The sequence below is a fragment of the Ceratotherium simum genome, chromosome 21 (assembly GCF_057802395.1).
Source record: "Ceratotherium simum simum isolate JZ-2026a chromosome 21, ASM5780239v1, whole genome shotgun sequence".
Taxonomy (NCBI): Eukaryota; Metazoa; Chordata; class Mammalia; order Perissodactyla; family Rhinocerotidae; genus Ceratotherium; species Ceratotherium simum.
In genome coordinates, this window is record NC_141920.1 from 48611288 (window position 1) to 48682970 (window position 71683).

Consider the following 71683-nt stretch of genomic DNA (forward strand, 5'->3'; position numbering starts at 1 on the left):
CACTGAGAATAGGAACAACCCCCACCCAAGGATGGGTGCCATGTGATGTGGGGACCACTGGACAGTGCCCTGTGGTCAGGCTGGAGCACAGCGATCCTCCGCAGGGTCACGAAGCTGAGAGCAGTTTACCTGACACCAGGACATTCCAGTCCCACGCTCCTCCCGCCGTTAGCCTCCCAGAACACAGAGAATGGGTTCAGGTGTGGAGGGAGATGCGGAAAACAGTCATTTGCTTCTCACGTGACAGGCAGTGCGGGTTCACTGCCCCTCCATGGGTTCATGGGTAAAAGGTCAGCCGTGATCTAGGCTGGAAGCCGGCACTGGGGGAGGGAGGAGGGAGGACTTTGAGTCCAGGGTCTCCAAGAGGCACCTCTCTGCCTGTATGAACTGATGGGGGTTATGCAAAAATGTGCTCCCCCAGTTCTTTATCAAATCTCACTGTCTCAACAACCTCCTAAGGCCAGCCAGGACAGAGAGGGAGTCAGGTAAAGTTTTAAGCAAGTGAACAGCCCTGGAGTGAGTGACTGGATGGAAAGCCGAGCTCTGTAGCTCCCACCTGTGATGCAGTCCTGGGGCGAGGTGCCAATCTGCTCACGTAAGAATGGCCATTTCAACATACCCAGCTGCCTCACTGAACAGGTGAGATCCGTGGGTGGGAAAGTGCTTGTGGGCTTTTATAATAAGGCACAGAACGATTGGATCTATTTTTGCCAGAAGTTTTTTCTAAGACATCCTCAGTAATTAAGAAAAAAAATCCTAAGCATCCAGCAGCAGAAACTCCAGGCAAAAGCAGCTCTTCGTGTGCATGGCAGTCCTGACAAACTGCGTGTCTGCGGGCTGGGGCTGCTGGGGGGTTTGAAATTACCAAAAGGTGACTTAGGAATCTTCCTGCCTTACTTTGATTTCATGATCCAGCAACAATTCTAGCATCCAGTCACTGTTCCTCTCTGCAGACTTTTTGTGTTCCTTCTCTGTTCACTCTGTCCTCGCACTACTATTCTGGAAGTGGTTGGGATCCAGTAGCCGGCCATGGAATAGTAGGATAGGTGTCTCCTGGCACACGATCCTTTCCAGTCAGCTAGGAAGGCCGCCTTCCTATCCACAAAGAATATCTGTTGCCATCTTAAACACACCTGCCACAGTGCCGGACATCCCAGGACTAGAAACTCACTCAGCTAGATCTTGAGGATGTTTTCTCCTCCGTGTCTCACCGGGATGTGCACACCTTTGGGCAGGGCGTTGCTGAGCAGCCTTTAGCGCCACAGAACACGGTTCACTAATGGGATGTGTCTGATGGACTAGGGAGAGACAAGACCACAGAGACGGGAGCAGCTGCCGAGAACCATTTTGCCACATGAGTAAATTAATAAGTATAAAAAAACCCGAACAAACCCATAAGTGCGTCTGATGAGCTTTGAAATGGAACCTCCTGCTACCTGTCAGGTTCTCTCTGCTAACGCCAACCCATGATCTTCCTGTGGTGGAGAGACCAGGCCCAATAACAACCACTCAACAGCCATTCAGACATTTACTGGGCACGGATTATGTGCCAGACAGCATCTGGTTGCTGACGATCATGAGATGCTTTGGGCAAATTCCTTCTTCTGTCCCGCCCTGACCTGCTTGCCTCTTCTGTGAAATGGGGATCAAGTAACTTACACCACTTGCCTAGTGTGAGGATCCAGTGGGAATGGTGTCTGAAGCATTCAGCAAGCCATACAATGGCATATGCATGGAAGGAATTACTACTGGTCTTCTCCGTAAAGGAAAGTTCAGCCACAGAGCTGCGCAGGGCATCATATTTTGTATTGTCTTTCCTCCGCCCCGATCCAAGATCACCACAGAGCAGTTCCAACGAGGCGTGCAACTACACCAGTTAAGAAGTGATCCATCCCCTCCACAAAGCAAATCCAGGCAGCTTTATTGTAAGTGCTGCCTGATACTTCAACATTAAAGGCAGATTTACAAACACTCTGAAGATGGCAGTAGGGCACCCCATAAAGATTACTGTGAAACAGAGACCGTGTCTTTTCATCTGCAGATCTGATGTCTCCGTGCTGCTCTCAAATGTTTTCTCCCCACACATGCTTTTTCAATAAACTGTTCATAGGAAACTGGACCCTCTTTGAAATGAGAGACTGCACTTAGAGTTGCTCTTGAAAAGCCATAATCTGAGAAACCAGGCAGGGTTTCTACTCCAGCGTCTGCTCTGGACTGCGATACGTCCTGGCATTTTGGTATTTAGAGTTTTCCAGGCTAAACGTGTCTACCTGGCTTTGCTTCAAGCTGGCTCCAAGAGAGGCAAACCCTTTTAGGAGTTAGAAGGCGGGAACTGTTACTGTTGGCTCCCTGTCCACATTCCCTCGGCTCTTACCATTCTAGTGCACGCCGATGGCATCCTGCTGCCTAGACCTGCACCTCCTCCAAAGGCCTCCTCTCTGCCTTCGGGGGGCAGGCTAGAAGTGCGGGGGAGCCAATGCCCCCAGGAGCTGCCTTTGGGCAGTGATGGACAGGTGTCTAGTCCTGGATACCCTAGTCCTAGGGGATCCCTAGCTTCTTCAGCCTGGGAGGGGGAACAGGCCACTCTGCTGTATGTTCCACATCACCTCTGAGAGCTCTCCACGGGAACTGAGCCTCAGTTGCCCATAGCAGAAGTCGGCTCTTAGCACCCTGTGCTAGCTCTTTCCCTGCCCCGTCTTAGTTCCCCATTCCCCTGAAGATGCACCTTGGTTCACCTTCCAAACAAACCACTCACTCTCAAATCCTTCTTTCAAGGTCTGCTTCTGAGGAGCCCACTCTAAGACAGAACCTTGTGCTGCAGGGTCCTTCTGGGGAAAATGTCCTCAATGAAACATAAACAAAGTTTTGGGAAAAGGAATGAAGGAACTGCTGAAGCCATTTTCTCGCATTGACACAAAGTTGTCTTGTTTTAGGGGCTCACTGCTCTTAACTCATGGTCGGTGACCCCAACCCAGGAGCCTGGGGTGGAAGAGATGTGACCAGAGCCCGGATAGAGGAAGGCTGAGGGATTACCCTGTGATGATCACGCCCAGCTCCATCTGAAAACTGGCCCAGAAGCCCCCCGCAGCTGACTGCTGTGCCGTTGCACAGCCTCCAGGAGCTTGGGGGCAGGATGAGAGCCTGGATGGCTGGCCTGTGGATCTCTCTCCTAAGGGGACATTCAAGTGCACACTGAGAGCGTGAGAAGGGCCGGCAGTGCCCCTTCCCTCCTTAGAGGCTCCTGTCCCTCTCCAATGCGTGGTGACATTCCCATCCTTGAGAGTTACTGCCTTGGGCACCCCCTAAAACTATGGGATAAGTTCCTTTCTATGTGTAGAGAGATGCTTAATTCAACTCAAGTTGTTTCTGTTACATGCAACCACATTAGCGTTTTAGTATATGTGTCAACTTCATTTATTAGGGAGCCATTTCCATTAACAAGCCTCTTGCAAAGTTATAGACTCATTGGTTATTTGGCAAACTATGTCCTTGTCTTGACCCTGACTTTGGTTGTATCTTTTCTATCTGTAGTGCTTAATATGGTTCATGCTGCTCAGCTGGCATTTAATAAATGCTTTTGGTTAATGAATAACTAGACTTATATTCAAATGAAGTAATGATAGACAAGGACAGCCAGTGGGTTTGTTATATTCTTTTTGTTTTGTTTTGTTTTGTTTTGTTTTGTTTTGTTTTGTTTTGTTTTGTTTTGGTGAGGAAGACTGACCTTGAGCTAACATCCATTGCCAATCTTCTTTTTGCTTGAGGAAGATTGTCCCTGAGCTAACATATGCGCCAATCCTCCTCTATTTTGTATACGGGACACCGCCACAGCATGGCTTGATGAGTGGTGTGTAGGTCCACACCCAGGATCTGAACCTGCAAACCCCGGGCCAATGAAGCAGAACACACAAACCCACTGTGCCACTGGGCGGGCCCCAGTTTCTTATATTCTAATAATACCATCCTATTGAATAGAACTATCCTTGATTGCTGATATTCAACTATGTTCACCACAAAATTGCAATTTCACATGCTATCGCACTTTTCAGTTTATAAGGCATTTTCACATCCTTTGCTCACCTGTTTGGTGGGGACAGGCTCTGAGGGAGGAGGGAGTCTTCCCAACACACTGAATAGGGATGGATTCAGGATACGAATCCAGCCCCCATGGTATCTGTGACAATGTTCCCTTTCATTCCAAGAAGGAATAAAGAGTAGCTTGTGCTATGTTACAGTTCAGCCCTATTTTGGCTGAGCACACTGAGGAGATGATGCAGAACTCAACAGCAGCCACACCCACCACATCCATTCTGACTCAAGAGACACTTGAGTGTTGAAGTTGGCTCAGTTTACCAACTTTCAGAAAATTCTGTATTGCCCAAATCCTTGGGGACTCATATTCAAAACTGAAAAGGAAAAGGGAGGCCTCTCTCCACTTATAATGAAAGAGAACACATTTCTCAGCGTCATAAGATCTTGCAAGAAGCTTGATTTATATAAACCAAGAGTTTTGTGATCAAAGTCAAGTTTTCCTGTTAAGGTTACTAAATATGTCACATCACAACAAACAGGCACATTTTAGCTCTGAACTGGGATGCCTTGAGAAATAATTTCTCAAAGCTCTTTTTCACGTTTGGATTCCCCTAGCTGACCAATAAACCCCAGCTCTCTCACTTCTTCTCTTTCCGCCCACTCCAGATTTACCACTTTCATGTTCTGGCTATTGCATGGTGTTACCAAACAATTACCATCCCAAGCTTAAATGCAATCAGATGATATCCCTGATATCTAAGTCTTTTGACAAAGGATTGCCAAGATCTTTAGTAAGTAGTTACCGTGACAACACTGAAAGGGGAAATACAACTCTTCTCGCACACCCAGGATGTTTACAAGGGATGTTGCGCTCGAGTCATAATTCCTAGTTAAGATTGCGAGTCAATTGTTAGTCATTTGCCCCCTTGACTTCCATCCGTTTTCCCAGTTTTCTTTGGCTTGTTGTCTTCTATTCTTTCCAGGAGAAGAGAACTCCAGTTTTCTGAAATGCCTTGAATATTTGGTTCCTGTATATAAGAATCAGTGCACATTCCAGTTGGACTTTTGCCAGTTTGCAGCAGAAATAAGACCTGTCATCCGGGGCAACAACATCCCATCCACACTTGGTACCATTGCCTTCTCCACAGCGTCTGTTTGCCTTTCTGTCATTATTCAACTCCTGAGCTTTCAAAACCCTTGGACACTTACCTCTCTGACTGGTCACATGCCGTTAATAAGGAAAGTGAAAAACATAGGTGAATGTAGGTAAAGATCAATAAGTAAGTAAGTAAATACATACGTACGTAAATGCGATGTTTTGGCGCATTGCAGATACTCAAATACAGGCTAAATCAGTGATTATGAGTAAAGAATTAGAATGGACTTGAATGCCTGTTCAATTCATTAGCCCATTTTTATTTGGCTGTCTGTCTTTTTCTGTAATAATTCTTTGTGTATTCTGGATATGTGTCCTTAAAACAGCATGGAGGTGGTGCAGGGATAGACAAGAAGAACAGTGAAAGAGATTAGAGAATCCAGAACCAGGTCTACCTGATTTACAACAAAGGGACCACTGAAAGGCAGTGGGGAAAGGGTGGTTTTTTCAATAAAGTGCTGGGTCTATTGGGCCTTCATGTGGAAAAAAATGAACCTCGAATCTTATTTCATATCATACACAGAAATCAATATCAGGTAGACCATAGACTTGACTGTGAAAGGTAAAATGATAAAGCTTTTAGGAGAAAACAGGAGAATATTTTTACGACCTTGAGGTGAGAAATTTTCAAAAACAGTATACCACAAGCAGCGATCTCAAAACAAAAGATTAATAAAATAGACTATCTTAAAAACAAGAATGGCCTATCAAAATATTTCATTAAAGGAGTAAAATGCAATACCTAGACTTGGATAAGAAGTTTGCAATACATGTAATATGTGTATTTTTAAAGTTACCTTAAAACTTTCTTGGAATAAAATTAAGAATAAGTGGCATTTAATGAGCATTTGTAGTGTTTGGCACCATGCGAAGTGCTTTCCCCACTGTTAGCTAATTTAATCTTCATGAAAACCCTAGATGATAGGTGTTACTAAATCCATATTTCACAAGATAGGGGGAGAAGGCTATATTTAGAAAGGTTAAGTAACTTCCTCAAGCTCACACAGACAGCAAAGAGCAGAGTCAGGAGTCAAACACAAGCCCTCAGCGCCTGTGTAAGTCTTAACCGGTGCATCCGACCATCCATCCTCTCTCACCCTTCCATCTCCTTATCCTTCACTCCTTCCATCCACGCACCCATCCATCTATCCATTCTTCCTTCTTTCTTTTATTCTATTCATCCATTGTGTTGTAAGGCTTTAAATGAAAGTCCAATATTATATGCTGCTTTGGTGAAAGGAAGAGGACCTCGGATGGGATGGCCTAACCACAAGTTCCCCTCCCCACTCTACTCCTGCGGATAAGGTCCCCTAACCAAACAACCCTCCTTGTCAAGGGGGCTAGATGCAGTTCCTGCTTATCCCTGAGTATTGGGTTTCAGTTCCCTATTAGCCCACGGAACTATTCAAATAAGCCAATCACATTCTCCTCTGGGAACCAAGGGATAGCCCTTCCCCCCACCCCACCCCACCCGCCCTCATGATACTATACAGCCTGCCTCCCACAGCTTCTGTTTGTTCACTCTGATCCTAAGTGCCACCCCTCTGTGGCCCTGCATGGAGTGTGATGTCCTCTTCCCCCAGGCTCTGAGTATATGTGATTGACAAATTGATGTTGATTTCATCTGTCCAGTGTTGGGTGTCATGTGTTTGTCCATCCCCATAACCCTGGGGTGGGAATTCCTCTCTCACCAAAGTGGTAAATAGGAGGCAATTAAAACACCCGTCATCCATCCATCCGTCCATCCATCCATCCATCCATCCATCCACTATCCATCCATCTATCCATCTTCCTTCATCCATCCATCCATCATCCATCCATCCATACAACCAATCATCCTGTCTGCCTAAATATTTTACGATGCCTACAATTTTGCTTGTACTTTAAAAATAACGTTTTATAAATGTGGTATGAAAATACCACTACATATGGCCAAGGTTTTCAGTATGACTTAAGGTTTTTGACACACGCAACAATGCAAAGATGACATGACTGTACAGTGAAGTACTTAATATTCTGGCAAAGTAACAATGACGTTTGAGAAAGGTGAGCCACATTCTTACCATTAGGGAGAAGATGTTCATAAAGTGCTAAGTGTCTCTCTTCTAAAGGAAAGACACCACAGAGTGCCAGTAATAAGGAACAGTGAATGATGCCTCAGGGTGAAGAGTTACTCCCAACCAATCCCTGAGCAGATTCCCCTTTGCGGCCCCAAGAAAAGGGAGCTCCAAACCTGGGATATCATTGGAGCCTCGGAGATCTAGAATGACACCTGGTGCAGCCAAGTCAATGGGTGAGAAGACTTACACAGAAGGACAAGGAGTCAGCCCTGGGGTGATGCTCTGACCTGTCTGTCCTCTCCTCTACTCCCAGTTGCTGGAAAGTTATCCCCACCTGGCCTCTCAGCTGGGTGCATCCCCAATTTTGGACCTTGAAAAAGTCACATTCCAGCTTATTAATCCCCTGAGCAGGGCTTGAAACCCAAACTTTGTCTGTTCTACTCCAAGCAATGGAAAACTTAGAGAGGAAATTCTCAAAAGAAAATATTTCCCAACACTCAAAACCATAAACATGAAAACTCTGGTGAAGAAAACTACCTTTTAAGTTGGTCAAGGTTTATGAGCCCTCTAATTCTACGGCAAGCTCTGACAACTGTCTTTCGTCCCAGGATTTCAGAGTTGGGAATGGTTTCACTGGTCATGCAGTCCCAGGATTGTCAGCCTTGGATGCACAGCAGAGGAAAATGCCTGGGACCAGGCATCATGCTGTTTATCAAGTTCTCCAAGTGATTCTAATATTGAGGCAGCGTTGAGAACATGGAGGTACTCCAAACTTCCATGACCACAGGTGAAGCCAGAAGGATTCAGAGACTCCAACAAAGTTTGAGTAAGGGGCCCACAATCATCTAGGGAGGAACTTGTGATGAATTCCCCAGGTTAGCATTTTCACTACTCCGTACAATTTCATAGCTCTGCTACAGGTGGGTAATAAAGAGCGCCAATGGAATTCATCTTCTTGTTTTGCATCTTCTTAGGAGACTGGCTGACTATCACTTGGCCAGAAAGGTCCACAAATTTCCAGGGTAAATTTATAACAGATACAAAGTATTTGGCCACAAAGTCACAGAGACAGTATGAGTCATACGAAAGAAATCCAACTCTATCTCACTCCACAGTGGACAGTACAAGGAAGGAGAGTATTCACTGATTTTTTTGCCTCTCCTCAGTCTACAAAATATTAGGATGGCTTACAACTAGGACACACACACACATTTACACACAATATTTTCAGGAAAGACATGATGAAATGTAAATAGAGATAAAGAATCAGGAGCAGGCAAAACATTTTTAAAGATAAAAAGAAAAATGCATATACAGAGATAATGAATAATGAAGTATTATTTGTAGATGCCTACAACTGAAGAACATAACACCTAAGTATTTAATAAAAGCAGTTTAATTAAATAAATTATGAAATGTCAATACACTGTGATACCGTGCAATCATTAAAAAATCAGGTGATTCTCAATGTGATGAAATTGAATACTCTGCGAGACAAGCTGAAGCTAAGGGAAGGTCAGACCAGAGCACAGAACCCACTACCACCCCTGGGGGAGGAGATGCCAGAAGCAGTGGCTGCCTCTGCAGAGGGCCCCCAGATGAGCAGGACAGGAGGGAGTTGATGTGCACGATGGACCCTTTTTCTCCACTGGAATCTTTTTGCACTGCATGTATTCCATTTCCCAAATAAAAAATAAAGTAACACAAGGACTATCATTCAAAAGAAGCACATGTAATTTTTAGAATAGTGGAAATTCAAGACTAAGGAAAGCAAAAGCCAAGTGACTTAGAACCATAGAGTCCTGAACGGTCTCCTGACCTATGAAGACAAAGCTGGCAAGGGAATAGTCAAACTCACAAAAAGCCACCTGAACATTCAGGAATAACTTTCCCAGCCCGGGTCTGGGCAACTGAAGAAACTGTCAAATTGTATGGGCAGCAACCAGCCCCTCAGACATCAGCCAGCCTCAGACCCAGTGTGACCTCCTACTCGGGACACGCTTTGTCCTTCAAACAGGGAGCCTGAGTCCTCACGGTGTCCATGTCTGGGCACTGTGTGGCTGGACACCTTCTCTTGGGGCAAAGCCCACACAGAGCCTCAGCCAAGTGTCCAGCTCCATCCAAGCTTCACCGCGTGATGAAGAGGCTCGCTCGTCTTCAGTGATGGGCCCATATTGTGGTAGTGACGATGGATAATGATGACTTGAAGGAAGGGCCCTTTCATGGAGACAAAATACTGTTTTCATTTTCATGCTAGAAATTTTAGGCAGAATAACACTGAAAGATTCTAAACTATAGAATCTTCCAGCAGTGACCCCTTGAATCACACCAGTTTAAGCAAACTCCTGCATCTCCCCCTTCGGTCTGTTTTATATGTGTCATGATAATTCGGGGGATATTGATTTCTATTTTTTCTCTGACGTTTCTCTCTTTTACTTTCCCCACTCAAGCTGATAGACAAGCGCCATGCTTCCTTACACTGGAGGAGGTTTGTGACAGAAGGAAAGAAGAATTTGTGTGCAAGAGAGTTCAGGTGCCTGATTTTGCTTCCCCAACGCCTAAGCACATTGGAGTTTGCGCCCAGTGCCCAGGGGACAGGAGAGGAGCTGTAGAGACTGTGCTCCAGGCTGGCCAGGAAGGCGCTGGGAAGTGCGGGCCTCAGGCTGGAAGGCTGGCAATGCTCAGCTGTGGGACAGCCAGGAAGGTGGCAGGACCGGAGGGCTGCGTGTAAGGAGTCCAGAGAGCTGAACGCTGAGGTCCAGGAGGACAGAGGTCAGATGCCCTGCCCCTGCTGCCCCGCCCCATCAGCTCTCAGGGAGGCCCTGATGGGAGCAGCCTCCCGTCAAGCTAGGACGGCATGTCACGTGAATTTAGGTGGAGGCGGGGGTTCTGGGTCAGAATGACGTTGATTTGAGGAAATAGAGATAAATTTATTTCTTGCATACCTGAGTATGTGGGCTGCAAATCCTGCCAGCCACTCGTAACTTCCCCAGAACTGTTCCAGAACAAGCCTGATAACCTCTTGTACACTTACTCTGACTAAGAAGAATTAAGAGAAAAAAAACAGAGATTTTGAAAGTGAGTCCTCCTTTGCCTCTCGGTGTGTTTTCACAATGAAAATGCATAAATTGGGCAAGTCCACATTCTTTCCAAAGCCCCCTTCCTGCTGTTGTGCAGAGCCTGCCTCATTCTCATCATCGCCTTTTGTTTGTTTTTGAAAATAGGAGAGGCTCTAAGCCAGGGATAGGAAAGGCTACACGTGAGGCTTTGAGTTCCTGAAGGACGGGGTCTCTCCCTCATCCTTCATGTGTCCCCGCGCTTGGTGTGGGCTCAGGATATAGCCAGCCCTGCAGGTGTGGCTGGTTTGGAGAACAGAGGAGTGTGTGCTTCCTGGCTTCCCGCCAATGCGTTTTATCTGCTGGGACTACATCAGTCCTCACGGAAGAAACCGTGGCCCTTCCAGCTAAATCCAGCTATCCAAGAAGGCTGAGGACACATCTGAGGGGCTCGTGCAGTCTACTAATATGAAGAGGAAAACCCAAATTTTCCCGGTGATGAACAACTGTAGATAAACAGGCATCTCTCACTGCACGTGAGGACGGAGCTGGACAAGGTGACAGAGAGCAACGCTCAGGGACAGAGAGGGCCCATCCATTACTCGGGACTGTTCTCAAGAGAAGCCAGTCTCCATACCGAATAAACTGCTCAAAGATGACAGCCGCAGTTAAGACGCTGGCTTCCCATCGCCACTCCATCTTTACGAAAAGAACGTGACGAAAAGCAGACTGGCTGAGAAAAACAGAGATGAGATATTAGCTGCATCCCTCCCTAAAGAAAATAGAAAGTTTGCCTTAACTCCAAAAATGACTTTACAGAAGGAATGCCATATGCGGGATTCTGGTGGGAGCTGGGTCGGGGAGGGAGGCGGGTTTGGGAACAAGTAACTCGGTGCCTCTGCCTTCCACACTAATGGGGGTAACGGCCACCATGTTTTACTTTCCCTTTACTTCCTCAGCCCCAGACCCAAAACCAGTGCAGAAACTAGTAACGCAAAAGTAACACACAGAACATGAGAGACAGCTGCTGAGAACACAGAGCAGGGATCATCACCAACCGCCTCGCCTGCCCTGGCCACCCCCACCTCCATTCGACCTCCTCTACCAAGGCATGAAATGGAAAAATAATCACGTCCTATAGGCCGAATACCACCTAAAAATATGTTTTGTTTAGTTTGTACATCGTTGTGTTTTTTTTTAAGCAATTGCCAAATAATTTCTTGTAAAACATGAACTTTCATAAAATTGGAAAATCCAGCAAAATGTGGCCCATATCACCACATGCCCACAATCAGATGGGGCTAAAGAGCAGCTCTCTTTTTAGATAGGGAATAACTGCTCAGTTGGCCATGGTCCTCACCACTCCTTCTTGCCCTACTAGCTTGGTCCACTTCATTCACTTATGTTATTGCCTGACCCCTGTAGGATTCTGGGCCTCTGACCTCTCGGAAAACGTAATTAGAAGCCCCTTCAAGACCAGGCTTTGTTGTGACCTGGGTGGATACCTCTTCTAGAACACATTTAACCACTCTGAACCGCAGGCTCCTCATCTCTAAAAGGAGTCATGACCTCTTCCACTGGTACCTCACAGGGCAATGGTGAGACTAACTGGGATGGTCCTAAATTATTTTTGAAGATTATGAATAGAAAATAGGTCTGGAGTAGAGGGCCAAGCACTCTCCACCACCTCCTATTAGGTATTCTTGTGGGCGAGCTATCCTAGGGTCTTCTCTTCCAAGGAATGTTGTCTTATTTCTCGGTGTCTATACACTGAGCAGCTTGGAACACACCCAGGTGGGCAAGCCAAAGCCGAAGTCTCCCAGGTGATGCTGGGACAAAAAGAAAGAACAAGGAACTACCTCGCTTGCCGGCCTTGATCCATTTGAAGCCTGCTGAGCGTCAAATCTGTAACTTCCTCTGCTATTTGGGTTCATAAACTATGACCCTTTTATGTCAAACTCTTGGAAGACTGGTCTAGCACACACTGGGATTCTGAAGAATCTTTCCAAGTATGTTTTCCCAAAGGAAAATGCTTAAGTTCCCAGTGAAAGGATTCTGAATTTCTCAAGCCAGGACAGTGATGCTCTGACAGCGACTGGGGCTGGCAAGCATCTCCCCCGGCACCAGCTATCTGCCTCTCACACTCATGCCACATAAACAGTATTTTTCCTGACCCTGCCATTTGATCACTGCAAGATAAACACTTTGAGAAACAAATGTGTAACAGCTCTTCCCCCAACTCCCACCTCAGTCCAGGAAAAAAGTCAACGGAAGTAGAAGCAAGACGAGAGCTGATAACGTTGATCAGGCTGACACCATCAGAGAAGGTACTAGGCTCCAATAGTTAATGGGAATGGCTTTGGTCACTGCGGCGAGAGGCAGGTGTCCCCTTAGTCCTGTGTGCTTTGTGTTTCCTGGGGTGGGGGTGTGGGTTACTCATTTTTAAGCTTGCCCCATGAGCTCTTTCTAGCAAAGTAACCCTACTCAATATGCACCGAAAGTGTAGGCAAGCATTCGGTTACACTCCTAGTCCGGACATCAGCTCTTGCCGCCCCTTGACACCGACAACAGTTCATCCAGCCTTCCCTTCTCTGATTTGTGGAAAACCCATGTCGTCCTCAAGACTTCTGCAGATGTCTATGAATCAGTGTTCTCCCAATCACTTTAGCTCGGGGCAGTTATTTCCGGCCCTCACTCTCTTCATGTTCGCTCTCCATTTCATCGCTCCTTGGGAGGAATTCAAATTTGTACTTTAATTTCATCAACACACACGTTTATGTGGGGGACACTGTAATGAATGTTTGAGGGGATAGAAGGATTTGCATGAAGAAATGCAAACAACCTAAAATTCAACACCAAATGGTCCTGCTCTTCAGAGTCCTTCAATCACCTGCACAGCCTGCTGGCCGAGCGGCTGAGGCTCTCTCTCCTCCTCATCTATCCCTCTTCCCTGCCCTCTCTCGGTCTCCAGACGCCTTTTCATTTCTAGTGCAGAGCATATTCAGGCAACCACCGGCACCGTGGCCCTGGCTAGCCCACCTCCTCCCCTTCTGTCCCCAGCAGCCCATCAAGGAATTCTCTTCTAAACATGAGTAATGCCCTTCCCCGTAAGGAATTATGGCTCAACACCCACTCCCCCTGTGGGAGCACTCCTCTCTACACACTCACCTCTTAATCCTACCCTTGCTGCCCCTCAGACTAAGATAAGGGCTACATTGGAATGGTTTGGGAACTGCTGCTAGTTGTTATAAATTTTGGCTTTCAGAACAGAGAAAGACCTGAAATGACCCCTTTACCCAAGAAATGAAAATGGAGTATTTATCTTCTACCAGAAATCTGGGCCCTCCCAGATTTCTGTCTGAAACTGGAAGCCAAGCTGTAAACTATATGAATCTTTTACAAACATGGGGCAACTTGTCCTATTAAAATATATCACCTATTTAGAGAATTTTAATGGTCTCTGTCTTTGTTTTGGTCACCCCCAAAAGCAGCCCCCAAGACAGGATTTGAGTCCAGGTGACTTATGCGGGAGGTAATCCCAAGAAGCACACTGAGGGCTTGGGGAGGTGAGATGGGAAAGGGTGGGAGCTGGTGGAAGGCGGGCTCAGGACACTCAGGCTGGAAGCCAGTGGAGTTCAATCCCGGTGATGTGAGAGACTGTGCAGGCAGACATGCCTCAGAGCTGTCCAGGGAGGGGCAAGGACAGAGGCATGGACTCACCTATCCCCACCTTCACTGGTTGCCTAGGCATTTCTGGTCTTCCCTACATGGGCTGGTTAGAATCGGCAGGTGACCTCTGCGGTGGACCAAGGGAATATGGGCTGGACACTGACTCCATTTGCTGCTAAGAACTAAGGTGACTTTTTTCTAATGTAACTAGCAGACTGCCTCCGAGGTGTATACTTGTATATTGTCTTATTCGCTTCCTCCAGCAAATCTATGCTGTTACTGTTTTCTCTGTTTGAGAAATAAGAAGACTGCAGCCTGGGGCAGTTAAGCACCACACCCAGCTGACCACCTGCAGGGCCAGGGTTTGACTCTCACATCTGATTCTGTAGGACATGGTCTTCACCAATGGCCACCTCCAACTCCCTCCCTATAAGTGCATGCTGCATCACCCATCAAGACACGCAGTCTGTATCCACCTCCCCAAACCTGGGCTGGCCTCTGACTGCTTTGACCAGCACAATGTGTCAGGGTAACAACGGGCCCATCCTGGTCTTATGGGGCTGGCAGTTTCCAATGCCTTTTTTGAAGTCATCCACCGTGTAAGAAGGTGGGCCACCCTGAGACCTCCATGCTGTGAGGAAGTTCAATTTAGCTGCATGGAGAAGCCATTGTGGGGCAGCACCAAGACGCTGGGCATGTGAGTGAAGCTCCCTGAGTCTTCCAGCCCAGACTAGCAGCCAGGAGAACATAGCCAAGCAAGTGACCTCAACCACTGCCATGAGGAACAGAACTGCTGGGCTGAGCTAAGTCAACCAGCAACAGCATGGAAAGTAACAAAGCATTACTGTTCTGAGCCACAAAATTTTGGCATAGTTTATTATGTACAATAGCTAACTGAAATAAATTCCAAAGATTATTTTTTTTTCACAGCCACTACCTACTTGTATATAACTTGGATAAGTAGAATCATTCTTTCAGAAATAAAAAAAAAGTAGTTAAAAAAAGACTTGATAGGAAAATCTTAAGATTTCTCTTAGCCACCACGAAATTTTGAAGCCATTCCCAGGAAGCATTTTGCTTTAGCTGTGGAACAGGCAATAATCATGTACAATGATGCTCCGAATGAGAACACAGCAGAAGTTGCTGACCTGACGGTTCGACTTTACTCTGAGCCCAGAGTGGTTCATCAATGTGTATTTCGTGATGGATTTGCCTTTCTCTGTCTCCATTTGGAGATACATAATCAGAGTCAGGGGTAGAAACTACAAAACAAGTCCTGCCAGGCCCTCTCGCTGACACCCCTGGCGACTAAGAAGACTGAAGAGCCTGAGGACCAACATTATTGGTGGCTCAAGGGCAGGTGCAATCGCGCTCTCTAAGATTAAGAATTACAGTTAGTGAGCTGCTCAGTCGGCAGCTTTCCAGGTACTAGGGGAGGCAAGTGGGCCAGGGAGGAGGAGGAGGCAAGGCCCTGTCCTCAAGGAACTGACAGCGTAGCTGGGAAGATAAAACTCACATGAGACGAAATTAGAGAGCTCCAGAAGAACAAACTCAGAGGACAGACACTACCCAACTTCAAGACTTACTATAAAGCTACAGGAACCAAGACACTGAGGTACTGGTGAAAAAAGAGACAAATTGATCAATGGAACAGAATAGAGAGCTCAGAAACAGACCCACATAAATATAACCAACTGATCTTTGACAAAGGAGCAAATGTAATTCAACTGAGAAAGGACAGTCTTTTCAATAAGAGGTGCTGGAACAACTGGACACCTGCATGCAAAAAAAAAACAAAAAACAAATCTAAACACAGACCTTATACCTTTCACAAAAATTAACACAAAATGGATCATAGACCTAAATGTAAAACACGAAATTATAGAATTCTTAGAAGATAATAAGGAGAAAATCTAGATAACTTTGCATTTGGTGGTGCCTTTTTAGATACAATATCAAGAGTATGATCCATGAAAGAAAAAAATTGCTAATTTGGACTTTATTAAAATTAAAAACTTCTGCTTTGCAAAAGACACTGCTAAGAGAATGAAAAGACAAGTCACAGACTGGGAGAAAATATTTGCAAAACAAATATCCGATAAAGGACTGTTATCCAAAATATACAAAGAACTCTTAAAATTCAACAATAAGAAAACAAACAATCCAATTAAAATTGAGCAAGAGATCTGAAGAGACACATCACCAAAGAAGATATACAAATGGCAAATAAAGATATGAAAAGATGCTCCACATCACATGTCATCAGGGAAATGCAGATTAAGACAACAAGATACCACTACACACCTATCAGAGTGGCCAAAATCCAAAACACAAGCAACACCAAATGCTGACGAGAATGTGGAGCTACAGGAACCCTTGAGTGGGAGTGCCAAATGATACAGTCACTTTGGAAGACAGTTCAGTGGTTTCTTACAAAGTTAAACATACTCTTATCACGCAATCCAGCAATCCCACTCCTTGGTTTATCCAAAGGAGTTGAAAACTTAGGTCTACATAAAAACCTGCACAGGAATGTTTATAGCAGCTTTATTCATAATTGCCAAAACTTGGAAGCAATCAAGATGTCTTTCATAAGTTAATGGATAAACAAATTGTAGTACATTCAGACAATGTAATATTAATCAGCAATAAAAAGAAAAATGAGCTATCAAGCCATTAAAAGACATGGAGGGAGCTTAAATGCGTATTGCCAAGTGAAAGAAGCCAGTCTGAAAAGGCTGCGTACTGTAGGATTCCAACTATATGACATTCCGGAAAAGGTAAAACTATGGAGATAGTAAAAGATCTCTGGTTGCCAGAGGTTCATGAGTGGAGGAGTGGAGGAGAGAAGGAAGGGGGGATGAAGAAGCAGAGCAGAGGGGGTTTAGGGCAGTGAAACCATTCTGTGTGATACTGTAGTGGTGGACAACCATTATCATACATTTGTCAAAACCTATAGAATGTACAACACCAGGAGTGAACTGTAATGTAAACTGTGGACCTTAGTTAGTAACAACACATCAACATTGGCTCATCCGTTGTAACAAATGTACCACACTAATGCAAGATGTTAAAAACAGGGGAGTCTGTTATAATAACAGGGAGTGGGGAAGGAGGGAGTATGTGGAAACTCTCTGAACTTTCTGCTCATTTTTCTGTAAACCAAAAACTGTTAAAAAAAATAAACTCTACTAATTTTAAACAAATAAATAAGTAGATGTAGGTATGTACATAGAGATAAAGGATGTACACCAAATTCTCTCTGAGTGGTGGGCTTATGGTGTTTATTTTCTGCTCTTTCCCTATCTGTATTGTCTCTTTTCCTGCAATAAATGTATTTAAAAAAATTAGAGAGCAGATGTGAAACTATTCTTCCCTGACTTATGGAAAGGGGGGAAAGAGCTATAGCCAGGTAGATTGAGATGGTTTCCATGGAAAGTAAATAAAAGTCATGATTGAGGAAGAAGAACGTGGGTGGCATAAAGGGAGCCTGAAGCCTCCCAATGAGACCCCCCCATTAGATTTGAAAGTAGATTTGAAAGTACAGAGTGAGAATAAACACCATGTTTAGAGAAAATCATGTTTGGAAAATTATTAAAAACTTCAAAATCTGTCCGTTTTTTTGGTCCTTCTAAGTCCACCCCATGTTTCCACACACCCACTTGAGCATCACAGGAGAAGAACAGTGGTCCCTCTTCTTCCAAGAGCTGAACCCGGGCATGGGATGCCGGGTGGCACAAGGCCACACAGCACACTGAGCCCTTGCCCAGTCCCGCTTGGACCTCGCAGTGCTGCTGGAGGCGGTCCCACATACGACTCACCGAGAGATCAGATCGCAGGGCGCAAATGGGCCCCGTATAAAAAAACTGCATGTGAACGAAATCTGGATTTAGCATACATATACAATTGTGTTCAAATTGCAAAAAGATTTAGCTGAACAAGATTTGTTTGGTCCTCATTTAACATATCTAGGATCACTACCTTCTTCCTAGATGTGATTTTGGAGAAGGAAGGAGAAATTAAGAAAATAACTGGAACACTTAAGGGCTAATAGTTGTTGCCTTGTTTAGCACATATTTCACTGTCCACTCCATGCTCATCCCCAGGGACAGAGCGCTGATGAGGTTTCTGCTATCACAGAGCCAGGGGAGAGGGCCAGTAAGCACGTAATTACACAGCTAATCATCTAGTGCTGAGTCATCCGAATAAAATAGGATAAAAGGTAGGTCCAGCCTACCTGGGAGGTGGGGAAAAGCTTCTCAGATGATGAAATGCTTACATTGATGCTAGTCAAATCAGTGGGAATTGACAGGTGAAAGGTGGGCATTGGGAGGAGCAACTGGATATGAGGTCAAGAGAGTATCAGGTGTAGGAAACAGTATGGACAAAGGCCCTGAGGCAGGAACATGCTGGCTTGCTTGGACAAAATTGAGCCATATCAGTGAGACAGAGCTAGCAAGAGATCAAGAGGAGAAAGATGAGGCTTAGGAGGCAGGCAAGGTCTTGCAGGTCAAGGTGAGGGGTTAGAATGTATTCTCAGAGCCATGGGGAGCCCTGGGTGTTCTGAGCTCAGGAGTAGCATTTTCCAATCTATTTTAAAAGAGGATGGAGCTAAAGTATAAATGTTGCCACCTGAATATCTTGCTTTCAATCTTCAATTATGATTCCTCTGAAGTTATAGTAAAAATTAGTTTTAAAATAATGCTTGGTTTGCATCCATCATTAACCCCAGTTTCCAGAGCTCCCGCCAGGGCCTGGAGAACGGTGGAGAGAAAGAAATGGAGAATGTTCCCTTTGTTGATCTTTGCTCCCACCAGCCACGTGGGGGCAGTGCTTCACTATGGCCATCACTGCGGGGGGCCAGAGGGTCCTGAGCACTGCAGATGCTGCTAAAGCTGCAGACCCTGGAGGTGCCAGGGAGACGTGGCCTTCCTCTGCTGTGCTAGAGGTATTCTGGGCTGTTCTGAAAATACGGAGAAGGCCACGGCCATTCTGAAGCACACTTAGTTACTCAGGCTTCCAGGATGTACTCTCATCTCCATTCCTATATCTGACAGAATCCATTCCCAAAATGGTCGCTCCAGAATCTTCCCTTTGGCTCCCTTTCCCCAGCCTCAGATGTGTGGCCATCAATCTGAGACTGCCCACCACAGGCCCCCTACCCCCCTACCCCAGGGCCTGGGCTGATCCTGAAGCCTAGGATCAAAGCAGCTCCTGCAAATAGATGCCTGAAGTTCACCCACCCCATCAGTCCCACAGTGGTACTTCTGCGTCCCTGCGGGACCCAGAAAGGCCCAGCCACAGGGCCCACTACACTACTCTGAAGGAATGGAGACATCCAAGTAAGTCTCTTGTTTTCAATTCTGCAGATGCAGATGGAGTGATAGTATGTCCAGGCTCATACCTAGAATATATGTTCATATTAAATCCTTGTAACAAGTCTATAAGCACAACTTTTAAAATATTTACTATATAGAGTGAAACAAGCAAACAACAACAACAACAAAAACACAGGCACAAAAATACAAAATGTCCTGGCCAGGGTCACAGAGCTAGTAAAAGACTCTACTGGGATTTGAATCAGCATCTCCCTCCAAAGTCTGCATTCTTTCCCTCTACCATGCCACCACAAAAACCCAGGGACTCTTAGCTAGATCATAACCTCCCAGACACTCACCCACACCAAGACCGACTATTTATTGAGGCAGCAGGTTCAAGAGCAGCTTAATGTGGTTCAATTGTTAAAAGATTGTCCTTTAAAAAATAATTCAGGAAGAATTCAAAGTTTCACAACAAAGACACTCTCCATAATCAATGATGTCTGAAAAACTTTTTTTTAATTGAGCTGTTTTTTTCTTTTTTTGAGGAAGATTGGCCCTGAGCTAACATCTGTTGCCAATCTTCCTCTTTTTTTCCTTTTTTCTCCCCAAAGCCCCAGTAGATAGTTGTATGTCATAGTTGTACATCCTTCTAGTTGCTCTATGTGGGACATCACCTCAGCATGTCTTGATGAGTGGTGTGTAGGTCCACGCCTGGGATCCGAACCAGTGACCCCTGGGCAGCTGAAGCAGACCACATGAACTTAACCACTACGCCACTGGGCCAGCCCCTGAAAAACTTTTATTTTTGTATAAAAGTATGCTATATTCTGCTGTAGTTCAATTCTGATAGAACTGAAGATCTTTCATTCTATGTTGCTTTAATATCTACCTATTTATTGAGTGCCTGCCATTATGCTAAGCACTTTATTTCAGACATAGTATTTTTCCTTTCACAAATTTCCATTTTTCTAGTTTCCATTTCTCTACTAAGAGTTTCTGTCTTTTCGTTTATTATGAGCATGTTTTCCTTTACCTCATTGAGTATAGTTACAACAGTTACTTTAAAATCTTTGTCTGCTGATTCCAATACCTAGGTCATCTCCAGGTTGGTTTCTGTAGTTGCCATTTTCCTGGTTCTTAATATGATGTGTAATTTTTGTTGGTATTTTGTCATTGTGACCATAATGCTGTGGAGTCAATTATTTTCTAAGAATGCTAATGTTTGTTTTAGCAGGAAATAAGTCAGTTGGGCTTTAACTGAAAACCCTCTTTCTCTGTCAGGAGAGCAAATCTCAGGTCAGCTCCTTGATCCTTAGCGGGATTGCTTAGAGCTTTGGGTCCAAGGGTCAGCAGAGAGGCAGGCAGAGCTACGCACAGAATGTGGGACCCCCTCCGGGTTCTCCGTCTCAGGATTCTCACTTTCCAGCAGCTGCAGTCATCCTGAACTTTGACCTCTGGCTCTTCAAGCCAATAAAGAGCAAATCACCTACTGGAGTTTTAGCCTCCAGAATGGCACAGACTGGGGCCTGCCCTCGACTAGCAGCCTGCACAAAAATGGGCAGCTCACACTGTGCTATTTCCATCTTCTAAGTGATTCCCTTCCAGAACCTTCTGTAGGGCCATGCTGACCACTTTAAATATATCCCTTGTTTCAGCCTCATAGCCACCCCTTGAGGAGGATGATGCCTTAATAATCATCTCCATTTTACTGGAGAGGCAACATGGGCTCAAAGAGGGTAAATCATGGTTTCAAGTTCAAAGTCACAGAGCTGGTGAATGCCACAGCAAGGAATCAAACCTTGACCAGCTGAGCTCTGAAGCCCCAGTTCTTACTCTTCAGGCTGTGACACCATCTCTAGTTGGATAGTCGACTTTGCTCAACAGTGGTTGCAAGACAGCCGTCAGTATAATCTGCATTCTAAATTGCAGAGGGCCACAAACTGAAGACAGGTGCTCAGGCATGGGGACTGAGGAGGGACCATCAGAAGATCCCCTGGGAAACAGGTCTAGAACAGTAGCTGTGGTTCTTCCCCTTCGGTTCCAACTGGAAGAAAACAAGGAGTCAATATGGGGGCTGAAATAAGCTGAGGTGGGGAGAAAGGCAACCTATGAGTTTCTCAAGATTTGCCAAGAACATTCTTCAGAGTACTTGGAGGAAGAATGCAAAATATCCTTAACTGGAGAGCTACCGATAAAACCTTGACATCCCTGGGCGAAAGCGAGGCTTTTTCTTACAGCACCAAAGTGGAAACCATCCCCTGTGCTGCCAGACTGCTTTGGAAGTCCACCACTTACAAACCAACTTGTTCCCCTGCTGCTTAACTCCTCCAAGTTTCATCATCTGAGAAGCAGGGCCAATATTGTGTCATTATCGAGTGGCACTGAGGAGAAAGGACACGGTGTATATGAAGCACCAGTGTATACGAAGCACAGTGAGCTCGAAGCATACGAGTGTATGGAGCTCAGCACATACCAGATCTGAAAACATGGATACCTTCCCTCCACCTGCGGGCCAATACCATCCTAGGAGAGAGGGCCTCAAAGGAACGCAGGGCTTATTCAATCTGCTTTCACCTTTCACACAAACAATAGCAACCTTTACATCCATTAGGCGTGCACTAGTTGATTTAAATCAACTAACACAGGAGCCAGTGAGCTGTGAGTGGTGCTGATCCAGGCAGAGGGGAGATAAAGGTGAATTGGACAGAGACTGTTCCTTTTAGGAACCTAGTGTTAGGGACATAACACTAACTCAGATGCAGCCCATGGACCAGCAGCATCACCTCCCCCAGATGTGGTGAGAAATGCAGAGTCTCAGGCCCACCTCAGAGCTGCTGAACCAGAAATTGCATTTTAATCAGACCCGTGGGGTTTCATATGCACGTTAGAGAAGCGCTGACATAGCTGTCTAATTGCCGTCACGGGGCTCCATCCGGGTGTATGCCAGGTGCAGGGCCGTTTACACCTAGAGGAGATTGTCTGCAGGGAGGAGACGGGGTTTGGAACAGAGGCCCAGAAGCAGAAGCACCTGTTTCTCGATTTGGGTCTTGAAGGATGAGCAGGCCTTGTCAGATGGGGAAGGCCATTCCTGCTGGTGGGAACAATGCTGTAAGCTGGCTTCCCCTCACCTGTTCTACTCACATCCAACCCGAACCGCAGCTCCAGATCGGGGCGCCTTGCCGTGAGTGCTGCTCTGTGGCCGTCAGTGCGAACGTTCAAACAAGCCCACCCAGGACTCATCTTGGGCCAAGCGGCTGCTTTCTCCATGCCCACCTCCTCGTGTGACCAGAGCAGAGGCTGGCTAGAGAAGCAGTCTACCAAAGGGCCGTGCTGGGCGGGGCGCTGCCCAAGGGCCAGCAAGCCACAGTTAGTGTATGGCGCTGGCTGCAAGCCTTCCCTCTAAGCAGGGCTTTGTCAAATGTAATACAGACTTAGGGGTGAAAATATTTGCTTATGTTTAAGAGCTCTTGAAAAAGCACCTGCATCTTTGTTTAATCTAGCAATTCACAAGCATAGATTGTTTATTTTGACGAAATTGTCTGGATATCTTCGTTGTCAGATTCAAAAGAAAAAACACAAAACCAAAAGGCCACAGTACCCAAGACCTGACCACTGTGACAACTAGAAATGTCTGTGACGGATAAAAAGGCACCTGGCACTTCACAGCCGCTTTTTGAAAGAAGCTTGTTTCAATCAAGTACATCTTTAAAAAAAAAAGACTGTTGTATTTAAAGGTTTGCCGTAAAAAAAAAAAAAACACTAGACTTTAAAGCTCCCCCCTACCTTGGCAATCAGATAACCAGATGTGTGGAGACCGGCTCCAGCAGACCTACAGTCTCACCTGTGTCGCCCCAGCCCACACTCTGCCGTCTGGAGAGGTGAACACCTGTCGAATATTTCATGCCAGGATTGGTCTGAGGGAAGCTCCTGGTGTCCCCCATGGGCCACTGCCCCCACCATTCCAGGCCTGGCACCCACACGTCCTTCCCCACACACCTTCTCAGTGCCTCTTCCCCAGACAGATCCGCTCAGCGGCCATTTATTTATTCAACAGGCATCTATTGAATAGATGTGCCATATGCCAAGCATATCTAAACCCAGCTCTTTTGTGATAAAAAGGTCTTATTTTACAATCAGCCTGCTGAATAGACTGTGTTTTGCACCCATCACTATTTAGATCCCTCTCCTGAGCGCGGCCACAGAGTTCTGGAAAGTTACCACAAATAGGGATTTCTAAGTAACTGTGTTATTTCCAAAAACTGGCAAAGTAGGAATAAACCTATCTCAAAAAAACAAAGACATATGCATCCAAGAAGTCAGATGTGGCCTGGGGCAGCCTCGTCGTGCCCTTTAAGAGGAGGACAGGGCGTGCTGGCTCGCATTGGGCTTCGCTGGAGGCATTTCCTTCAGGCTCACCAGCCATTGTTTGGAAGGAAAACCCAAGCACATTTACCAGCCCTGGCAGAGATTGCCGGCTCTGATTTCACCCCACAGACTTCAGGCTAATCCAGAGACTCACATATTGTACTGTTTATGTCTTCAAAAGCAAGATCATTGTAGCAAGGCCATCCGTGATCTGTATGTGTTATCTTCAAACTGTATTTGAAGAGGAGGAAGACCCTTAAAATAACAGCGTTATCTTGGGTATGTGGCATCTGCTAGGTATTGTCTAGATTTTCACATGGTAACAATGCTCAAGTTACCAGAAAAGATAATTATCTCCATAACACCGCTGAGATGCTTAGCAAGGCAGGAAACGCAAAAGGAAGGTAATTTAGAGCCTCCCCAAAGAGCTGGCAACCTCACCAGGACAGGACAGAGGAGCAACAGAGGAACAGAATAAACAGCATCCTTCTGATAGTAAAACTCTACTGGACACATGCTGATGATGCATGTGGAATAGACACAACCAGGAGACTGGGGGATGGGGAAATTCGGGCTTTCAAGAAGAAGGGAGACAAAAGGAACCAATGTTTTCATCAACGGGTGAATGCGTTCAATTCTCCTCCTAACCCACTTGTGCATATGGTTTGGGTTCTATTTGTTTGGTTTTTCCATATTTTTCTGCCTCTAAGCTAACTCAAATCCTTTAGAAAAGTAGACATGGATAGCTTTAGCCAGCAGAAGAAAAAGAAAATGACAGTTGGAGTATGTATGAAAAGAATCGATTTTATCATTTCATTTGTTCATTCTGATTTTGAGTATAGTTCATGGTTGTTACAGAATATTTGAGGGAAACAGGTTTTAAAAAAGCAAAAGAAATATCACCCATAATCCTACTACTCCAAAACAACCATGATAGTAACTTAAATATTCTATGTATTTATACATACTTCTTAACAAATGTTTCCACAGAAAGTTTGTAAGAATAGTTCAAAGAATTCCTATATACCCTTTAGGCAGATTCATCAGTTGTTTACATTTTGCCCCATTTTCATTCTCTGAGACACCCTTGCTTTCTCTCTGTCTAAACCATCTGAGAATGTTATAGATATCCTGCATACTTCCTCCCTAAATGTCCCTTCTGGGGGACATTCTCTTACATAATCAGAGTAAAATAATCAAAAGCAGAAAATTTAACATTGAACAATACTATTATCAATCCCACAGGCCACACTGAAACTTTGTTGGTTGTCCTAGTGATGCCCTTGAAAGCTCTTTCCCCCTCACCCAGCACCCAGTCCAGAGCCACACACACATCCAGTTGTCAGTTCTCTTGAATCGCCTTGATCTGGAATGGCCCCTCAGCCCTTCGTAGTGTTCTTGGTCTTGGTGTTTCAGAAAGTGTAAGTCCGTTATTTTGTAGAACGTCCTTCAGTTTGGGTTTGCCTGCTGTTTCCTAATGAGTTGACTCAGGGTATGCATTTCGGGCAGTAATGCCATAGACGCGCTCGGTGCTCTTGTCAGGGCATCGCATCGGGTATGATGTGCTGTCAGTTGGTCCCAATGTTGCTGATGAGAGCTTCCATCCCTTGGTTTAAGGTGGCGTTCTCCAGGTCTCTTTTCTGTAAAGGTACTATTTTCCCCTTTCATTCATCAATGTTTAAAAGCTAAATTCTCAGTCATCCTGTCTAAAATCAACCAACAATGTTACTATGACTTTAGACAACATCTTTATTCCATAAAGGACAAAGAACTTTGCTTGAATCCTCCAAAGGTGGTGAAAGATGGCCATCAAGAAAATGGGCATCGAGACTGAGCGATTTGTTCCAGTGTCTCTGATGAGGCCACAGTGACAGTGGGGACGCTCCCAGACAGTTGCCAACCATCCACCAAAGTCGAGAGCACTGGTTCTGAAACTTGAACACAGTCAGGATCCTCTGCAGGGCTCATGAAAACACGGATTCCTGGGTCTCTGAGTTTAGGATTCAGAGTGAGTGGGGTGGGGCCCAGAATTTGCCTTTCTAGTAAAGGCTCGGGGTGATGCTGATGCTGCTGTTCTGGGGATCCCACTTTGAGAACCACTGGTCTAGAATTCTTTAGAATGATGACAACTAGCAGTGTCCTGCCCAAACAGGGGACTCATTTCTCTGGGAGTTATCCTGTCCCTCGAGCTCCCCTGAGAATTCCTTTGCCACCATCTCAAAGTGTATTGACCTCCGGCTCCTCACATCACTTCTGTTTGCTATTGGCTATAAAAATAACCTCTTTGAAATCATGGAGCTCAGACTAAAAATATATGTATATGATGTTAAGAAAATTGAAAATCCATTTCAGCTGCTCTGCTCCACAATCATCCTTTCCACGTTTATAAGTAATGGAAGTGTTTATAAAATCTGTAGACTCGTGAGCTCCAGCTCCAGAGACTGTGGTTCATGGAGCTAGGGGCCTGGAATCTACACTTTCACCAGAGAATCTCAAGAGGCACATTGCATACACGCTACCCACAGCCTCCACATGGATTAGCTACAGCAATTCCTCGTCTCCCTTACAAGATTCTTTTACCCATTTTCCAGAGCAAGGCTCTTAAATTTTGTTGTTCATTAGAATCATCTGAGGAGTGTGTTAAAAATGCAGATCCCAGACCACAAATCCCTCTCGTCCCACCCCAGAGTTCTCAAGTCAGCGTGGGCCCCAGAACCTGCATTTGACCACTCGCCCCCGGTGATTGTGAGAAGGGCTGCTCTAGAGGAAAGTGATAGCTCCAGTCCTGGGGCCCTGCAAGATGAAGATCAAGTCATCACTCAGCAAATATTGATTTTCAGCGTGAATTGTGTTGGTAAAGCAGAAGAGTTGGAACTTGCTGGTGTAATTGCTCCTAATGCTATGAAAACATATCTTCCAGGGCTGTTTCAGATGTTGCCTTTGAGGATGACTCCCACCCAGCTTCTAGAGAACCTGCAGAGGAGAGAAGATACCACACATGTGAACCTGAAATACGTCTCCTTTTGCTTTGAATGTGGCCTCAGGCACGCTTTTCTAGCCACAGTGAACTTCTCAGACAGTGTCAACCTTCAAAGGTCCTCCCGTTCAGGCACCATCCAGAATCTAACTCTATTTGCCAAAGTGAGGAGGAGAAACGTTCTCCTATGAGGTCAGACCTACCAGTTCACCATCGGGGACTGGAGCAGATGGAGAGAGGAGCCCTCTGCTCTAGCCTGGAGGTCCTTGAATTGCCCCCACTCCTGACTCCATCTCCGCCACTCCTTCTCTGATGTACAGCGGTCTGAGTAAGTCTTCAAGTTCTCTCCCCTTGTGAAGTTGGCCCCGGGGCCCCGAGCTGAAGGAAGTCCCTCCTCCATGCTCCCTGGATCCTAATCCAGTCTCCAGTCTGCCTCTCATGCACTGGAAAGAGTTGTTTCTTTACCAGCCTGTCTCCCTCCCACAGTGGATTGTAAGTTTTCAAGAGAATAAACCAGCCTTTTGTTTTCATCCCTGCATCTTTCAAAATGCTTAGTCCAATGTCTGGAGCTTGCAAAATCCTAGATGAATGAATGAGTGAAAGAACAAATAAACAAATACCCAAGGACCCTGGAAAGACAATGGGGATATGGGGCAGAAGGCCGCTGAGCAGCCAAGTTGTAGGGCCCAGGGCAGGCTGGCAGGAAAGAGAGAGAAGCCACAGGCAGGGGTGTGAGGCGGGTCTGGAGCGCGGGATGAGGCAGGGGGTCAGTTCCTGGGTATTTGGAGGAAGGCAGGCTCGTGCTCAGTGTCGGACGCGGGACTGTTGGAGGATAACTAGTACTGAAGCCCAGAGGTAATTGACTGGCGGGCAGGGGTGAGGCCTCTCCAGTTATGGGACACAGGGCAGGGAGCCAGATGGGTCCAAGTACTTCCAAGGGGCCCACTCCCCTCACCCCAAACTTCCCCGTTAAGTCCTGGTTTTCGACATTTTCTAAACTAGAGGCTAGTGCTGACCAAGTGTGCACAATTGGCCCTTTCTTATCCTCTGCTTTGTCTTGACTAAACTAATCAGACTTCTCTCTTTTGGTGGCTCTTTCATTTCACTATGATAGAATAATTAAAATGCAGATAAATCCGTGAAGTATCATGCAGGATGAAAATTCATTCAACACTAAATATATTCACAAGATCAGAGCCGATTGTTTCCTGAGAGGCTGGGCAATTAGAAAACTGGAAGGATGCCACTGATGAAGATGAGAAGAAAGGCCTGAAGAGGACCCGACTTGCCCATTCTGACTCCTCGTACATTCAGCAGAACAGGGTGGGGAGTAGCCCTGCAGGACAGCTTCTTCTCCGTGGGTGCTGTTAAGACAGGCTCCACTGCTTCCTCCCGTTATTCCTGTTCACTGGGCTGCCTTTTCTCTAGCTGCTAGGTTGCTTTTTCAATTGCTTTTCTGTTTTTCTGAGTAGGATTTACATAAACAGCACATTTCAGTGACAATACAAATGATTCTGGCACCTTCTTAAGAGCATAAACCCAGCAAGCCATTAGCAATGAAAGGAGCTGTCAAGTATTGCTCTGAACACACTCAGCAGGATGGCATAATCCAATTTTTTGAATATTCAGAAAATGCAGGCCATATAATTAAATGACTTTATTATGGTGACTGTTTTCTGCTGAAGTTAGTTGAGTCATATTTGATGACTCTTTTTAATAGAAGTGATTTATAAGATTTCTAAAGAGACTACTGCTGCTAAGGATGATGACACGGGTTATGCAATAAATGTCTGTTGGATGAGCCTTCACGAAAGCTGTCTCCCTGTTGTTGTTTTAGTTCTTTCAGATGTTCTCTGTTACTTGCAGCCAAAAACACTCTAGCCCGTTATCCTGGGACAAGTCACCGACCTTTTTAAGCCTTGCTTTTCTCATCGCTAAGACATGAGCACAAGGGTTCTTACTTCAATGAATGAGATAATGGTATAATAACGGTAGCAAACATTTATGTCACACTTTGTATGCACCAGACTCTGTTCAAAACGGTCGACCCATGTAACGTACATAAAATGCTTAGCATAGGATCCTGAACCTTCTGTGTTCTCAGCACCTATTATGATGTTCATTGTTGTTGCAGGAGCCAGGCTATTAATTGAGACATTCTGTTCCTAGACACTTTGCTTACAGTGGGAAGAAGCAGCCTTTCCAGTCCTCCTCTCGCACCCCAGGAGGAAGATCACGGGAGCATTTGAACAATGGTTCTGCCCCTCTTGCCCATCCAGAGTGCGGGCAAAATGTTTGTGTCATCTGACCTGCCCCAGCCACAGCTAACCAGTCCAGGACTGGGTACTGGACCCACACTGGACCAATCACATTCACTTCCCTGAATGTAAGCTGAACGTGGGCCACTGAGCAGAATTTATTTAGAAAGCGAGAGGCCACCAAAAGGGAAAACTTAGGTGTTAGGGGCAGCTTGGAGCCAAATGCAAATAGCAGGTGGCCCTGTTGAGATACAAGTAGGGTGGATACGAAGGGAGCGGTAGACGTGAGAGACTGTGGGGTTGCCACTCTGCCGCTTGAGACGGCCAGAGTGTCGGGAGGCAGTTCTCTGAGGCCTCTCCCATTCCCGTTCCCGTTCCTGCACAGCTTGTGAGCCCAGGCACTGACGCCTTTGCGCCGAACTATCTTCTCAGGGCTGTTTGTGCAGCAATAGCCTTAGGAGACAGAGCTAATGTCTCCTTGGGGCAGAGGGCAGATCTGTTGCCTGATCAGGGTGATAAAGACAACATCTCCCTCTGGGGCAGAGGTTGGGCAGGTTTGCTGTCATCCTTTATACGATCAGGATTTCTTAAACTCAGGGTTCTTCATCTCTGATGTAAACCCATCGGAGTGTGCAGCACCCACCTGGGCCCACTTCCCTACCATCTTCATGAGCCGGGGGTGGGGAGAAAAGGGAAGTGATGCCAACAGGAAGCCCCTGGCCCTGCTGTGCCCTGAGTGATGAAGTCCTTGTCTCTGACCCAGGAGACGCTTGTCTTTTGCCAGCTTCCCTGAGACTGGTAGGCTAACTGGTGAGCTTTCAAGTGGGTAAATCTTCAACCTCCGTAGTTCTTGACAGAGCATTAGAAACAGACTACTGAAAGAGCTGCCCACTCTGTGCACAAGACAATGACAGGCAGAGTGTGGTGTCCAACAAAGCAAAAACCCCATTCCTAAACTCGAGAAGTTCAGAATCCCTCTCGAATCACTCTTGCAATGAGCTCTTCCAGCTTCCAAATAGATTTGCAGGAACTTGTATTATGAGTCTGTTTTTAAATACATGCATTCTAACCTGGACCCCGGAAGGCAATTTTCTATGCATTGACTCCTATGTCATTCAATTGTAAAAGGACTGGATTCCAAAACTGCCTTAGGGGCAGAACTATTGTTCAAATGCTCCCGTGATCTTCCTCCTGTGGTGCGGGAGGAGGACTGGAAAGGCTGCTTCTTCCCACTGTAAGCAAAGTGTCTAGGAACAGAATGTCTCAATTAATAGCCTGGCTCCTGCAATAACAATGAGCATCATAATAGGTGCTGAGAACACAGAAGGTTCAGGATCCTATGCTAAGCATTTTATGTACGTTACATGGGTCGACCGTTTTGAACAGAGTCTGGTGCATACAAAGTGTGACATAAATGTTTGCTACCGTTATTATCCCATTATCTCATTCATCAAAGTAAGAACCCTTGTGCTCATGTCTTAGCGATGAGAAAAGCAAGGCTTAAAAAGGTCGGTGACTTGTCCAAGGATAACGGGCTAGAGTGTTTTTGGCTACAAGTAACAGAAAACATCTGAAAGCACTAAAACCACAAGAATGTGGATCACCTCACATAAAAAGAAGTTCAGTGGGAGCAGTGCCAGAGTTGGCTGCCTCATCAGCTCTCACTATTACCAAGCACCCTAGTTGTCTCCTGTGTCCTGCCCTGCCATCTTCAACATATTGGCTGTCACTTTGGACAAGCTTTTCACCTCATAGTCACAAAGTGGCTGCACCCCCTCCAAGCAGTATATCCCCACAGAACAACAGCCAAACCTTTCGCAGAAGTTGTCCTTGCAACTTCCATGATCTACCCTCATGACTCTTTGGCCAGAGTTGGGCCATATGCCCATCTCTAAAGCAATCACAGATTCTGGGGAGAGACCCAACTTGAGCACTTGAAGGCGTCTGAAATGAAATCCTAGACAAAATCAGAGATCTGCCCACAAGGAAGAGGAGGCAGTGGAGTTTAGGAGGCAAGTTTTGGCTTGGTCAAAGCCAAACTGGAACTCTGGGCCCTAAAGCCCCTACTCTTAACCTCTAGGGCTGCACTTGCCATTATGGTGGAATGTTCTAGATGTTCACCAGTATGGACGGCCACAACCGTCCATGTGGCCACAGCCACATGTAACTATTGAGCACCAGAAATATAGTTAATGTGACCGAGGAATTAAATTTAGTTGTTTTTAAGTTTAATCAAATTCACAGAGCCACATGGGTCTAGCGGCTCTGGCACCAACGCTGCAGCAGCCGCGTGTCACCAGTGTTGCTGTCAGAGCAGTGGTACCCTGCCGGCTTCTAACGCTCTAGAAATGTGATGTGGGACAAATGTAATCTAAACTTTCCAATAGCCACCGTTAAAAAAGTAAAAAGAAACAGGTAAAATTCATTTTATAATATACTTTATTTTACCTCTATATCCAAAATATTATCACTCAACACGTAACCAATATGAAAACATTAATGAGATAGTTTACATTCTGTTGTTCATCCTAAGTCTTTGAAATCCGTAGCACATCTCTACGTTTCAAGTGCTCAGTAGCCCACGTGGCCAGCACCGGTCCAGAGATGTCAGAGCATTCGTGTCAAATCGTCTTTCCTGATCCTCGTTCATAGCTCTGGGAAGTGGGCCAGACGAGAACACGAGGCTCAGAAAGGCTACACCAGTGGCTCTCAGACTCCAGTGTCATCAGAGTCCCCTGGAGGGCTGGTCCTAGCCTCCATGTTTCGATTTCAGCAGGTCGAGGATGCACATTTCTAACAGGTGATGCGGATGCTGCTGGTTCCGGGGCCACACTTGGAGAACCATTGCTCAAAGGGAGCCACCCAATTCACACCCCTCGTAAGCAGGGGTGTCAGAATTAAACTCGTCTTCCGCTCAGTCTCTTCTACATGCAGAGTGATGAGGCCCGGATGCTGAGACAGTCTGAAAACAGTTCCCAAACAGCAGAATGGCACTCACATTTCCTCGCTCCAAAGGGCTGACAGCAGTGTCTACGTCATCTGCTACTGTGCAAACATCGTCCCTATCCCTGACTTGGAGCTTTCTCATGCTGACTTTTTGTTGATCTCAGATGATTTTAGATCCAGTTTTTTTTAAAGAAACTTATTTCAAGAGACTCATTTAAAAGAAACTCTTGCCTGTATATTTAATATGACAGCAGGGTCTTTGGAGCAGAGCGGGCTGCATTATCATCACGCTGTCTGGATATCACCAGAAGTCAGATGGGAATCTGAGGAAGAGGCGAGTATTTAAGTCACTTCTGACAATGCCATGCACTTGGCCCTGGGTAAAGGATGACTTTGATGTGCTTGATGGCAGAAGTGATGAAAGCCGAGCTGCTGAGAGCACTTCAGATGATTTTCTAACCAGCAGGTGGAGAAGCGGCTCTCAGGACTGCTATCCTCGCACTGCGGAGGGCCAAGCCTCTCGTCGGTGCACTGCTATTTGCAGAAGACGCTGTCTCCAGGAGACCTGCGGTTCAGATGCTTCCAGACCAGGTGACTCCCGGCCTGAGGAGCACCTCTCAACAGTGGAAATAGGCGAGACGTTCATATTTCCACCGAAGGAGCCATTCCTTCCGGCTTGAGGAGGGGCTGTGAGGCCCCTGCTCCCGTCTGGTCCCTCACTCAGTCTGGGGAACTCCAAGGGCCTTCCGGCAGCTGGGACCAGCTGTGCCCGTGGGCAGCGCTCGAACCACCTGGAGGAGAAGGTCCCTCAGACCCAGCCCAGCTCCAGCTCTGCACCGCTTATAACAATAGGCAGGGGAGCCGTTGGGGCCTGATACCAGACATTGAATCAACAGACCAAAAAGGGGCCCTGTATAGACACCCTGCAGCAAAGGGACAGATGAGCCGAAAAACTTCTTCTAAATGGACTTTGCTTTCCACCACTTTGACGAGGTGTGAATATTTCACTTGGTTCTCTCTCCCGCCCTTCCAGTGGGTGGCTGGTGCCCCATTCGGGGACATATTTAGTGTCTTGGGAGAGGACAGCTATGGGGACACAGCTGCCCCAGCCTCTTCCACCTAGGGGGCCAGCAGGCTGCCCCTTGCCCTTCTTGAGCTTTCTGCCCCTCTCAGCAGAGTGGTCTTGTTTTGGTTTACCTGGTGTTTCTCCTGGCCTCTCCTCCAGCTCCCCTAGAGGCACAGTGATTTCCACACACTGTGGCCCCCAGGCTGCCTCCCTGTCTATAATTCCATTTAATCAAGTATTGCATCAGTGCACTTTAGAACTACCTGGAGGGCCATCAAAACGTTCAGATGCCTGGGCCCCCCTCCAGACCCAGTAACTCAGAGTGTCTGGGGTCTTGGCCCAGGCATCAGCGTTTGTGAATTTCCCCAGTGGTGCCAACACGCAGCCTGTGGCGGAGACCCCATGCTGCAAAGGGTGCTGGCTCTCAGGGAAGGGAGTTCCTGGAAGCTAAGGCTTGTCAGACCCTGTGCTGGGCTCCAGTGAGGGGCGCCCTCCTCTTCTCTGGTTGGCCTCAGCACAGTCTGTGCCTGGCCTCTCACACCCCAGCAACACACGCTCCAGGAGTGAGGCTTGCTCCTGCCAGCTCACTGACTCTGACAAAGGGGGTCTGCTGCTTAATGTCAGCGTGCTTGGGGCAAAAACAGATGCACCCAGGAGCTACCAAGCTTTGAGGAGCTTTGAGCTACCGAGCACCAGAGATCCTGGTGTTAATAATAATAAACACGTATAGTGCTTATTGGTGCCAAACACTGTTCTAACTGCTTCCATATGTCAATTTAGTTAGCCCACACAACAGTCCATCTATAAGAGGGCTAGGATGAAAGCCACTTTACAGGGGAGGAAGTGGAGGCACAGAGAGGTTGAGTAACTTGCCCGTGGTCACATAGCTGGTAAGTAGTGGAGTTGGGACCCAGAGCAAGGCAGTCACATTATGCTATGCTGCCTTCAAAAATGCTCAGCGTTCAAAAATTACCTCCCCCACCCCACATTGTCAGCTGAATCAAAACTCCTAATGACTCAGCCTCATGACTGGTTTTTGACTTTGGGGAAGAACGTCCATATCAGCCCTGAATTTCCCTACCTCCCGTTCTTCAAGTGCATTAGGTTTTGTCATTAGGATGATCTGTGTTGAGGCAGTGACTCGGTATCAACTCAACTTTGTTTTCCTCATTCTAGCAATTTTTTTTGGCTTTGAATTTATTTATTAGTTAGTTTTAATATTTAATACCCCCTTTACCCATTTCTCCCAACTCCCCCACCCCCCAAGCCTCTGTAAACCACCAATGTGTTCTCTGTATCTATGAGTTTGGTTTTTTTCAGATTTCACATATAAGAGAAATCATATGGTATTTGTCCCTCTCTGTCTGCCTTATTTCACTTAGTGTAATGCCCTCAAGATCCCACCATGTTGTTGCAAATAGCAAGATTTCATTCTTTTTTATGGCTGAATAACATTCCATTGTGTATACATAGGCCACAATTTCTTTATCCATTCATCCATTGATGGACACTTAGGTTGTTTCCATATTTTGGCTATTGTAAATAATGCTACAATAAATATGGGGATGCAAATATCTTTTTGAGTTAGTGTTTTTGTTTTCTTTGTATACTTAGAAGTGAGATTGCTGGATCATATAGTACTTCTATTTTTAATTTTTTGAGGAAACTCCATTCAGTTTTTCACAGTCGCTGCACCAATTTACATTCCCACCAACAGTGGACAAGGGTTCCCTTTTCTCCACATCCTCGCCAACACTTGTTATTTCTCGTCTTTTTGATAATAGCCATCTAACAGGTGTGAGGTGATATTTCATTGTGGTTTTGATTTGCATTTCCCTGATGATTAGTGATGTTGAGCATCTTTTCATGTACCTGTTGGCCATCTGTATGCCTTCTTTGGAAAAATGTCTATTTAGATCTTCTGCCCATTTTTAATCAGATTGTTAGCTTTTTCACTATTGAGTTGTATAACTTCTTTAAATATTTTGGATATTAACCCTTTATCAGATATGTGATTTGCAAATATTTTCTCTTATTCAGTAGGTTGCCTTTTCGTTTGGTTGATGGTTTCCTTTGCTGGGCGGAAGATTTTTAGTTTGATGTAGTCCCTCTTGTTTATTTTTGCTTTTGTTGCCTTTGCTTTTGGTGTCAAATCCAAAAAATCATTACCAAAAATGATGTCAATAAACTTGCTGTCTATGTTTTCTTCTAGGAGTTTAATGGTTTCAGGTTTTACATTCAAGTCTTTAATGCATTTTGAGTTAATTTTTTGTGTACAGTATAAGATAGTGGTTCAGTTTCATTCTTTTGCATGTAGCTGTCCAGTTTTCCCAAAACCATGTATTGAAGAGACTTTCCCCACTATATATTCTTGGCTCCTTTGTTGTAAAGTAATTGAACATATATGTATAGGTTTATTTCTGGGCTCTCTATTCTTTTCCATTGATCTATGTGTCTGTTTTTGTGCCAATACCACATTGTTTTAATTACTATAGCTTTGTAATAAAGTTTGAAATCAAGGAACATAATGCCTCCAGCTTTGTTTTTCTTTCTCAAGATTGTTTTGGCTATTTAGTGTCTTTTGTCATTCCATACAAATTTTAGGATTGTTTGTTCTATTTCTGTGAAGAATGCCATTGGAATTTTGGTAGAAATTGCACTGAATCTGTAGATTGCTTTGAGTGGTATGAACATTTTAACAATATTAATTCTTCCAATCTAGAGCATGGAATACCTTTTCGTTTATTTGTGTCTTCTTCAGTTTCTTTCAATAACATCTTGCAGTTTTCAGCGCACAGTATATTAGTAATTTTTAAAAGCTAAGATACTCTCACCAATCCCTGAATCGCATCCCCACCCGGGCCTAGAGTTTGAGGCATGGGAGAACTGGAGAGCAAAACAGGGAAACGAGATGGCAGAAGAGTGTCCATCTCAGTATAAGCCGAACATTACCTAGAGGCACGTGTCCTCCAGTCCATCTCAGGAGGGAGTGTGAAGTGCCCCGAGTGCTCAGTCTGGAGAATTCACTGTTGCTTCAACGGTCTGCATCTCAGATTCTTCTCTGATTCCTCCCTAAACACAGAAGTCTTGGGAGAGAATTTGTGAAAACAGCATGATTCCCTCTCTCAGCCTTGGACACACAGGACATTTCACCTTAATCTCCAGCTGTTCCTGGTGTTGTCCGTGAAGCACACACATCCCCTCCACCACTGCAAACCCTTTCTGGATGATGCTCTGGGGAGAGGGGTGACAGCCCCTTGGAATTCAACTCTGTGCTTAACAAATTTTAATTTTTTTTCTGCCACTTACTGTGGTAATGCAAAAAATTAAAATGGAGAGTCCCCCATAATTAGAGTATCCATACGTCCCGATTAGCCTGGCAGAGTCAGGGGTTATACTGCCGTCTCGGCATAGCTACTAACAGAGGTTCCTTTCAAGCCCAAAAGAATCTGGTGTGAACATAACCACCATCAAGATGTGAGTCAAGGGAAATAAGGGTCAGGCTATATCAGCAAAGCTTGCCCTGTTTTGGTCACTGGTATAAATAAACTGGGGATAAATAGAGGTTAAATATGAAAAGACTGTCAATAGAAACCTCCATACAGCTAACAACAAGAGCAAAAATAATAACGCAGGGTGGGTTGTAAATGGCCGACATCACCCCCTTTACCCTGTGCCCTCTGAAGGCAGCCAACCAGTGGCACATCAGGCAGTGTGGGGCCATGCGGGGCAGGTGGACCTCCTCTTTAGCCTCATCATCCAGGTGCTCCTTTTACGGCCCAGAGAAGGGGAAACAAAGAAATAACCAGGATGGCTGGCACTCATGGAGAGCACGCGGCCAGGTGCTCCCCCAGTCCCCGCATGAGCACCCATGTGATGGCCCTCACAGCACCGCCAGGTGGTTACCACCATCACGCCCACTTTCCAGATGTGGAAACTGAGGCAGGAAGAAACTGAGGAACTTGCCCAAGGCTTCGTGCCTGGTAAGAAGTGGAGCTGGATTTGTACCAGGCAGCCTAGTTTTAAGGCCACGATGTGACAGTGCCCCTGCCCTACCTGCCCCTTGTGTGTCCAGAACGGCCAGGGCCTGCCCACTCTGCTCCCCCTGCAGCCCTCCTGGCACAAGGACGCAGCTCTCACCTGCACTGTTGCAACAGCCCCAAAGGCTCCCAGTGCAGAACTCACAGACCTGGACCCTCATAGCATCTTCTGCCAGTGGCCAGGGAGCCACATAGACCCCAAGTCTGACCCTAACACTGGCTTATACATGTTTCCTGCTTTTTCACAGCTTCAGAGGAGGACCCTGGGCCTCCGCCAGGCACACAAGGCCCCCCCAGCCTGTTGCAACCTTAGCACCCCTCATCATCACCCACCACATCCTGCTCCCCTGCCAGGTCCCCAGAGCCGCTGCCCCATCTCAGCCCATTCCCCAGGCCCCAGCAGCATCTGCTCTGCCACCTTCCCTCTCTGGAGGCTACCTTCATCCTCACTGCCGTGGACTTCTGCTGCTCTTTGTCACCTTCTCTGTGAAGCCTCTGTGGCACCCACAGCTGCCACCCTTCCTCTGTGATCACAGGCACTGTCCGTTTCTTTGCCTGCTGGAGTGGTGGTGGAAATCCAAGGTCCCCGCAGCCCTGCACACAGTAGGCCATCATCGCACACTGAGGCAGCATGTGCAGTCATGCTGGGCAGGGGACCCCTACTCTCCACTAGCATTTGTTGATTGAATGAATGAATGCTCGGTCCCCGCCCCTGGGACTCCAGAAATGCTGGGTTTGCATGTTCCCAACGTTACATGCATCACACTCATAACGTGAACTGCTCTCTAATAACCGTGGAGACAGCAACACGGATTTATCTTATCAAGCTAGCTTAATTTGCTGCGAGGGGCATGCATATGTGGAGGGAGGGGGCAGAATCAGGAAACATTAGAAGGAAAACTCCAAAGTAGAGACAGGAGAGACTCCCAAGGTGCACACGGGAGACAGGACAACAGGAAATGCATCTCCAGGGAAGGGAGGGCCAGGCAATAAACCAACAGAGGGGACAGCAGAAGGGGGAGTCCAGGAGTACACAACAGCCTGTGGGCACCTCCCACTGGGCTCCGAGATGGCTATCTGCAGAGGGGCCGTTTAAGGGTCTCCCTCAGAGTCCAGGGTTAAAGAGAAAAGCCCATATCCTCCTTCCTGACCCAAATCTGAGGTTCCCACCCACCATCTGCACCAGCTGGAATGACAAAAGTGCCATCTCCTTCCCCATGAGGGCCGATCTCTTAGGGACAAGGATGAGAATGGGGCCAGAGGAAAGGACAGCCCCTTTTAAGGAACGTCCACAAAGGGGAGTAGGATTACAAGGACAAATCTTTCAAATGAGTCTTTTTGGGTGGCAGAAACTGAGGATAGAGATTGGGGTCAACTACTGTGTTGCATAAGTGCTGGTCACACCTGGATGATCACACATCCTCTGAAAGGTCACCTCCAGCTGACTGCAAGCATCCTGACGCCACGGGCCTCCCCTCAACAGCTGTCCCGGCCACCCAGCAAAGGAGTTAGGACCTCACCCCTGGCGGCCTGGGTGCTGCTTCCCGACACCCCAAAGGGTTTTCAGGACTGTTCTGGGGGCTCAAGGAGGCCACTGCCCCACAGAGGGGGGCTCTGAAGGGCCAGCACCACCCTGCGGATAATTTTCCAAGGCAAATCCCCACTTCACGAATTCTGCTGTGCACTGTGCAGGATGGTCTAGCCCGGGGTGTGAACTTGCACTCTCTGGAGTTTGAGGGGAGGAGAAAACCCAGTCTGGAACCCCGACCCTTCCTGACCACCCCCTCCCCAAGCACATTTCAGTGTCCCAGGTGGAGACCCTCCTCCCAGGACAGCCAGGTCCCCCGCAAAGGTTCCCTGCGTCTCGCTCCAGTGTTCGCAGCCTCTGTCCACGCGGCCCCGCGCACCGAGCACTGGGCTCAGAGGTTGGCCTTCTTTTGTGGCATCTCTTCCTCCAAGTGTCCATCTCCATTCCCTGCGCCCACCCCAGCTCAGCCCCACGAAATCCAACTGAAAAGGTCCCGGAATGCGCGGTTGCGCGGAGTTCGGGGAGGGGGCGTCTGGGGCCCACTACAGACCTGGAACTCACCGCGATGCGGGTGGCAGCCTCAGGTGTCGCCTCTATAGAATGAATTTAATGATGGGACGGACCCTGCAGCTGTTCTTCCAGAGGATCAAAGGGGCAGGGGGCGGGGGTGGAAAGGGGAGAATATCAAGCGCCGGGCAATTGGCTCTGCACGCTCAGGTTAGGTCTCCACCATCCTGGGGGGCCTCATTACCCAAACAGGGGACTCAGGGACTCCCAGCCCCGCGGCTGCGGGGGCAGAGCAGGGGAGCAGGCGGCAAAGGGCTGAAGAAGATGGGCGCTGAGGTGAGCAGCGGCGGAGGTGGGAGGACCGGCGGGGACCCCGGGAGGGCCTGGGGCGGAGCTGGATCCGGGGGACCGGGGGCGAGCGGGCAGCCCGGCGAGGGTGGCGGAGGTGGGTTAACGGGGCGAGGGCCCGAGAGCCTCGGAGGGGCGCGGGTCGAGGAGGGCGCGGGCCGAGGCGCAGCGCGCGGCGCGGGGATGGGCGGGCGCTCCCGCGGTGCCCGCCGCCCGCGGTGCCCGCCGCCCGCGCTTTAGGCGGAGCAGGGAGAGCCGCGCGTCTGCGCCGGAGCCCCGGTCCCGCCGCCGCCGTCTCTCGCGCCGCGTCCGCCCCGCCGCGCACCCGCCGCCCCGGGCGGGCACCCCTGGGCATGAGCGCCCCCCCGACGCTGCCCCCCGGGGACGACGAAGGGCTCGAGACGGCCTGGCCCCCCGCGGCCAACGCCAGCCGCGCCCCGGCGGAGAAGGCGGCGGCGGCGGGGACCGAGGGCGCGGGGGCGGCGGGCATGGTCGCCATCCAGTGCATCTACGCGCTGGTGTGCCTGGTGGGCCTGGTGGGCAACGCTCTGGTCATCTTCGTGATCCTCCGCTACGCCAAGATGAAGACCGCTACCAACATCTACTTGCTCAACCTGGCCATCGCCGACGAGCTCTTCATGCTGAGCGTACCCTTCGTGGCCTCGTCGGCCGCCCTGCGCCACTGGCCCTTCGGGTCAGTGCTGTGCCGCGCGGTGCTCAGCGTGGACGGCCTCAACATGTTCACCAGCGTCTTCTGTCTGACCGTGCTCAGCGTGGACCGCTACGTCGCCGTGGTGCACCCTCTGCGCGCCGCCACCTACCGGAGGCCCAGCGTGGCCAAGCTTATTAACTTAGGCGTGTGGCTGGCGTCCTTGCTGGTCACTCTGCCCATCGCCATCTTCGCCGACACCAGGCCGGCTCGGGACGGCCAGGCCATGGCCTGCAACCTGCACTGGCCGCACCCGGCCTGGCCGGCGGTCTTCGTGGTCTATACGTTCCTGCTGGGCTTCCTGCTGCCTGTTCTGGCCATTGGCCTCTGCTACTTGCTTATCGTGGGCAAGATGCGCGCGGTGGCTCTGCGGGCCGGCTGGCAGCAGCGGAGACGCTCGGAGAAGAAGATCACGCGGCTGGTGCTGATGGTGGTGGCCGTCTTTGTGCTCTGCTGGATGCCTTTCTACGTGGTGCAGCTACTGAACCTGTTTGTGACCCGCCTTGATGCCACCGTCAACCACGTGTCCCTCATCCTCAGCTACGCCAACAGCTGCGCCAACCCCATCCTCTATGGCTTCCTCTCGGACAACTTCCGCCGTTCTTTCCAGCGGGTTCTCTGCCTGCGCTGCTGCCTGCTGGATGCTGCTGGTGGTGCTGAGGAAGAGCCCCTGGCCTACTATGCCACTGCTCTCAAGAGCAGAGGTGGGGTGGGATGCATATGCCCCGCGCTCCCCTGCCAGCAGGAGCCGGTACAACCAGAACCCAGCCGCAAGCAGATGCCGCTCACCAGGACCACCACCTTCTGAAAAGCACTTTCAGCACCCAACCGGCATGGTCACCTCCAAGAGGGTCTAGACAACCATGACAGCCCAGCAGACTGCCTCTCCTGGATGCTTGCCTAAGACCTGCCACCTGTTCCCCCCCACAGCCACCTCTTTCTGGCAGTCTGTGTGCCAGCCCCAAGAGTATCAAAGCGCCTCTGCTTTCTCCGCTCCCCAGGACTCTGGCTTTCAGAAGGCTGCCTCCATGGGGGTAGGACTCCACTGAGAACTGATCTAGGATGTTAATTATTCCTGAACCTTTGGCTGTTTTTCAAGGGGTGGGAAACAGGAGGATGTAGGGGAGGAATGGCTGTCTGCATGCAACTTGTTACAGCAAATAGGAGATGCCTGTCTGGAGGGTGGAGGCAGCCAAGCGTCCTTGCGCTGTGCAGAACTGCCCCGTGGTGGGGACACAGCCCCCTTGCATGTGTGGAAACGGAAGGGAGGGAGGAAGGAAGAGGCCTCCATCACACTCTCTTAGCTTCTGTCCCTGGGCTCTTGTGCTACATGAGACTTGTGTGCAGCAGCCTGGGGTACCGACGTTGTCACCCCCCAGGTGCAATGCCTACTTGCAGTCACAAATGTCACCCTCGTTGCCCTGGCCGGTAGCAGCCTTCCTGTGAGTAGAAAAGGTTTGGAGAGACCTGACGTGGGGTTTGTTACAAGGCATAAAACCAGGTCAGTAATAAAAAAAGAGAGAGGCTAAATCTCATCCAGCTCCTGTGATGTGATTTTCGACCTGACCCTTTGGTGTGAGAGCATGAGACCTTGTTACAGCGGCAGTTTATCCAGTCGTGGTGAGTGGGAGGGGAGCCAGGGGTGGGAGGAGAGGACCAGAGAATGCAGATGGAAATCGGCTGGATGTTGATAAAAGAGGCAGCTCTAACACCCACTGTTAAAAAAAAGTCAACATTCAGTAAAACATCAGCCAGATGCAGATAATAAACATATGTAGGCTGAACACAGTAAAAAGCCATAAATTTTTGCCTGATGTTAACCCAAAGATAAATTATCTTTCCCCAAAGAAAAAAGTCAGTTTAAGAGGAGCTTCAGTCCTGCTTTCTGCTACAGGCAGAGGTGGAGGCTGAGGAAAGGCTTGCAATGTGTGTGTCGGAATCTGGGGTGAAAGCATGTGCGTGAGGTGCTGCTGGGGGCCCCACCTGGCTTAGCACAGCAAGAGATACTTCTGGGTGTGGCTGGCCTGGTCCTGAAGGTGAGAGGAAGGCATATGGGGAGGGGGTAGAAGGGTAGTTGAAGAGAGAGCCCCCTGCTCTTTGGAATGGTCGGCGTCTCTGAGCTCACAACTTCCTGGCAAGAGGCTTCAAGAGAGAGCATCCTGGACCCATCTGCCTAGCAGATCTTGCCTGACTTGGGCAGCCAGGAGGCATTCCAAGGTGGGCAAAGTGGGGCTGCTGGGAGGCTAAAGAAGATGAAGGCAGGGACAGGTGGGAAGGGCAGGGCCCGAGGGGTTGCTGTGCCTCCACCATGGGCCAGCGCTCCCCCCTGAGAGCAAGGCTCTTCCCTGAAGTGTTCGGGCCAAAGCCAGAGTTTCACCTGATGTGAGCAGGTGCCTGGTGTATGGGAAACAGGCAGGAGAGCTGAGTTCTGGTCCTAGATACAAGCCTTGTTAAGATCCTTGTATGACAAGGCAAGTGACTGAACCCCGCTCGGAGTCCTCAGAGTGTTGCCTGTAAAATCAGAGGCCCTTCCAGTACCAGTGACTCTTAGAGATCTGACCTCATGGTTTTTCCGTTTGGCTGTAGATTCCAGCTTCTGCCTTATTGAAGGAACAAAGAAACGGCCTTAGCGAAACTGTCATTGGGCATAACTGTTGGTTCTGACCCTCAGTACGGCCCACCAACAGAGTGGTCTGTAAGCAGTGATCAGTGTTGACCAGTGTGTCTCAGGGCTGGGGGGCGAGGTGGAGATATAGGTCTGTAGGGTCTGTACATGAGGTGGTCTACTTCTGACTCTGAGAGACAACGTGTAGCCAAGTGTGTCCCACACACTGGAGACATGGCTGTGCACTGGAAGCTCCCAGCTAAGGCGCAGAAGCCCTGGAACCCACACACACACGCCCACATGCACACACAAGCACGCACAGACATCAACCATCCTAACTTGTCCATACCCACTGGAGTTACCTTGGGTGTCGAGAGTAAGTCAGTGCTGGTGTCTGTGGGCCTTGTATAACTGTAACTTCTTGGCAGTCTTTAAAATTGAACTATTTCTATGTTCCCCAGTGCCTGGCCATGTCTGGCAGGGTGGGCACTGGTAAGTGTAGTTGAACTGAGCCGCGAGGACCACCCAGGCTGACAGCAGTGAGGTGAGGCACTCGTGGCCCTGGTGATGATCTGAAGTGGCCTTGGGCTGCGGGGCCTTTGCCCCAGCTTCGGGGGGGTGGGGGCTGGGTCCTTCTCCTCAGTCTCCCACAGTGACACACTGGACTAACTCTCTGATGAGCGAGATGGGCACTTACCAGGGGTCTTTGCAACAGTTATGCCTGGCTGAGTATTTAAAAATCCAACCTTTTTAACTTAGTTGGTGATGGTTGAAGGACAGGCAGCCTTAGGTAATAGAAAGAAAAGTCACCGGGAGGCAGGGGGCCTCAGCTGCAGCCAGGCCCATGAGCTGTGATTTAACCTCTCTGAGCCTCAGTTTCCCAATTGAAATAGGCAACAAAGGGAGGTTGTAAGTTGTGAGTTCTTCCCAGCTGTAAACTCTGCTTTCTCAAAAACACTGGAGAAATATGTTAACCAAGGCAGTGGAGAGATAAAAGACAGCATTCTTTCATGCTTAGTGCTCTCTCCATCACTCGTTAAAAATGAGCATTGACACTCCCTTGACCCTGGAGTAATAAATCTGCAGTGGAGGGGTGGGGTGGGGATGGGTGGGAGAGTGGGTCCTGCTGATCATGCTCTTCCTCAGCTGCAGAGCCATCTCAATTCTTGGGGCTTAACAACTCGGCAGCAGCAAAGCATCCCAAGCATTTGTCTGGGGGTGCATTTAGAGCCCGTCCACAGTGCTGCTGGCTGTGGTTGGCGTCTACCCCTAGGCCTTTGTAACAGCTGGTTGCATAAAACTCTCCCTCGTGGTTCGTGGTTCGTGTGCGGCAAGACTGCAGTGAATTGAGGTCAGTGATGGGGACGGGTCCCAAGGGCACTTACACGTGTCACCTGCCTGGGGGTCAGCCATGCATTGACCTTAGTCCTGCTCTGCTTACCCAGACTGGGAGTAACAGCTTTTGGCTGCAAGATGAATGAAAACATTGTTTTTATCACGGATAGAAACAGCCTTCAGGTACTCCTCAATCAGTGAACTTGCTTTGCCTTTTAAAATTGCCTTTAATTTGTTGTTCAGTGACGAGCCAGGGGTTTAATTCTTCCAGATGGTATTTGGGCGTGACAGGTGGCCACTCATGGGAGCTCTTGCCTCATTTGTCAGCACTATGTCTTTGAGCAAAGATGATATTTTCATATTCATCTTTATATTCTGGCTTCACTTTCATTAGAAAACATCACTTCTAGAGCTCCTTAGGTGCTAAAGGCTGATATCAAAGGAAAAACCAACCAAATGTGGCATGTTCGGGGCATGCCACCTCGGAAATCGGGCATGGAACCCTGTGCGGTGAGGGGGCAAATCCCTGCAGATTTGGGTTTTGAAGCTCTTCTCTGACAGGCTGTGGGTGGTGACTCATCCCATCTCTCACACTCCCTTACCCTGAGTAGATAACAGAATAGCCTCAGATTCCTCAAGCACAAAAGTCTTCTAAGTCCTAAGGCTCTGACCTCTGTGACCGCTCTACAGCGCCGTGTGCCGTCAGCTCGCACCACGCCCGAGGCTCTGCTCTGTGGAGGTGTGCACAGATGGGCGACACAAAGACAGCACACTGAGGGCTGCTGCTGTGGGGTGCGCGGCAGCTTCAAGGTACGGGGAAGCCTCTGCAGACTGCCCTCTGCCCTCATGAGGCCTGGAGGTTAATGGCAAGAGATGGGCATTAATCAGATAACCGCAGAAATGCGAGTACACTGCTAAGCTGAAATAAGAACTATCCAGGAAGGAACCCAGCTTCCGGGAGATGATACACTAAAAGAACCTGACCTTGTCCCAAGGCAGGCTTCCCCAGGAAGGTTGCTGGAGATGACCTCCTCCAAAGGCTGCATGGGAATTAACCAGAAGATGAGGGGCTGTGGCGGATGGTGTGAAGGGCTCTAAGCGTGTGCAAAGGGCCTGTAGAAAGAGGCACTGAAGTTGCCTAAGGTGACTAGAACAGAGGACAGATGATGCCCAGTTGGCTGGGGGCGTTGGCAGCCCCTGACTAGCAGTGCCTCATAAGCCCCCTTAAGGCTTTAGGACCCTGCCGTAGAATAGTGGTGACAGACTCTAATGAGAGGCAAGTCTGCCTGGCAAAGAAACCCATCAACTCTTGACTTCTGTGACATTGGGGCACACGTGCACTCCACTTCTCACGGGGACGTTGGCAGGAGGATTGTATTCTTTTCATTTCAACTTTCAACTTTGCATCAACAGGGAGGCAGGGTCTCCATCACGTGAATGGATTGGTCAGTGTCTAACAGGAAGGGGCACTTTTGAAAATAAGGGAGAACCAATATAAACAAAAATCCAAGATCACTAACTGTGTTGCCTAGAAGGGGAGCCCTGACTTTGCTAAAACAAAACCTGTGGCTTCCCATTATGAAAAGTCACCGTGGGCATCCTCTGCTGCAACGTGGGGGTCGAAATGACTGGGTGGAAATGACTGGGGGCTGCCCGAGGTCAGCTCTGGCCCCAGGTGGGTATGTGGTGCACCGGGGACAGAGCACCCGCTCACCAGCCCAGTGTGGCCACAGGGAAGCTACGTGGCCCCTGGAGAAAGGGCAGAACGACAGACTCTACCCCTAAGGGTGCAGTGGCTGGCCCAGAGGAGGGCTCACCATCCAGATGGTGACTGTCATGACCACATGACAGAGAAGAAGGACAAGGGTGTGGTGCAGAGAGTGGAGGGTGTTTCTTCTTTCTCTTTTTTTTTACATCAGACTTTCTTTAGCCATTCTGAGGAGGCCGGTTTCTTTTTAATCTGTTTTTATTGAAGTGTAATTTACATACAGTAAAATTCACTCTTTTTAGATGTACAGTTCTATGAATTTTGACAAACTTACACAGTTACAGTTGTTTAACTGCCACTACAGTAAGATGGGGCCAGTTTCTGTTACCGTGTCCTTCCCTTGTGGTGGCTGTCACCTGTACCCTGAGGAGATGGGCAACAAGAGCATAGGGAGGACAAGAGGAGACAGACCTGGGTACAGTGCTGTCCCCAGATGGAAGGAGGCCACCTATTTATTCCATTTCCTGGGCTCCTCCCCCCGGGCAGGGAGACCTCCATCAATTTACCTAGGACACTAAGCCCCCTTGACCTCCTGGATTTGAAGAGAAGCAGCCTGGGCTCCAGAGACCACCCACGCACAAACTAGGGCCTTGAGTGTCTCCCTGGGCAAGTTGCTGTCTTCCTGATGCCCTCATAGGCTTTTACCCTGAGTGCTGGAGAGAGAGTGCGGTTCTCCTCCAAGCCAGGGTTCAGAACTCCCTTTGAAGCCTCGCAGAGTGGAGTAGCCCTTGAGACCCAGCCGCGTCAAAACCATCGTGTCCACTTGCCGCAGGCCTGCAGACGGCTTGCTGCTGGGTTTGTGCTGCTCCATCGTCTTAGCTCTGTGTTGGTCATGGCTGTGTTCACGCTCTGGAAATTCAGAGAAATTAAACAGAGAAGCAGGACTTGCTCCGTGCCCTTCCCAGACTTTCCTTTCTCCTCATGCTACTATTGGATTCCTGAAGTCGCACTGCTTAGGAGAAGGGAGAAAATGTTTGCGGAAAGACAGGAGTCAAATTCTGGCAAAGAATCACCAAAAATGGCACTTTTGGTTTTGATCACCATTTCAAGAGAAATTTAACAATGTGTCCCCTGATTATGAGGGTGATAGTGTGCCAGGCTGGAGATCTCTAAAGAGTTTTTGGGACGCGGGGGCTCTGTTCTCAAGGAAATGCAATGGAATTGAGGCAGGAGGCAGGAGGGAGAGGGAAGATTCAGGAGGCTGTAGACAAGCCCCTTTCTTCCTCACTGGGCAGCTCAACAAAGGTTTCCTTGACTCCGACAGCCCATGAGTGAGCAGTCGGGGCCAGCCTCCGTGTAAAGACTGAAGGAGGATTCCAGGAGGGCAACAGAGAGAAGCTGCCACACCAGGAAGGTGCAGAAGAGGAGCAGGTTTCATGGCAGGATCATATCAGTCATGAAATGTCCTGTTTACAAGAAGATTTATTTCAAGCAGACGGTCAGGGAAATGTCTGGCCTGTGGCCAGGGGGCATTATCATCATGGACCCCAGTTTGGAATCTTAGAGTTTTTCACTGGATCCCTGAATCCCTCCTGCTGTTGGCTCCCAGTGGGTGTGACTTTCTCTAAGGTTCTGGTGGGCGTGACTTTCACCAAGACACCACAGGGTTCTTTTGTCTTTCCCAATCACACTTTCAAAACACCATGGAAAGGATTTTGATTCTGTTAGAATCTGATGTTAAAACAACATTTCGTTTCTCTTGTGAGAGGAAATCAGTTGTTTGCCTACATCTGAACCTGCTGACCAAAAAAAGGAAGAAGGACTCTCTCAAAACAAAAAGAGAGAGCGCTGAACCCGGCGCACGTTCAGAGAGAGAAGGAAAGTCAGAGCTGGGCGTTGCCTGTGTTATTTTATGAAGAAATGCCTGAAACGTCAGGGAAGTGTTTTAACATGAGCTCAGGTACCCCCACCGAGTCATGACCGTGATGGAACGTGTTTATATTCTTTGTAACCTCAGTTTTCCTTGAAGAGATAATATAATGATTAACCCTCATTTAACACAAGACCAACAGGAGCCCCCAAAAGTCAGAACTTGGGGATCTTCTGTCACCTGGCCCTGCCTACAACTGGAATGCCATGCCCAGGAGCCCCAGGAAGGAGTGTGGCAGTGGTTTGCCACATGGGAGGCGGGAGGCAGCGCCACCATCTCTTTCACAGGGGACTTCCTTGCTTCCTGAGTGCCCCCTCCAGTTCTCCTCCTCCCTGAAACTGCGTGATGTGGGGTTTGCCGTCTTGCTTTTATGCCTCCTTACACACCGCTAGTGCGCTGCCAGAATTTGGGGCAGCACAAGTCCAGAACATGGGGGAATGATCAGGGCCCTGGGAGACATAGGAGCTGGGTATCATGAAAATCTATTTGCTGAAGGTAAAGAGAGTCAGGCTGTCTGGTCATTGCTTAGAAAAGCTCGTCTTTGTGATTCAATGTGAACACAGGATCCTAGGTGTGGGGAGATCCTGAAGGGTTGGGGGCCGTCAGAGAGGACAAAGGCCTCATCCTGCGTGTGTAGACAACTCCAAAGGCAGTAGAGGGGGAGGGGCGCCAGGGAACTTTCTGGTGTGATGAAATGTTCTATATATTGATGATGGCGATGGTTCCACCAATGTGTGTGTTCTTCAGGACCCATAGAACTGTTCACTGAAAAGCGTGAATTTTACTGTATGTCAATTATATCTTAATTTTAAAAAGAAATAAAATCAATGCACTAGCCACCGACTGGGCCGGGCCTGCTCTTCCCAGGGCCTGGTCATCATGGCCAGCACTTTCTGGGCCAGCAGACCTTAATTCATGTAGTCCCTAATCAACGGACAGTCTCCACTTGGGGCTGGTTCTTCTTTCCCCGGCAGAGAAAGAGGACGATGAGCCAATGGGCACACACTTTCCTGAAGGAGAGTTCCAGAAGGCCCTGCACTTTAGTTGACAGGCCGCCGTCCCTGAGAAGATGAGGGTGGCAGCATCCCTGCTTCTGAGTGGGCAGTCTCTGACGTGCAGCCAGGGGGGGAGCTCAGTCACAGGTGGGATCACAGAAGTGTCTCTGTCTCTGCTGGGGGTGTTAGGTGCCAAGGCCCACCGCCAGCTTGTAATGCCCCAGCGTGGCAGACGGTTGGGCCTGTACAGCATTTTCAATGAGGATTCTTTTCCCTTCTGCAGGTTCCTCTTTGTGTTGCTAAACTTTAAGGCCCCACGTGGCACTGATGGGGAGGGGCGGGCCGTGCCGCCTCCCCGAGGCTCCCGGTTCTGCCTGGACTGAAGCCAGTCCTCTCTCTCGCCTCTGGGCCCTGAGAAAGCAAGTAGGCACTTTGGGGTGTGCTCTCCCCTTCTCTGTGGCCTCCCTGGGAGCATAATGGAGGGGTCTCTGCACCTATATCCTGTGACAGGCCTTGTGATCAGGGAGAATAGACCCTGGACGCGGGATTCTACAGCTCCCAAGGATCTGCTCTCCCCCACATGAACATCTCCCTCCTTGATCTCTGTTGATGCCCCAAATCCCACCGTGACCCTTCCTCCAGGATTGACAGCATCCTTCCAAGTGACTGCACTTTGCCTTGAAAGAATGCTTTCCACTTTCTGCACGACCTAGAACTTGCCCTCAAGACACTCAAGATCTCAATATAACCTTATTCTTGATCCAGTTTTACATCCGCTAATTGGCTGGCACGCGAGCTAACATTTGTGAGCGCCTGCTGTGTGCCGGAAGCTGTGCTAGCTCACCTCGTCTCATCTTCGTGGAAACCCTGCGAGGTGACGCTGCTGGCACCCTGTCTTACAGTCTCAGAACGGTGCCATGGTGCCCTGGTCACGTGACTACCAAGTGTCAGGCTGGGATGCAAATCCAGGGGTATCTGACCCCCACACTCCATGTTAGTCCTGCTGGACGCTGACAAGGGAAGCTGCCGGTTTCTGCCGGTGGACACATGTAAATAAGTCTAGAAGTCGCTGTTACTTTCCCAAACAATTTCACTACATGAATTGAACGTTCTTACTAAAACTCCTTGAGTGATGCACTGGCACCCAGGTTAGAATTCAACATCTTTAGCTGGCATACAGTCCTCTCTGCCCCTCCACTTTTATCTCTCCATTTCCACCTCTTCAGCCTCATCCCGGATCCCCTCCTCCTTGCTCACCATGCTCCTTGCCCTCTGCCAAGACAGTTCCTGGTGCAGGGCCTTTGCACATGCTGTTGCTTCTACCAGGACTGCTCACCCCTGCACTCTGCACTTGACTAAGCCCTGCTGCTCCTTCAGGTCTAGCGCTAAGTGTCAGCTCAGCAAAGACGCCTTCTCCAGTCCCCTAATCTAAATCCCGTCCTGTACTGTGCTGTGCTTCCCCTCAGCTCCTATTGCTGTTTCTAAGTTAGATACAATTGGGAGGTGATCATTTGTTTTATGTCTGTCACCCCCCCCGAGTGTGAGCCTCTCAAGGCAGGGGCTTGTCCCATACCTGTCACCATGCCAGCACAGAGTACCTGCTCAGTGAATATTTGCTGAACTAATCCATGAGAAGGGGTTAGGTCTGGGGGGGCAGAAAAGCCATTTGACTCATAAAATCGAATTCTGACTTCTCCAGAAACACCACCTTGGCCTTCTCCCTCAAGTCCTCATCAGCAAACATGTACCACTAGCTGAAATTTGGGCTTCTCCCTCAGACCTGGACGTCCAATAATGTGAACAGAAAGCAGAGAGCATACAGGCTGACTCACAGCCCCTGGTCCATAAAGTCTACCCCGATTTTACACGCTGGAGGATAGTTTTTATACTAAGTGATTTGTTTATGTGGTCCTGGTGTCTTTATCAAAGAAAGGCTATGGTCCTCTAGTTGTTTTGAGAGTTGCAAGTTCAGATGAGGCCTGTAAACAGGGACGCTGATCTCCACGGGACAGGAAGTGAGGGGCTGGGCCCCCACCTCACTAGTGTTCTGGGGTCCAGGATGCCCCAGTAAGGTTCTTGCCTCTGGATCTTGAAAGTGTGTTTTGGTCTTCTTGTGTTCTTAAGAAAATGCCCCTCCTCTGGAGGAAAAAATCCTAAAGCAATGAGCCCTTGAAAGTCAATTTGATGGCTACATGGGAGCAGACCCTTTTGAACAATGGAAGGCCAGGCAGTCAGGACAAGTTTGTAAGGAATCACTCTCTCCTCTGGACCCCGCAGGACAACTCAGCTACACCTGCTTTGCCTCCACTCATCTAGTTCTTCCTTCGTATGCACCCACTACGGAATTTGGTTTCTGCCAGTCTACCAAACTCCTCAAGCCACAGCGCTCAACTCGCTATCTCAGTGCACGGCAGCCGCCACCCTCACCCTGCACACACCAGAGCTGTCAGCCGCATCCCAGGATGTTGCACTCTCCAGCTGCACCTTCACAACAGGAACTGCTCAGCTTGAAACTGAGAAATTCAGCATCATCCATGTGTATACAAATATTTGAATATTTGACCAAATTTGATTTTCTTTCCACTTCTGCTTTATGAACACTTTGGGAGCACTGCATATAAAATTCAGCCAGTCTACCAGCCCAGGAAAAGGGGCCCAAGAAATTTGTGTATTAAAAAGACAGTGTTTCTAATCTCCAACAGAAATGAGAATGATTTAACACTGCGTAAGACCTTGGCATGTGGAAACAATTGTTTGAATATGAGCCACAGACTGAGACCCCTCCTGACTGCTGTGTTTGGATAGCTCAAAGAGCAGATAATGCCAAACCATACACAGAATGACACACAGCGGGGATTCTGGAGATGCCCAAGAAAGACTGTTTCTTTAACGCATGCCAACAAATAATCCTATAATGTATTTTAAGACGCATAGACACAAGTCCTGTGCATGAAGTGGTTATGGTTACAAAAGGAAAAAATAAATATTTGTGCACACAGGCATAACGTGAAGTCCTTCTACAGTGAAAACAATGTCCTCTGGAAAGATCTTTGAAAGTCAGAGATGGTGCCATCGGCAGATGGAGCCAGTGAAGGGGTGTGGAGCAGCCTTTAAATGCATCTCAGGGCATTTGCATTGTTGGTGCGCCTGGTTCAATGATGCAAAATGAGGGGTGGGGGAGGGGAGGTGAACAGACACAACCCAAGAACACTCTGTTATTTGTTTATTTTCTACATGTGATGTCATAAGCAAGGGTTTTGCCCGTGTCCTAGTTTATCTGCAATAAATAAATAACTATGTACAAATGTGCTGAGTTTACAAAATAGTAGAAGAAAACCTTTGCATCACAAAAGATACATTATATGATACATTTTTTTCCACACACTAAAGCATGATTTCATCCCTAGCTTAGTTGAACCAAAGAACTTCTCTACCCTGTGCAGCAATGTCTAAAGTTGTGTACCTAGTCTTTCTACCAGAAAGCAAAGCTATAACGTGAAAATTCCTCAGTTTCTTGAGAATAAAGGACCTGGTTTGGCCTACTACTTATTACTGATCCATATTTAATGTGTTCCAGAAAGTTGGAAGCTATCTGGCACAGTTCTTCTCAGGCTGTACTGGGCAGACACCGCCTGCAGACCTTGTTACAATCCAGATTCTCATGCAGCAGGTGGGTGGAGCTGGAGCTCCTGCATTTCTAACCAGCCGCCCCAGCGGGGGGGCAGCCTCTGCTTCTTGCCCGGGGCCCCTGCTCCAAGTGGACGGGGTTAGAAGGCCTCTCTGAAGTGGGAGATATTCTCCAGGGCCTGATCAAGGTGGGACCCTAACTGAGCATCCTTCAGGCTCCATCCTCAAGCTCCCAAATCCCACAAAGGAGTAGAGCTGGGCTACAAATCACAACAACAATAAGAGTCAAAATGGGAATTGGCCTGGATCATGCAGCTCAAAACTGTCTTCAACCGTCTCCTGGGACGTGCTTCTGTCTTCTCTAAATCTAGAGCAATCGAGTGAACGTCTTCAACATTGTCCAAAATAACTAATAATAATAATAATATAAAAAGAAACTGCATAAGAAGCTTAACAATAGTTACTACTTTTCAGTCCAAATCAAAACAACAACAATATAACCCAGCCTCACTGTCTAAAAAATAAAATACTCCTTGGGGTTGAAATTCTATGACAGTTCAGCAACATTAGTTTAACGAATGCCCCTCACATCTTAACCTCTGTTAAAATGATATTGCTCTGGAAGCCTGCAATTTCAAGAAAAATTAGCAAATCTGGTGCAAAAGCAAATCCCCAACCACTCTGGTCTTGAGAGGTTTTGTTTCTGTTTCACATGGGAGTCCGCCTAGGCAGACACTAAGAGCAGAGGGGTCTGACACAGGGCGGTGACTCAGGTGGGTTGGCTGAGTTCCTGAGGAGGGAAAATTGGGAGGAATGAGGGGGGAATACAGGGCTGGGCTTCATAAATGCAAGAGGACTGGGAAAAAAATTCACCAAGATAGTATAACTGCCACACGACAAGTGGGAGTATATAAATATAGAGATAGGGAAGGAGAAGGGGGTGGGAGGAGTGGGGAGGGATACACACAAGTAGGGAAAAAGCAAAAGAACAAGATTCTAAATACTCAAAAAATAAATATCTTGGTCATTATTGATGACTTCATTACACTCACTAGTCCACGAGATCACAGTCTGCCCCAAAGGCTGCCAACCATAACGCTCACCCCTCCTTGGTGAGGGCACGGGACACTTTGGAGTCTGTGTCTTCATCATAAAACGACCATCTCGCCCAGTTGTCCGATGACGTCATGGAAATGGCTGGGGCGCATAGTCCTTCCAATTCCCCCTCCCCAGCCATGCGTGGAATCAGAGAAGAAGGTGGGGAGGGTCTTCTTCAGTTCTGATGCCAGCTAAGGTGCTTTGGGGTAGCCAGGGAGTAAGGCTGGGGGCGGGGGGCGGGCACAGAAGGGTGGCAAAGGCCAAGCCCACACCTGGGGCCGGGGAGGGAGGCCCCTCAGAGTTTCTGAGGCGTCCGCTCCGTTCCCACGTGCTGCAGCACCACCTCCTTGGCTGGGGCCCCACACTTGTACTCCAGCTCGGCCCGCAGGGCCCCTTGCTTCTTGCGCAGGTGGCAGAGGAGCGCCAAAAGCGCCACCACCAGAGACAGACTCGCGATGGAGATGCCAATAAGCACGACCGAATGCATGGGTCTTACAGGCGAGGGGCTCGAGGTGGCGCCGGGGGTCGGGCTGACTGGGAGCTCCCCAGAGCCGCCGTCTTCGTCGCCGCCGTTGGTCACCTTGGGGTCACAGTCAGTGGCAGCCTGGCCGGCGAGGGGCGAGTCGGGCCCGCAGATGCACTGGTAGCTGCCAGGGAGGTTGAGGCACGCGTCGGGGCAGTAGCCATTGTTGCATTCGTCGATGTCTGTGCACATGAAGCCCTCGTCCAGGATGTAGCCCTCCGGGCACTGGCATGTAGTTGGGTTGTTGGGGTCGCAGTCAGCTGGGCATGCAGTCTGGTTGCAGAACATCTGGCACCTGTGCGGGTCGTTGGGGGTGGGCGCGAAGCCCTCGGCGCAGACGCAGCGGTAGCCATTTTGACCCACGGGCTGGCACTGGTACTCGCACTGAGTCCCGAAGCATGGGTCCACGGGCTCCACGCACTCGCCGTCCACCAGGTCGTAGCCGGGGTAGCAGTGGCACTGGAAGCCGCCCTGAGTGTTGACACAGCGCTGCGGGCACGGACTGGGCACCAGCGTACAGTCGTCCACGTCCTCGCAATGGTGCTGGTCGGCAGCCAGCTGGTAGCCCGTCTCGCACATGCACGAGTAGGCGCCGGGCACGTCCGGGGTGCGGTAGCAGAAGTGTTCGCAGAGTTGGTCGCACGAGTGCTCCCCAGGCGCGGCGCAGGAACGCCCGTCGGCCTGCAGGGCGGCGTCGGCCGGGCAGAGGCAGCGCGACGCCCCGGCGCTCCCGTTGCACTTGTGCTGGCAGCCGCCCTGTTCCACGCTGCAGTCCCAGGCGCCGGGCGCCTCCTGGCTCCAGCGCGCCTCGGCCTCTCCGGGCGGCGCCGCGCACTCCAGCTCCACTCCGAAGGGCCCTACAGCGGCGGAGCTACCCACCGGCAGCGCCTGGAAGTCCGCGCCGCGGGCCCCGAACGGGGTGCTGTAGGTGATCGAGACACTGGCGGCCGCCGCGGACTCCACAGCCAGGGGCCTGCAGGAGGCTGCGAAGTGAAACTCGCAGAGGAAGCCATCGGCCTCCGCGGAGCACTGCTGCTCCTCCCAGGCCGGCTCGCCGGGTGCAGCGGCCCCGGCCGCCGAGACTGTGACGCACAGCGGACCGCAGAGAGGCGCCCCGTCGCGGTGGAGCCGCGCCCACCTGCTGTAGCTGGTGCGGTTATCGCCCGTAACCCACTGGAAGCCGCGCAAGGGGCCGAAGTGCCCCGGGTCCCTGCAGCCGGGCGGGAGCTGCAGGCCGATCCAGAAGCGCTGGCTGTCGCCGCCGTCGCCACTCAGTAGCAGAGAGATGACATCAGCCGCCACCGAGGAGCGCACGGTCATCAGGTGGCCCCGCAGGCGCTCGCAGGCCTGGCTGGCGGCGAGGAAGGGCACGGGACCCCGGAAGAGCGCGAAGCAGTCGTGCTCGACGCACTGGCTGCCGTGGGGCTGCGGTTCCGTGGGCGCCGGGAGCCCCAGGCCAGCGGGGGCCAGCACGCCGAGAAGCAGGACCCGGAGCATGCTGTCCAGGCGCGCCGCGTGCAGGCCCCGGGGAGAGCGCAGGCGCCGCGACGAGGCCGGAGCCCGGCCGGGGCCGAGAGGTGCAGGGCGCCGCCGGCGACAACCCCTCCTGTCTGTCCCAGCACGGACGCGTCCGGACGCGGCGCGCAACCCCGGCAAGGCAGCCTCTGACATGCCAGCGGGCCGGGGCCCGAGTTTATAAGTGCGCGGCCCTCCCTCCCTGGACGTTCGGGAAAAGGAAGGAAGTGCCTAGTGGGAAGGGCTGATGCTGCATTCTCGGATTACTGGGTTCTCCGGACGCCTTGCGCCCGCCCTCGCGCCTGGGATCACCTCGGGGGGATGAGTAAACCCAGCCCGGGCCCTGGTACGTCCCCGGGCGGGGCCGCCAGGCGCAAGCGCGGCGGGAAGACAGCACCTCTGTCGGCAAGGCGACAGTCCCCGCCCCGCCACTCGGGCCCCCACGCGCGCAGCCTGAAGAGAGGCTTAATCCGCAGCCCTTCCTAATTTCCCTGTCCTCTTGCTTTTTCTTCATCAATGTGTTGTTACCACCGATTTCAAGGAAGCCTGGATTGCAGAAGACTAGGAAGAGACCAGGGCGAGGAGGGCTTTGAAGAGGGGCGGGGGAGGTAGTGCCCAGGACCCGCAGGGGTCGGGGAGGAGGTGCCCGCCAGGAAGAGGACTTTGGAAGGGGCTGCCTCGGGCGAGGACTTCCCCAAAGACGCTATCTCAAGGGGAGAGAGCTGGACCCCATCCAGGCCAGTGGGGGTGCCCTCGGCCCCAGAAGACAGAGGGTGTGGCTGGGGCGACGACGGGCGAAGGGGTTGGACTGGCTTGATATGGAACCCCCCCGGGCCCCCCTGCACAGCTAGGGACCCACAAGTCCCTGAACGCCAGCTCCCAAAGCCCGACCTCATCTGGTCGCGTGGGAAAGTCGTGGGGATACTGTCAGAGCTCCAAGGTCTTGTCACCCTTCAGAGGCAGTAGCAGCCTCGCCTGTAGGGGCGGGCGTGCTGGGGTGCGTGTTAGCCTGTTTGGTCTGTTTTCCTTCAGCTTCACAGAGACGCAATCCTTCTGGCACCCCCAACGGGGCGCGCGGGGAGGCGCTGCGGACGCCAAGTGGATGCCACTCGGATCTGTTAAGGATTTTTCTATTTGGCTGAGAAATCGGATTGATACAGAGGTGCACATAAATGCCACTTGGGCGGCAAAGGCTACTGAAGAGGGGCGGTCCTGTGGACGGGCAGGGTGGGGAGAACTGGGAGGAGGAGGTGGGAATCTGTCACTTTTCGACCTTATCCGCTTATTCATTTACCAAGAATGCGAGGGGTGGGTCCAAAGCATAACCGAGAGTGGCAAACTTTTTTTTTCTTTTTTGACATCCTATGCCGTTTCTCCGCTATGGTCACTCACAACGAAGCACCAGGAGGCGGCGCTGTTGAACTCTAAACAAAGCCAAAGAAGTCCGAGATCTCCAGACTAGGGCGGAAAAGGGTTAAGAGCGTGGGGAACGCAGAGGCCTCGTCCTGGGGCAGGAAACTCGGCTCCCGGGAAGCCCTGCGCAGATCCCGCGGCTCACCGGGGTGTCCTGCCTCCCTGGTCCAGGAGAGCCCAGATTTTGTAAGAGAACAGGTGAGTGTGGCGTCCTCACAAGCGAAAGACAAGCACCTGTCGGCGGGACTGTACTGACTGACAGTGACCAAACAGTTGGGGCCTAGACACTGGGAAAGTGAAGCGGGGGATGTGCAATGGTCCCTCCCTACGCTCCCTGACGCCCGGCGGAGAGCCGGGCCCGCTGAGCGCTGCTCTGTCCTGAGAACGCTGTCCCAGCTCGTGGCACGGAAGCAGCAGGAACGCGGGGTGGAGACTGAGGTCCAAAGCTCCCAGGAATAGACGCGACTGCCCCTCTGGGCAAAGGAAGGAACGACCAGCAGATTGGAGAGTCCGGCTGTCCCGCGTGCGAGCAGGGCAGGCGCTGGCCTAACGTCCCCCTGGCTGCCTGGCCTGAGTCAAGGATCATGACTTCTGTGCACAGCCCGCCCACGCAGGGCTGGAGCTCAGGGCAGGGCTGCCTCTGGTGGCGCCAGCCCTGGGGGCAGAGTGTCCAGATATGGGCTGGAACACTGCTGAAAGAGCTCAGAAAGTGGGAGAAATTGCCTGGGTGCATGAGACAGGTGAGGCAACAGGACCAGCTACACAATCCTCACCACCCCTTGTTCAAAACTTTCCGAGAATTTCAAGACTGACAGTAAAGCATTAAACAAAGGGGGGGCCCTCCTGACCCTGCCAGCCCTAAAAGAGGTTGAGGGACACCCAAGTGTCAAGTCTGGCCCCACACCAGGCTGAGTCACTTCTTGGGTGGGTTTTGGTGGGACGTCCTATTCAGGTCACCTTGAGCCCAGTTACTGATTCTTGAAAAGAAAAAGACAGGAAGTTGGAGGCTGCCCCAGTAGCTGCGTCCAGGTGAGAACCAGATGGTGCCGGTGAGACTTGGGCCAACCTGTCTGAGGAGGTGCCGGCTGTTTCCATGTAGAAAGACACTAGAGCAACAACTAAAGGGAGCAGAGCACTGACTGGGGTGGGACCAGCAGTCTCGGGTTACCCCGCAGAAGGGTGGATGGACATTTTCCATCCTGCAGGCCTTGCCCCTGGCCCTCAGCACACTTTACCTCTGCCTTCTAGGGCCTGCCCTCTGCCACCTTTCTCCTCTCCAGCCATCACTTTGAGGCTTTTTTGCACATTTTAAGCTACCCTCGTCTTCCTCTGCACCTCCTGCACAGGCGGATAGGCCCCTCCCTCTGTCTCTATGTGGATGAACCCCCCCACTTCCCTCTTCTCCCCACCCCTGCCCTGCCATCCACCAGAGGCTCACCAGCCACCCTGTTTTACTGGAACAGCCCCCTTGAAGAGTACCCATCATCTCCTAAATACTGTGGCCAATAACTTGTTTTCAGTCTTCATGCTTCTAGATGTCTCTGTGCTGTTTGCACTCTTGAGCCCTCACTGTTCTCAAGCCTCTTCCTCCCAGGACTTCCCAGACACCTGTGCCCCTGCCCCTCCTTCTCTACCTGCCTGAGGGCGGCCCCTCTGACCCTCCTGCCCTGCAAGCCTGGCGAGTCCTCAGGTTCTGTCTGCCGTCTTCTCTCTTCTCTCCACCCCTATCTCTTAACATCCCACCCTTTGCCAGACTCACCCATTGCCCTTGCAATGATATCCATGTCAAAGGAGACTGGTGGAGGGAGGTCCCCAGAAGGGACCCTCAACCCATTCTTTCCCCATATCAATATTTACACCCCTCAGACTTACGCTGTCATCACTTCTGCCTCAGACTTCGTCTGTTTCCCTGCCTCATCCTTCTGATCGTCATTGCTCCTGCTCCGTCAGCTCTTTTCCTTGGTCTTCTCTCTCTCACTCTTCGCCCCTGCTGACACCTCCTGCATCCTTGCACCCCTTCAGGGCACCCACCACCTGCCGAGGGAAGCACGTGCTCCTTTCCCCTCCCTCCCCACTCGGCCCAGCCACACTGAAGATGATTGCTCATTGTGCCTCTACTCTGTGGCCACAAAATAGGAAATTTGCACTCAAGGGTCTCCACTGGGGTTCAGACCCAGAACCCTCCCCCTTCAAAGGCTGTTGTCCCACTGGTCGCCACGGATGCTGACAGTACCAGCAAGAGGGGTTCCTGCTGCCTGTGAGAGGAATGCCTCATCCAGTCTCACCTTCATTCCATGGCTCATGTTTTTTCTTCTGCCAGGAACATTCTAGTCTTTACCTCTTCTTCATCTATTTGAAATCTGACCCTTCTTTTAAGGCACAGGTGACACGCTGCCTCATCAGCAAGTTACAAACCAGAGCTGATCCCTGTGAAGTTCGTAGGCCTTTCTATCAGCACTTTAGCGCTAACTGCGCCTTCCCAGCCTTGTAAGTAATCACGTCCATGTCGTGCTCTTTGCTACTCTTACAATCTAGTTTCCTGGGGTGAGCATGTTCTTATACATCTGTGCACCCCAGACGCCTGCCAGCAGTTTTCGTGCATAGACTGCTCAGGAGTCGCTTGAGCACCTGCTGTGGACGTTTCTTTGTGCCCCCTCCTGTGTGACTTTCTCATGTCAACCTGCAAAGACAAGGATGGGGACCTCAGGGCCTCAGGGTTGGGGATGTGGGCTTTGGAGCCAACTGGGCTGGACTGAGCCCCAGCCCCATCGTTTATAAGTCATGTCGTATCTGGCAAATACCCGGCCTCTCTGTGCTCCAACTGTGTGATGAGAATCATAACAGACTCCCTGTCAAAGTGTGTGATGTGGATTAAATGAGTTGTACATGGAAATCATCTAGTACCGTTGAGCCATAGTAAACTCTCAACAAATTTTAGCTAAAAAAGGATACACTCTGGCCCCTAAAATTTGAATTCAGTCACTGATTGATAGTATTCGACACCCGGCATGGTTCCTTGTCCAGAGTAAAGACTTGCTAAATGTCTGTTGGGTGAAATTCAGTTCAGCTGAGCATTTTTACCAATAATAGCAATAAGCAATTTTGGGGAAAAAACAAAAAAAAGAAGGACAAAAGGAAGTTCAGGGATCCAGGAGGAGTAGGGAAGGAACTGAAGGCAGCAGGAGAAGCGTGCCCTGGGTCCCTGTGCGCCGGGAGGCTTAGGTGAAGGCTCAGACTCACTCCCAGTCTGCCCCGAAGGAAGCCCATGTTAATTCCTCGTTTTCCAGAGGAGAAAGCTGAAGGTCAGAGAGGAGAAGTGACTTCCCAGGGCCGCACAGCTGCCCTGAAACCAAGGCTCACCAGCCTGCTTTAGGATGAAAGAACCAAAGTGGAGTCAATCTGACCCCGAGTTTGCCCTTTAACACCCCCGATTTTAAGTTTCTTAAATCTCTGGTTTTCTCCCCCCAAAACTGGAGATATAATATCTAATTTACAAAGTTGTGAAGTTAGAAAATATACACACAGTGACTATTAGCTTTCTTGGAATGTAGCAGCTGGTGAACAAATACAGTGGTTACTCCTGGTGAGAAGCTCTGTGCAGGGCTCCCAGGGTCACTGGCGTCCATCTGGGAAGTCTGGCTCTTTCGGTGGGAGTTTCTGTTTGATGTCTGCGGGGGAGCTTGGACCAACTCCCTGGCAGGGAACAAACTCCTGCCGTTTGTACTGAAGGCAAACATGTGTGGCTGCTGTGAAAACAGAGCTGAAGAGGAGTCCAGATACAAAAGGGCCAGGGACAACGTGCTGACCCCACATACCTTAGCCAAAGAGCTTTAGCAAGTGTGGGAGGCAGTTTTCTTCTTACAAGACATAAAAATAACTTTCTAGTTTCAACACAAACACCTGCCCTTGGGCTTGTTAACTCCTCAGTCCCCTGATGCAGACCACCATTTTGCACTATTTCTCTCCCAAGCACATGGGCAGCTAGACCCTGCACTGAAACATATGCGGGCTCAGAACATAAGCCTCTCCCATGGAGGAAGGGAAAACCCGCCTGTCAAAATGCACAATCCTAGGCACTAAGGACATCGGGATTGTTGAGATATGTGACTGACTACCAATTGTTGCTGGTGGTAACAGTTCCAGGTCCCCTGGATGGAAACTGCTGTCACTACCACTTGGGGGTGAGGGAGATGAAAGCTACCTACACTGTCTAGTACCGTAGCCACCAATCACCTGTGGTCACTTAAATTTAAATTCGTTAAAATTAAAGTTAAAAATTCAGTTCCTCAGTCTCACTAGCCACATGCCAAGTGCCCAGTAGACTAGTGACTACCAAATTGGACAGCACAGGGAGACAGCATTCCACCATCCCAGAAACTCCTGTTGAACCGGCCGGGTCCACACATAGAGCCAGATCATGTCACCTCAAGGAGACGATTGGTGGGAGCATGTGAGTGTCACTTTCTTGGATTCAAAAAATACTCTTTTATGCCGATTGTTGTTTTCAAGATAATGGTTGTCAAAACTGCAACCAGAATCTATAAGGGGAATATTAAGAGGAGTGTTAAAATTATATAGCCATTATTAATACTTGACTAATAAATACATCAATATAATTTTTAACCTTGATGTTAATTACAATAATTTAGATATTAGGGAGAAAGAAATTAAAAAGATAAAAATATTATATTCATAAGCCATAACAATACTAAAATTCAGACATAAAAATTAAGTCTCTGTGGCTATGCAGCAGTATTTGACTCCAAGGATGGAAAAGAAGTGCCTGTCGAGCAAACGCTGTTCATAAACAACAGCCTGTCAGTATAGCATGGCAAACAGTTTACTAAAGTTTGGCTCTTACCCAGGCTTTCTGCAAGAAGCGAGGTAAAAATTGACAATCCTTTATTGACCCGTTGTTTGTAAAAGAAAATATGTTGCATTTAAAAAAACCCACCTATAATATCATGCTTAACGGTAAAAGACAGCAAGCTTTCCCCCTAACATCAGAAACAAGACCAAGATGTCCACTCGTGCCATTTCTGTTTATCAGGGTGCTGGAGATTCCAGCCAGGGCAGTTAGGCATGAAGATGATATAAAAGGCATCCAGATTAGATGGGAAGAAATAAAATTATCTCTATTTGTAGATGACATTATCTTGTTTGTATATAGAAAATCCTACGGAATCTATTTAAAAACTATAAGAACTAATAAACAAGTCCAGAAGTTGTAGGCTACAAAATCCATGTACAAAAATCAATCGTATTTCCATATAGGAACAATGCACAAACTGAAAATGAAATTAAGAAAACAATTCCATTTACAATAGCATCAAAAAGAATAAAATGGGAATAAATTTAACAAAAAAGGTGCAAAATGTATACTCTGAAAACTACAAAACAATATGGAAAGAAATTTAAAAACACCTAAAAAAATGAAAAGACTTCCTATGTTTATGGATTAGAAGACTTAATATGTTTAAAGTGGTAATACTTCCAAAATTGATGTACAGATTCAATGCGATCCCTATCAAAATCCCAGCTGATTTCTTTGCAAAAACTTACATACTGATCCTAAAATTCACATGGAAATTCAAAGCACTCCAAATAGCGAAAACAATCTTAGAAAAAAGAAACAATCTAAGAGAACTCACACTGCCTGATTTCAAAATTTACTACAAAGCTACAGTAATCGAAACAGTGTGGTACTGACATAAGGACAGACATAAATCAATGGCATAGAATTGAGAGTCCAAAAATAATCCCTCACATTTATGGTCAATTAATTTCTATGAAGGTGCCAAGATAATTAAATGGGGAAAGAATAGTCTCTTCAACGAATGGTGCTGCGATAACTGGATATCCACATGAGGTAGAGTTGGACCCCTATTTCATACCATATGTGAAAATTAACTCAAAATGGGCAAAAGGCCTAAATACAAGAGCTAAAACTAGAAAACTCTTAGCAGAAAACATAGGTGTAAATCCAATGATTTCTTAGATATGACACCAAAAGCCCACACAACAAAAGAAAGCATAGATAAATTGGACACCATCAAAATTAAAAATTTTTGTGCTTCAGAGTGTAAAGACAATCCACAGAATGGTAGAATGGGAGAAAATATTTGCAATTTATGTATATGATAAGAGACTTGTCACTAGAATATATAAAGAACTATTACAAGTCAATAATAAAGACCAATGAAAATATAGGTTAAAGGATCTGAATAGACATCTCTAAAGAAGATATACAAATGGCCAATAAGCCGTGAAAACCACATGAAAAGATGCTAAACATCATTAGCCATCAGGGAAATGCAAATCAAAATCACAGTGAGATACCATTTCTAGGATAGCTAGAATCAAAAAGATGGCAGTAAGTGTTGGTGAGGATGTGGAGAAATTGGAACCCTCCTATGGTACTGGTGGAGATATATAATGGTGCAGCTGCTTTAGAAAGCAGTTTGACAGTTCCTCAAAATGGTAAACATACAGTTACCATTTGAACCAGTAATTCTACTCCTAGGTATATACCAAAGAGAAATTAAAACATATGCCCACACAAAAACCTGTACATAAATGTTCATAAGAGCATTATTCTTAATAGCCAAACAATGGAAAGAACCCAAATGTCCATTACCTGAGGAATGGATAAATAAAATGTGATCTATCCATACAATGAAGTGTTATTCAACAGTAAAAAGGCATGAAGTACTGATTCATGCCATAACAGGATGAACCTTGAAAACATTATGCTTAATGAAAGAAGCTAGTCACAAAAGGCTACATATTGTATGGTTCCATTTCCATGAAATGTCCAGAATAGACAAATCTAAAGTAGATTACTGGTTGCCTAGGCATTGGCTATGGGGGGGTTAGGGAGGTTGGAACATGACAGCTAATGGGTCTGGGGTTTCTTTTGGGGTGACGAAAATCTTCTGAAAGTGATTGAGGTGATGGTAGCACAACTTGTGAATATAATAAAAGCCACTGAATTATACACTTTAAATGAGTGAATTGTATGTTATATGGATTATATCGCACTAAAGCTTTTTAAAAAAGAAGAAAATATGTTCCCCCAATTAATCAAGTACGAGGTCCACCAAGCACCTCTGAGCCCTTTTCCACCATAGGGGGTTTTATCACACGAGGCAACAGATGATACCAATAGCTGCCTACCTTTAAACAGAGTTTTGCATCTGTCATCTCAGTGGATCTCCGCATAAGCCAAAGGCAGCTCATGGATGCCCAGTGACCTGCTTGGAGTTGGTCATCCAGCGTGGCTCACATTGGGACTGGAGGGATTTTGTGTCTTGTAGATCCATGGGCCATCATCTGAGTCTTCTCACTCTCTGTCCTGATGTGTCCCCTCCTCTCAAGAGGTGTTTTCTGAGAAAAGAGGAACACATAGGAAAATAGCAAGACAGCCCCAGAGGCCCACCAGTGTCCTTTTTTGCAACATTGATCTGGCTGGATGCGGCCATCTCTGCTTAGGCCATAGTGGTGAGTAGGAGGTAAGGGGGCAATTGTGCCATGGACCCTCCTGCAGTCGACGAAGCCCGTGGACCCCTTCTCAGAATAACATTTTGAATAAATTCATAAAACAAAATATACAGAATTACAAAAGGAACCAACCATATTGAAATATAGTTATAAAAATATCAAAAAGAAGCAAATATGTGATATCCAATATAAATGCTTCTTTATGGATATTTTAAATATCCATATTTAAAATGATGGTGATGGATCACCTAAATACCATAATTTCAAAGTGGCGATCAACCTCTGTAAACACCATTCTGAGATCCATGGTAGGTGTAGCATGGTATGAGGTGTCTGCGAGTTCATGCTGACCAGCTCAGCTCCTGCTAACACTATGCTCGTCTTGCCTGTTTTTCCAGTAATGGAAGGATATGCTAAGTTTCAGGGAGAGATTAGTGAAAATAAGGACGTCATGTTTTTCCCATTCGAGTTCCTGGAATCCCTCACTTAAGAACAATTAAGTTATTGGGATTAAGTAGTGGTTAAGTTCAGCACACTCCACTTTGGTGCCCCAGGTTTGCAGGTTCAGATCCCAGACGCAGACTTACACCACTCGTCAGCCATGCTGTGGGCAGTGTCCCATATACAAAATAGAAGAGGACTGGCACAGATGTTTGCTCAGGGCGAATCTTCCTCAACAAAAAAGAAAGAAGCAGCAGAAGAACTACTAAGTTAAAAAAATACAGAACTATCTGAGTTAGTCACATAGAACCTTCTAGAAATATGTTTTGTCAAGGTGTATTTATGCCATTTTAGAGTCTCCCTTTATTTTTTATGTATTTCTTCACAGCAGATTATATTTTTATTGAAAACACAATGCATATTTGAAAGGAATCCTCTGTCCTTGAAGACAATCTTCATGAGGGAACCAAGAAATCCAAAAGTGTTATTTGAAAAACATCAAATGTGCTTTGATGTCTGGCAAACATTTCCCATGGGATAAGTTCTCAGATCAACTGCACAGGGGACAAGAGGCTTAAGGTGAAGCATGTGTAGAAAACATATCTAACATAGGAAAATAAGAAAAAGGGAATTATATTTTTTAATGTTATTTAACAAAATTATATTTTAATATATATTTTAAATGTATTAAATGTAAGAAATTCAGCAATAAAAATGCTTATTTATCATAAAACTAACTGCACATAATCTTTTTTGGGGGGGAAGGTGAGGAAGATTGGCCCTGAGCTAACATCTGTGCCAATCTTCCTCTATTTTGTATGTGGGACGCTGCCACAGCATGGCTTGATGAGCCATGTGTAGGTCCACCCCTGGGATCTGAACCTACGAGCCCTGTGCCACCGAAGCTGAGCACACAGACTTAACCACTATACCACCTGGCCGGCCCCTCACGTAATCTTTTTTGAAAATTAGAAAGCTGAACATTTTCTTAACGTAAAAAGTTGTGATACTGTGATTTATAATAAGAAATATATATTTGGTCTTTGGCCCCTTCCTGCACAGAGCTCCTAAAACCCTTGGAATTTCCTGTGATGTGAGGTATAAAGGAGTCTTTTCTCATGTTGATTAGGTGAGCCAACCATGCAGTTAGAGGGTTGGAACTTTCAGTACCCCACCCCCAACCTCTCCAGGCTAGAGGCTGAATCAATTGCCAGTGGGGAATGTGGTGTGCCCAGAGAGGGCATGGAAGCTCTGCACCCCTCCCCCATCCCTTGCTTTATACATCTCTCCCATCTGGCTGTTCCTGAGTTATATCTTTTTATAATAAACCAGTGATCTAGTAAGTAAAATGTTTCTCTGAGTTGTGTGAGCTGTTCTAACAAGTTAATCAAACCTAGGGAGAGGGTCATGGGAACCTCTAATTTATAGCTAGTTGGTCAGAAGTACAAGTAACAACCTGGGCTTGTGACTGGCATCTGAAGTCCAAGGAGGGGGTCATGGGAACCTCCAATTTGTAGCTGGTGGATCAGAAGCACAGGTAATCACCTGGGCATACAACTAGTGTCTGAAGTGGGGGAGAGGGTCAGTCTTGTAGGACTGAGCCCTCAACCTGTGGGATCCAACGCTGTCTCTAGGTAGACAGTGTCAGAATGGAGTTGACTTGTAGGACACCCAGCTGGTGTCTGGAGAATTGCTTGGTGCTGTGTGGGAACCCCACCACCTCCACATGTTGGAAATTGAGTCTCAGAACCATTTTAGAAGTATATTTAGGGCCGGCCCCATGGCTTAGCGGTTAAGTGTGCGCTCCGCTACTGGCGGCCTGGTTCGGATCCCAGGAGCGCACCGACGCACCGCTTCTCCGGCCATGCTGAGGCCGCATCGCACATACAGCAACTAGAAGGATGTGCAACTATGACATACAACTATCTACTGGGGCTTTGGGGAAAAAATAAAGGAGGAGGATTGGCAATAGATGTTAGCTCAGAGCCAGTCTTCCTCAGCAAAAAGAGGAGGATTAGCATGGATATTAGCTCAGGGCTGATCTTCCTCACACACACACACAAAAACCCCATAAAAATACAGAATGCCAGGCCTGGAGGCATCCTTGGAGATCAGCTAGTCCCCCACCCTAAAAAAAAAAAAAGAAAAGTTATTTAATGAGCTATAACTGATGCATCCTTTGGATGGAAAACTGTGGAAATAGATTCACCTGATTTAGAAGGAAAACTATATACATAAATACATATATATCACTAAAACATTCTCTGTGAGTGGAAATATAACAAATGATTTTTACTTTCTTCTGTATTTCCTGTATTTTCTACAACAAGCATGTATTTCATAATAACTAAATGGCTTCAATTCTTTATAATGAAGTTAAAACTACTTTTTGGCAACTGAAAGCCAGGGAGTTCAAAAGTAATTTGGCTGATAATATACAATTCAATGTTTGAAGTCTCATGCAAAACAGAACCTCATGCAAAACAGTCGCCTCGCCGTTAGCTCACTGCTTTAGAAGTATTTAGTGCAAGTGTCTTGACCAGCTTCACGAGAGAGCTGCTCTTGTGAACTTAGGAAGGTCTGGGTCTCTGCACCCCTGAGCCCAGTGCACATGTGTCCCCAGTGTGGTGTCCATTGCAATCAGTTATCTGCTGCTACCTAACAAACTCCCAAAAAGTTTAGTGATAGGAGCAATCAACATTTGAAGCCCCCATTATCTAGCCAAGTCGTTATTGAATAATATTGACCTGAGTTCTTTCAGCAGCTCGCAGAGGCTGGTGCAGGTGGATGCTTCTTTCATCAATGTCCGGCTCCATCAGGGTTGCAGACTGGCTACTGCAGACGTTTGGTAGCTGAGAACAGGCCTGCCGTGCAGAATGGTTTGACAGCTCTGAGTGAACTGGCTGGGGACATCTTGAACTTGGGCAGGGGGGCCCTCGGGGAGTTCAGAAGTCACAGCAGTTGTAGGGAGGGAGCTCTACTCTGGGATCAGGGTTGCCAACATGTGAGTCCATCACGCAGAAATCCCACTTCTTCCCACAGGCCGGGGTGCCCGGGCCATCATCAAGCTCTGTGGGAAGAGGGAAAGGAGTGGCTCCCCACTGGGGGAGCTTCAGGCCCCACTCACCTGCACCCAGAGCCAGCCCACCCACCAAGAGATGGGGAAGCATTCAGTCCACACCCAAGTCATTGGGAATAGTTTTCGGACTGGGAGTAATTCTGAAGCCAGATCCCAGAGAAGCACTGGCAAAGGCTCCTCTTCAGGGTTTCTTTTCCTTTGGAAGGAACTTTTGGGACATTTAGCAGGACCTAGCCTTCCAGAGTCCCTTAAAGGGCCCTCCAGGAAAGAGGGCCATGGGACACCTACTTATCTCCTATTCACCAGGCAACGGGAAAGGATGCTTCCTCCTCGGAACTGGCTGTCATTTTTATGTTTCTTATGACCATCTGGCCACTGAAGAACATTTGAGCCAACAGCTGCAAGGGAGAATTCTGTCAGCATCATCCATGGTGCAAATTTAAAACTCCAGCTGGTCCTACTGCAAGTGGGATAAACACACACAGCTGATAATAAGTAAATTCAGAACTTGAAATAGGCCACAGAGACACTGATAACTCGCGATTTGCTCCCAGTGTAGGCTCTTTCTGCTGTTTTCCTGTGGTCTTGAGCTTGGACATCATTTTCATATTTTATCTTGTGATCTAAAAGTTGTATTTCACTGGGAATTAAGCAGTCTCTGAATCCATGGAAAACAATAACTGAAAAAAAAAAAAATTTTGGCTTCCTGTTTCCCAGAAAGTGTTTGCTGCCATTTCCATTTCTGGCCCAGCATCTTTCCAAAGAGTTGAGAATGTCATTCAAATGAGTCAGTCCTCGGGCTGAAGTGACAAAGATGTGGACACTCTTCCCCAGAGTGTTTTTGCATTGCTGCATCTGGCAGAATGAGAGGCAGCTGGGGTTGGAAACAGGATGGCCCTGCTGTGACACAGGCTGAGGAAGAGGAGGGAGCCTGCCAGCCAAGGTGGCCCATGCAGCCTTGCCCCTTAACATCTGATCCCCAGACCAACACCTCCACCTCCCCTGGAAGCTTATTAGAAATGCAACATCTCTGACCCCAGCCCACTCTTGTGAGTCAGAATCTGCCTTTGACAAGATCCCGGGGTGTTTGGTGCATGCACACTCTCCCAGTGTAGTTGTGTCTGAGAAGGAGCCAGTGGGGCGACCGAATGGCCTCACTGAGAACATTCCACACAAGAGCCAGCTCCTTCCCTTGCCCTCCTCCTCACTTTCAGTGATTCTCTCTAGTTATGTGGAAAGGAGCTCCCAAAACCATCAGCATGTTACGTCTTCTCTCTGTAAACACCGTTCATCACCTGGACTTATCAGAAAGGCAGATTCCTAGGCCCAGCACAGACCTCCTGAATCAGAAACTCCAGGGGTTGGGCCCGGCCATCTGAGTGTGAGCAAGCCCTTCTGGGGATTCTGATGCACAAGCTTGTGAGACAAGAATGAAGTGGCCTCCAAGGCTCTGATCACATCCTCACCACCCCCATCTCTCCTCCTGTGCCTTCCAGGTCCTTCCACAGAGCCAGCCCTTCCCTAGACCCTGCAACCACAGTTTCGGCCCTCAGGGGTACAGCTATCCCAAACCTTATCCTGACAGGGTAGTAGAAATATACTTTTAAGCCAAGCTAAGTGGAAATTGTAGAATTTTGCCATGAAGCATGTGTAGCAGGGATCATGATCATGAGGCTAAAAGTCATGCAAGGGAATGAAAAGCTGGAAGACTGAAGAGATCCAAGATGCTCAAAGCATTAAGAATTTATAGTCTCTGCCAACCTCTAAGCTTCTTGTTAGGGGAGATAATCAAATCCCATTTGGTTCTGCCCCTACAATCAAATTTCTGTTACATGCAGCCAATCGCCTGCCTAGTTGGTACAAACTTGAATAAATTAAAGTATGGCAACAAAAAGAACAGAGAGCCAATATTTTAGGCTTTGCAGACCATTTGGTCTCTGCCATTGTAGCATGAAAACAGCCATAGACAATATGTAAATGAGTGAAAGTGCTGTGTTTCAATAAAACTTTATTTGTGGACTTTGAATTTTTTATAATGTTTACATGTTATGAAATAGTTTTCTTCTTTTGATTTTTTCCAAGTATTAAAAAATGTAAAAACCATTTTAACTCATGAGGCATACAAAAACAGGCAGTGGGCAAGATTGGACCTGCAGGTCATAGTTTGCTAACCCCTACCTTAAATATAGTAAAAAAGAAAAATCCCGGAAGATGCAGACCTTGCTTATAACAGCTTTCTCTAATTCAAAGAAGATATGGAGACAGAAGGAAAAAAACCCAACAACTAAAGCATTTTATTCAAATGTAAGGACCAGTGGCAGAGAGGGTCCCTCCAGCTCTAATTTTTACCCCATATGGATGTATTGATCACTGATGTGCAATTCTGGTGGGTGAAAGAGAGGTTGTAGGGTAAGAAGGAAGAGGGGGAGAAAGGAGAGGAAAAATTCAGGGAGTGTTTAGGAAGCTGTGGAGGGAAAGAACAAATGAAGATGCAGGCTTTGAACTGCAAAGAGAGAGAAATGCTGTTCTGTTCTTTCAGTTAAAGGCCAAAAAGCGTCCCCCTGGCTCCGCAGTAGAAGCACAGGTCTCCCAGTTGGCCTGGCTGAGATGGATTCCCTTTGGGTACCAGGAGTCCTCTGGCCTGTGGCTCCCGGGAAGTCGCGAGCCCACGTGGGACATCCCCCACGCTCTGAACTCGCCGCCTCCCAAGGTAGGAATAAAGCCTTTCATCCTTGATGACTTAACCAGATAAGTCTGTTCTGCTGCACAAGGTGTTCCCATGCCGTGAATTAGCAGATACGAGGTCAGCAAACAGGAGCCGAGGCCACTGTCCTGCAGACCATGCACTAGTTCAGACACCACTTGTCAAACTTTTTCTGATTGCTCTTAGAGGAGCACCCTGTTACTTCGATATTACAGAACAAAGTTGTATTTTTTTTTTGAGGAAGATTGGCCCTGAGCTAACATCTGTTGCCAATCTTCCTCCTTTTTTTTCCCCTCTCCCCAAAGCTCCAGTAGATAGTTGTATGTCATAGTTGTACATCGTTCTAGTTGCTCTCTGTGGGACGCCACCTCAGCATGGCTTGATGAGCAGTGCATAAGTCCACGCCCAGGATCTGAACCGGCGAACCCCGGGCCGCCGAAGCCGAGCGCAAACTTAACCACTACACCACTGGGCTGGCCCCCAAAGTTGTATTTTTTAAAAACTTGAAAATATCTGTCATTTGTAGTGAGCAGCTTAGTATTTTCTGTGAGGGAGTGTATTAGCTTTCTATCGCTGCTAGCCAATTGCCACAGAGTGGTGGTTTAAAACAGCACACATTATTATCTCACAATTATGGAGGTGAGAAGTCCAAAACCGAGGTATCAGCAGGGCTGCATTCCTTCTGGAGAATCTAGAGAGAGTCCTTTTCCAGCTTGTAGGGGCTGCCTGAATTTCTTGGCTCGTAGCCCCTGCCTCCATCTTCAGAGCCGTCGCATAGCATCTGCCAATCTCTCTTGCTCACTGACCTCTGCTTCCGTGTCACATCTCTTTCTCTGACTCTTCTGCCTCCTTCTTCTATCTTTTAAGGATGCTGTGATCACATTGGGCCCACCAGACTCAGGCCCTACATCCAAGGACAATAAAGGGTTAGTAATAAAACCAGGCAAAACATCCTTTTGCTCAGATGACATAATTGCCCTCACATTTCTGGTGTAAGACATGGGCAAATATAGTATGTGGATTGCGTTTTATGAAATGTTAAATGGCTTGTAAAAGATATGAGTTAAAAACACCATCCATCTCTTTCTGAACTGAACTTACCGTTTCCACTTAAAACTCCATTTCAAAAAAAATTCCATTTCTGAATTTCATTCAGTTTCTTAAATCTCACA

The 71683-nt window shown here is 48.3% G+C and overlaps 2 protein-coding genes across 2 annotated transcripts; one reads left to right on the plus strand and one right to left on the minus strand.

Annotated features, from left to right (window-relative positions):
• The first annotated feature begins 39682 nt into the window (after positions 1-39682).
• Positions 39683-40846, plus strand: SSTR4 (somatostatin receptor 4). Its single transcript, XM_004441946.3, has one exon. It carries the CDS (start codon positions 39683-39685, stop codon positions 40844-40846), a length of 1164 nt encoding a protein of 387 aa, XP_004442003.2.
• A 10971-nt stretch (positions 40847-51817) lies between these two features.
• THBD (thrombomodulin) lies at positions 51818-55664 on the minus strand. Its single transcript, XM_004441945.3, has one exon. It carries the CDS (start codon positions 55528-55530, stop codon positions 53632-53634), a length of 1899 nt encoding a protein of 632 aa, XP_004442002.3. The 5' UTR covers positions 55531-55664; the 3' UTR covers positions 51818-53631.
• Between the last annotated feature and the right edge of the window lie 16019 nt (positions 55665-71683).

Coding starts and splice junctions, on each gene's coding strand:
- SSTR4 (XM_004441946.3), top strand. CDS start 39,683: ATGAGCGCCCCCCCGACGCTGCCCCCCGGGGACGACGAAGGGCTCGAG.
- THBD (XM_004441945.3), bottom strand. CDS start 55,530: ATGTCAGAGGCTGCCTTGCCGGGGTTGCGCGCCGCGTCCGGACGCGTC.